We start from the raw sequence: 54,519 nt of genomic DNA, 5'->3' as shown, positions 1-54,519 counted from the left end.
TCCTGTTCTGAGCAGCAGGTGCCAGGCTCAGAGTCAGAGACCTGGTGCAGTGGCAGCAGTCAGTGCTGCCCGTGGTGACTCTGCTTTGCAGGGACAGAAGGGGACACTCACTGCACAGACCCTCAGCCTTCCAGAAACCTGAGTAGTCTGTGTCCACTTTTCTATTTGGTGGAATTGCCTAGAATAAAGTTTACTTAGAGAAGTCTAATAAAAATGACTGAAAAGTAAAACACATAAAAACTTTATTGTAAGTATCACACACCTAAATTTGTATCAATTTGACACATTGCTGCTCATTTTGCAGAACATACCCACAGAACACACCCAGTGCAGTTTGCTTTAGGACAGTCATCAACTTCTAGAACGGTTTGTGCTCACAGTGGGCTGCCTCCTGCCTACACGTCCCTGACTGTGCCCCACAGTGGGTATTGCCTCACCCACTACAAGGGGGCAAGGATAGGACCAGGAGAATCTGTTGCCAGAAGAGCTGGTGGTGTGTGCAAAGGGCCAGCAGGTTAGCCCAAGTGGGGCTGAGCCACGCCGACCAGCTCTGTGCTCTCTGCACAGGCTCCACAAGTTTCTAGAAAGCAACTTTTCTCTGCTCACATCACCTCTTACTCTGTTTCACCCCTTAGCCTGAGTGGCTCCCGTAGGGCATTCTGGGCAAAATAAACCCCAGTTAGGTATTATGGAGTATCCCAGAACCTGAAGTTGGCACTGGATTGTTATTTTTACTGAAAGCAGGGAGGAGTTGGGACAGATTCCCTAGGCTGGAGGGGACTCATCTCCTGCTTCCTCCCTCATGGAGGCCTGGAGGACACTGTCCAGTGTCTGGGCAGTGTGGGCAGGACAGCCACTGGGATGTGAACACAAAGTCCATAAAGAGTAGTGTGGCACATGCTTTCTGGTGTCACATGACCTGCCCCCTCCGCTGAGGTGAGGACAAGCAGACTGCTCCACGTGAGCATCATGACAGTTGTCCCCATCTGTGTGCTGTAAAACTGCCACAGAAACCTGCAACTGTCATGCATTTGAACGTATTTATAATGACGATTCTCCAAACTGAGAAAGGCCCAGTAAAAAAATAAAGATAGAAAATACATGCTAATTTAATGGCAAACTTATCTGATACTACAATGGTAACCATCTTGGAGTTAAGGACAGTGTATGGTGGGGATCACCCTCTCCTCTTGAGGACATCTGTGCTGGAGTCTGCTGGGTCTTCAGGCTGATGTGGTGGCAGGGACATGCCACTGTCACTCAGCAGTGGGCTGAATGTCAGTGCTGCAGCAGGAAGTTGGTGGCCACATTGAGGTCATTGTTTGAGGCCCTCAGGGCCTCCAAGGCATCCCCTCTGGAAAATCCCATCTCCATGAGCCGGGCAACCTGCAAAGAGAGCAGAAAACTGAGGGCCAACAACACTAAGTTCTTCCTTAGCCCACATGATTTTCACATGACTTTGTGGGAAGCTCAAAGCTTCTAAAATAACCAGAGTCAGTTCATGTCTATTCCCAGGTCGACTCTGACAATAAAAGATTATTAAGTCTAGACCTATAATCCCAGCAGCTGGAAGGTGGAAGCAAGAGCGCCAGGAGTTCAAAGTTATCCTGGGCTACAGAGTGAGTTTGAGTCTGGCCTGGGCTACATGAGACCCTGTCTCAAAAAACAAAATAAAACAAAACGAAGAAGCTGAGAGGAGGGTTCATCTGATAAATTATTTGCCTTGCAAGCACAAGGATACTCTAGTACCCATGTAAAAATTCCAGGTATAGTGGACTGTATGCCAAGGATGACACCCAAGGTTGTCCTCTGGTGCATGTGCTCTCTCTCCTTCCTTCCCTCCCTCTTTAAGAAAAAAAAAAGTCAACAAAAATGACTAAAGGTAATTCAAGTGCTCACTGTATCACAGGAAAATCTCAGTGTATTCGCTACTCTTCTTGACGCCATGACTAAACACCTGACAGAAAGTGACTTGTGGGAGAGAGGGTACAGTCCGCCATGGTGAGGAGGGCATGGTGCAGCCTTGGAGCTCAGGGGCATCTTCCTGTTTCCCGCCTTGTTCAGACTGGGAACCCAACCACAGGAGGGTGCTGTTCACAACAGATACGCCCAGAGGGGCACCCCATTAATGCCCTAAGTGTCTCCTAATCCAATCATGCTAATAATCCAAAGTAGCCATCACACAAAATAGACAAGGAAACAGAGCTTCTGAGGCTCTGATGCACTGGGGTGCACTGGGGCCAGGCTGTGAGAAGGCCAATGTAAACAACCTGAGATCATTGGCCACACTCTGTGTCAAGTGTGATCCTGGAGGGAGGATTTGAAACAGGCACGTGTGCACACACAGGCCAACAAGTCTACCACTGGAGTTGCACTCCTGACACCACAGCTCTGACGGTCACAGTGTACTTGGCTGCTGGCATGGCCAGTTTCTTGCCTGTAGGCACTCTGGTCTCTTCTGCAGAGGCAGCATGTGCTGCCTGGGGCTTCTGTGGGCAGCAGTAGCCATATGCAAGGAGAGCTGAGGCATGGGCAGCCACTGAGAAATGGAGGTAACCTAAAGCCACTGGGGGCAGGAAGCACCAGGCTTTCACAGACCACAAGTCTTGGCTATGTGAGTACGGAGGCTTCCTGTACTGTGTTCATAGTAGTCTTCAACGCAGACAGGTGGAGCCCCCAAACTTATCTATAACCTGCTTTCTCAAGTAGGCAAAGAGTTCAGGCTGGGTGTAATTACAGGACTTGTGAGCCAGAGGTGGGAGGTCAGATCTAGACCTATCACAGTGAATACAAGGCCAGCCTAGGCTATGTAAGATTCCATCCCTGTCTCAAAAAAAGTCAGAAAAAAACTCAATGACAACAACAACAACAACAACAACCACACAAGTATGTAATGCCTGGTCTACCTGCAGAACCAAACACATGACGCCTGCAATAACGAGCACCGAATCATGAGACATGTAATTGCCAAGCTTTTGGCTGCTATGCAGGGCAAATCTGAGGTCTTAGTCACTGCTTTAAATTCCTTTCTGGCTGGAGGCAAGTGCTGGGTACTATACATGGAAAGACCACGATTTCCCATTGGGCTCCAGCATGGGAGCGGCTAAGAAGGGGCTGATGTGGGCAATGTCTCTTTAATGGGAATTACTACCAAGAAGAATGTACAGGACAGGGGACCTCAAGTGACCCAGAACTACTCTCCTCTCCCAAGGAATTCTGGGGCAGGGAACAAGAGAAAACAGGCACACATGCATGCTGGTCTGACGCTGGAGTTTTAGCTTGTGTTTTTCAAACAGAAGGCATCATTTATCTCAATTATGGTCATGAGCACTTAGTGGGGATGAGTAGAATTACAGTAGGAGGTGTTTGCATCTTTCATTCCCAGGTCCCATGTCCAGGATGCATGCATAGGCTGCATTTCTCACTGTGGCTGTGGCCCGAATGATACTCAAATTGATTCTGTAAGGATCAGTCTGTGCTATGGTGGGCTGGCCCACACACACTGATGGAGTGACGGCATGGCTGGATACAGCTCAGCCCTGCCTGGTGTGAAGAGAACAAGGCCATTTCTTTAAAGCTTCCTTTCCCTTCCAGGTTCTCTCCTCATGTGAGCAGCAGAACAGGAGGTCTGCTCTAGAGGTCCCATGGGAAGTCCTTGCTCATGTGGACAGAGCCTGCTGTCATCTGTGGTGTTCCCTTTACTTCTCTCTGCCGGCTCGACAGCTTCTTCCCTTTGCTCTGTCATCTCTGCCGGGGGCTCTTCCCTTTGCTGCTGGCCTGATGACTCCTCCTCACCCATGTAAGTTTTAGGCACCTCCCCTTTCCTGCCTCTGGCTAGAAGGATCCCAGACTAGAAATCCCTGGGGTCCTGCAGACCCGTGCTGTGAGAGAACAACTTACAAAGAGTTAATTTCGCCCCTCATGGTAGAGACAGCCTGTGGAGCAGCTTTTATCATGGCAGAAAAGAAACAGAGAAAGAGACAGTTAGGTGCCAGGGACAAGGCATCCCAAGGACCTGCCCTAATGACCTGCTTCCTCCAGACAGGTCTTACTTCCCAAGATTTACAGAACTACCCCAATGTCACTAGCTACACTTTAACACAGGAACCTATGATGGACATTTGTATTCAAGCTAGAACCTTCCATTTCTAGGGCTAGGGATGTGGCTTAGGCAGTAAAATGTTTGCCTAGCAAACATGAAGCCCTTGGATTTAATTCTTAGCACTGCAGAAACTGGACATGAAGGTATACACCTATAATCCTAGTACTTAGGAGATGGAGGCAGGAGCATCAGGAATTCAAACCACCCTTGACTACATAATGAATTTGAGGCCAGCCTGGGATACATGAGACTCCATTTAAAAAAAAAAAAAATCCAACCCTGTCTTAGTCATTGTTCTATTGATGTGAGGAGACACCATATAAAAGAAAATATTTAATTGGGGCTGGCTTACAGTTTCAGAGGTTTGCTCCATTATCATCATGGTGAAACATGGTGGCATGCAGGCAGACATGGTGCTAGAGAAGTAGCTGAGGGTCCTACATCTTGACTTGCAGGCAACAGGAAGTGATCTGTCTCACTAGGTGTGAGCTGAGCATATCTAAGACCTCAAAGTCCGCCTCTACAGTGACACACTTCCTCTACCAAGACCACATCTACTCCAATAAGGCCACACCTCCTAATAGTGCCACTCATTTGGGGGGGCATTTTCTTTCAGACCACCACAGCCCCTAAACCACAAAGCGTATTGCCATCTCATATAGCATAATACATTTATTCTAGCTCTTGCATCCTTGGTCTTAGTTATTCCATCAATGTCCAAAAGTCTCTTTGCGACTTAATGCAAACTCTTAGCCGTGAATCATGTTAAAACAAAAAAGAATGATCTACCACCAACTCAATTCCAAAGGCAAGAACAGGAATGAAGAAAAAGAAAGAATAGATCACACCGCAGCAGAACAAACACTACCCCTGCACCCAACACTTGGTGTTTAGGGGACACATGGACTCACACTGACTTGACGTCTACTGGGCAGCCCTGGCTCCATCCACTGCTTTCCCTGGCTAAGTTCCCTGTTCCTGGCATTACCAGTATCACCACCTGCTCAGGGGTTGCCTCTGTAACTCAGCCTTGCCACACTGCCTGGCCTCCCAGACCTTCCTTTGAAATATGGGTAAAAACTTGCATGAGTCTGAAACTCCTGGATTCTGCCTGTCTGTAATGCACCATCACAGGGATAATGCCAAGCTCTCTTACCAACCTGAGCAGTAGCTGGTCCTCCATGAACCATGGCTTTGGGGGCTTAAGTGTCAAGTGGCTGGACCTGGGGAAATATCTTCCCAGGCATCTCTGTGTAAGCAGGGAGCCTTAAGGCTCTATTTTCAGGGGATCGTGTCTTAGTTAGGGTTCCCACTGCTGTGAAGAGATCATGACTAAGGCAACTCTACAAAGGAAAACATTTAATTGGGGCTGGTTTACAGTTCAGAGGTTCAGGCCATTATCCTCATGGCGGGAAGGATAGCAGCACACAGGTAGACATGGTGCTGGAGAAGCAGCTGAGAGTTCTACCTCAGGATCTGCAGGCAGCAGGGAGAGAGAGACACTGGGCCTGGCTTGAGCAACTGAAACTCAAAGCCCCCAGTGACACACTTCCTCCACCAAGGCCACACCTTTTAGTAGTGCCTCTTCCTATTGAGCCTGCAGGCCATTTTCATTCAAACCACCACAAAGTCTTCCAAAGGAGCTTACAATTTTACATCCTGGACAGCTGTAGGTTGCGTCGGGTCAGTTCCTACCACACTGTGACGGCTACTCTTCGTTGTCAACTTGACTCCATCTGGAATGAACTAAAACCCTAAAGACTGGGCACACATGTGAGGGATTTTTTTCTTAAATTAAATTATTCGAATCCAGAACTTCTGAGGTGGAAAAAGCACCTTTAATTTGGGTCACACTTTCTGTCAGAGGCCTATGTAGAAAATATGGAAGGAGGAGGCTTGCTCTCTCTCTGCCTGCTTGCTCTCAATCTAGCTAGCAAGTCTATTCCTTCACTGGCATTAGGGCCTACTTCTTTGGGATTCCTGAATATACTGAAGACTAGCTGAGACATCCAGCCTTAATGGACTAAAAATTACTAGATCCTTGAGCTTTCTGTTGCTAGACAGTCATTGTTGGGTTAGCTGTACCGAAGGCTCTAAGTCATTCTAATAAACCCCCCATATATATAAACACATCTATGTGTGTGTGTGTGTGTGTGTGTGTGTGTGTGTGTGTGTGTGTGTGTGTAGATACAGAGTCTATCAGTTCTGTTCTTCTAGAGAACCCTGACTAATACACATGCTCTTTGCTTTTTGTTAGTGTCTCGTGTCTGCCCTTCCCCCCTGCCACCCCAAGACAGGGTTTCTCTGTGTAGCTTTGGCTGTCCTGGATCTCACTCTGTAGACCAGGCTGGCCTTGAACACACAGAGATCTACCTGCCTCTACCTCCCGAGTGCTGGGATTACAGGTGTGCGCTACCCCCCCACCCCAATAATACACATGCTCTTAAGGCTTGCTTCCTCCTGTCCTAGTAAAAAGTGGTTGGCTTCTTTGAAAATGCCACTCATTTCTTTTACAACCATACCACTTATGTCTACAACTTTCTACACTACTTTCTAGGCCAGACTGCACCGTTTCAAATCCTTCTGCTCAGCTTTTTGCTTCCAATTTTCACTATAAATGTGGTTAAAAGCAGGCAGAAAAAGCCAGGTTTCAGCCAGAGTGCATGCTATATTGAAATTTCCTCCACCAAATTAATTAGTTACTTTAAAACTTAGCTTCAAAGTGTTAGGACCTGGAAAAAGAATTCAGATAAATTATTTGCCAAAATGTAACGTAAATTCCCTCCAGCCCAATTTCCAATAGTACCTCACAGCCTGGGCTTCACTGTATATTCCTATTGGTCCTCTGATCTTCTGAGCTTCCTCCAGAAGCACCCATTAAGCTCTACTTACAGAATTCCAGGCTTTATCCAGCCCACATCTCCAAACTTCTAAATTCTTCCCATAACCAGCTCCATACATTTAGAATTTAGTTACAACAATGACACTATTTTTAGTACTAAATTAGCTCGGTTTTTTTTTGTAATTGTGGCCAGAATACCTGACAGAAACAGCTTAGAGAAGGACAGGGTTACTGTGGCTCATAGCTTTAAAGGACTAGCCCATGGTAACTTTGCCCCCATGTGCCTGGACAGAATATCACGGTTGTGCTATGTGGCAGTCAGGAGGCAGAGGATGAGACCAGGAGGGGGCAGAGACAAGACACCCAAGGACCTGCTCTCCCAGTGTCCTGCTCCATCCAGTTAAAATCCCACTCACTAAAATTTCTAGAACCTACAGAAACAGTGCTATCAATTAGTACTAAAGTTTTAACACATGAGCTTGTTATTAAACCTGAGACACTTTGTCTCAGGATCCAGTGCTTTGGACCCCAGTCCTCATTTTCTCATTTTGTGACATCTGAAAACATGATACCCAGAGTAGTATGGAACTCCATGGGTGTGGACTGACCAGTGCTTGTGCACACATGTTGTATGTTTGTGTATATGGGCATGTATGTATACATACTTATGTAGAGAGTTACATCATGTGAACTGGTTGGCTAGTTTAGCAGAAGCCTGCTAAAAACTTGAGAATTTTCACCTGGCACACTCAGGCTGGGTTTCTTAAACCCTACAGTGACCTTCTAGGTAAGATGCCTATGTGCATCTCTGCCTGCTTTCCAGCCAACCCAAAGGAAGCATTAATTCTAATGCTGTCGTCAATCCCTTCTCAACTTGTATCTCCCAAGTATGCTTAGCAAACCTACAAACTTCATTTGAATCATTACTGATGATAATGTTTAAGCAGGTCAGATCAAAGATAGAGCCCTGAGCCCATGAGAAACTTTTCTCTGTGTTGAGTGGTTTATCAGCATGCTTAACCAGTTTCAAATCCGTCATTTTATTCTGTTATCCATTCCACAGGTTGATGCCCTATCTCCATAGTGATGAGATGTTGTGACATTTTGTGTCAATAGGGTTATTTTGGTATCCTCAGACCACAGAGATTTTTCTGACATTTACACGTCACCTAGTGCTAATCTGGTTCATGCTGTCAGATACCAAATTTGTCATTCAGTTTTCTGAACTCCTTCCCTCCTTCCCTTGGGGCCCTTTACAGTGAGCATTACTACCCACCTTCTCCAGCTCCCATCAGCTTGAGTAGCAAAGGGGTGGAAGGACACAAGTCATAGGAAAGAAAACCTCCTGATGTAAACACTCCGATCAGTTATTCTCAGCCTTGGTTTCCCATCTTAAGGTGGTTCTTTGCAATATTTCTGGCTGAGGAACACCGTCTCTGAGTCAGTCAGTAGTGGTGGGGTAACATTTTCCTTTTGTGTTGTTTTTTCCCCTTCCTTCCTTCCTTCCTTCCTTCCTTCCTTCCTTCCTTCCTTCCTTCCTTCCTTCCTTCCTTCTTTCTTTCTTTCTTGAGCTGAGGATCGAACCTGGAGCCTTGCACTTGCCAGGCAAGTGCTTTACCACTGAGCTAAGTCCCCAACCCCTCCTTTTGTGTTGTTGTCTATGAACATGTTCCCAATGACCGAGTCCCCTGGGAAAGGTTCCTTCTCTTATGCTTGTCACCCTAAGTTCTTCAGGCACAGCTGTAGGTCACTTGTGTTTTTGTACCTGACCAGAAACAGGTCTATATGCTGCCGATAGGCAGCAGTCTCAGGGGCTGGTAAGTCATGACCGATTGCTGACAGAGGCGAGCAGCGATGTCTGGCCACAGCTTCCTACCTGGTACTTGAGTTTTCCCTGCAGTGATGATGCATGTGGGCATTCAGAAGATGCAGGTGCAGGTGTGACATGCACAATGGCAGGCGTCACAGCCTGCATGGGAGCCCTTGGACCTGGCATGCCCAGCTGCCCTGTAAGCACTGTCTGTCATGAGAATGAAAGCTTTCTTTGTGTGCAGTCTCTCACCACCAAGCCTTCTCAGACGTTAACAACCACATGTCCACCAGCGCTGGTTTGACAACCTAGCCAGGTTTTTCACAGGTCTCCACTGAAGAGTCTTCTACTAAAAGGGAGCAGCAAGCTTGGTGCTTCAGACTCTGTGGTCAGCCACCAAGTGCCTTGACCAGAGCTGGCTTCCATATTTATGTATTTTTCAGGGCTAAGAAGACACGTGTGTCTAGTGTTTCCACTGCTGGCAGCCTGGTATAGGCTTATCAGAGAGACCTTTAAGGACCTGCGCCACGGAGCTACAGTAAAGACGGCAACCCACTTGTTATCTTGTTCCACGGATAGATGATGACCTCACTAATGTCTGGGGCAGGTCAATCTCTCCCCACCAAGAAGAAAGCTCGACATACACTGTAGCCCAGCATGGGTTAGATAAGGGCTGATGTGGTCAGGCTCAGTGATGTGAGCTCCTTAAGGAACTGATGGACAAAACTAAGAAGGCATAAAGACACCCAGAACTCTTTAAGGACTTCCTGTGATGGATAAGTTTTACAGCTGAGGCAGAGCCACCAGCAGTCCACACACACTGCATCCCAGTCACTAACAGACCCCAGGTTGATAATAATCTGTATGGGAAACTTATAAAATGCCCCATGGGAGTTTTCTGAAAAGCCTTTCCTTCAACCTTTGCTGTCTCTCACAGCCCACTGGGTACCTTCCTCCTGCTCTGGCACTGTAGAAGGCACTGTCTAAAACTACTGTGAAGTACCAGCTTAGCGTGCAGTGAGGGTTCTAGTCTAAATTCTAACATACCACTTTGCTCAGCTTTGTTTAGAATGCAACCACAGGTGCATTCTCTTCTGCTGTCTCTACCCGTGTGTGTGTATGTGTGTGTGTGTGTGTGTGTGTGTGTGTGTGTGTGTGTGTGTGTATCTATCTATATCTACCTACCTACCTACCTACCTACCTACCTACCTACCTATATAATTATCTATTTTTGAAACATGGTTTTGATACATAGCTTTGGCTGGTCTTAAACTCTGTAGTCTAAGGTGGCCTCAAACTTGCAGCAATCCTGTGCCTCAGCCTCCCAAGTGCAGGGGTTACAGGTACAAGGGACCACACCTTTTCAGTCTTTCACAACTGACATTAAAGTTCCCCAAGTGGAATATCCAATGCTGATTTTCTGTGACGGAGGTGAAAGCCTGAGACAACAGAATCTACAGGACACCCAGGGGAGCCGACTTTTTCTTCCTCTTGGGTTGAGCATGCATTGGGCTAGTGTCCCTCCCACTGAAAGCAGACTGTGACTCTGGTCAGCTGCCTTTCATCACTGCCCACCACAGGCGTCAGTGGCCTACACAGCCTCCTGTGACATGAGGAAGCCTTGTGGCTGGCTGACCCAGGGAAGGGAACACAGATAGGAACTACAGCCACCAAAGGGTACTGTCACTGTCAGCTGACAACAGGTAGACTATACTTTTCCCTCCCACATATTCTTTAGAAACACAGACTGCATCGTGAGAGAGGAAAATACACGCAGAGACAGTTCTTTCCTAGTTTTTCCTTTTTTTTTTTTTTTCAAATAACTTTGATGACTTGTTCATATCTCCCTATCTCAGGATGATTTTCACACCAGATAGCAAAATGGTATCTCAGTTCTCCACTCCCAACTCACCTCCTCTGTGATACAAGTCAAATGGGACAGGCACTCATTCCAGTGATCACAGCAACACCTTCAATGAGAGCTGTTTGGTTTGCTCAACAAAGACTGCGGTTTTCGCTAACTTCCCTTTAGCTAAGAGTGTCAAAAACAAATGGTGTTTTGGGTTTTTAACTTCCCAAATTCTGATGCTTATAGATCAAGATGCCCACCGGATAGTGGCCCCACCCGGTCCACAGCTGGGTGCCCCTCTGTGCTAGCTCACATGAACACTGATGTGATAAGCAGGGCCAGAGCTGCCCTGCCTGTCCATTATAAGCAGCATTTGTTACCTGTTAGTGCCAGCTGCCCTCCCCCAGTGCTGCTGCTGGGAGGTCCCTTGTGGGGATGCAGCTCTTTTTCTCCCTACTCTCGGTTATTTACATCCCTACCAGGGCCCCGTCTTTGGCTTAGCACGTGGCAGGTCCTCAGGAAAGGGCAAGCGCCATGCCAACGTCTTTCCAGCATCATTAGGGTTGGGCAGTGTAGCCAGGTGGTAATTTCAGGCTGACTAAAATGACGTCAGACATGACCAGGAAAGGAAGTAGATACAACTTCTGTCAGCTCCTGCTTTCAGCTCGTTTAACTCATGTGTTACCTGAGAGGTCATCTTCTCAATGTAGGAAAGGTTTGAGTCTAATTTGGTATTTTCTTCCCTCCTTTGTTTTACAAACAGGCAAACAAAAAAGTAAATTTGACAAAATTTCATTATTTGTCAATTAAAATCTTATTTAGGGTCCAAGATTACTGCATTTATTTATTTGTGTGCATGTGCCATGGTGTATGTGTGGGGGTTAGAGGGGCAATTTGAGGGAGTGAGTTTTTGCCTCCACCATGAGAGTCTCAGAGAACAAACTGAGGTCATCAGGAATGGTGACAGGCTCCTTTACCATACACTGACTTGCTAACTTTCAGGATGAGTGTGATTATCAGAATACCTGGTCAAGCAGGGAGGATGGGCACACACTCATGAGTTCACAGCAGCAATGGCCACTTGTACGCAGTTCCAGGGCAGTGGGGGCCCAGTGAGGAGGTGTTGGCAGTAATGGCTGCCAGGGAAGGAAGTCATTTTTCTCCAGTGGGGCAGCCGTCAGTCCAGTGCCCATGCTTCAGAAAACAACTCCACCCCATCTTATGCCAGTACCTTCATCCGACCCAGTGGGCCATTAAAAAGGACAAAATGGGAGAGGGACTTGTCCAGAGGGAGTGGGAGGGGACAAGAGAAGGAAGATGGGTGGGGTATGATCCAAGCACATTATATACATGTGTAAAACTTTCAAGGAATAAAAAACGATTAAAAAGAAAGTATGTGGGAGGGAGAGGGAAGAGAAAGAAATCCCGAAGATAGACATTTTAGCACATTTGGTGCACAGCAGATTATTTGACAAACTCTGTGCTTTGGTATATTCTCATCTAGGTATGAAAAGACCATTCTTTCCTTACCTCAGCCTCGTCTTTCACCCCTCTCCAGGCAACTCTGCTGAGCCTCTCTTTGCAGCTGATGTCACTGCCCTCCCTCAGCAGCTGTCTAGCTACAGCAGGGCTGCTTCCCAGTCTCACCACCCACAGCCTGCCTGCAATAGGCATGCCAGTCTCTGTGGGACTTGACTTGGGATGCAGTTCACATCAGGCAGAAAGCACCCTCGTCTCCTCCCTGGGCTGCTGCTGTCCTTCAGTTCCTTGTCACCGTCTACGCCATCTTTGCTACTTTGACACACTGAGGCTTCTCTACCCTGTGCACTGTACTGACAACTCAGAGAACTTCTTAGACTGTTCTGGGAACAGACCAGGACTTGAGTTTTCCTGTGTTCCTCACTGCATGTCTGCCTAAAGAAGGCAGGTGTGACATCCTGCCCCTTGGTTCTTGGGGTCACCTTTAGATGATACCCAGTGATGTATGGCTCTACCTTCACCCTAGCTTTCTCCATGAATGCCTCTTTTGGATATAGAAAAAGGAGCTGGGATACCATCCTCTTAATGGGTGATGAACTGGCAGAGGGGCTATGGTTCTAATCACTGAAAACAGGTTGATTCTGAAAAACTTGGGACTCTCAAAAATCAGCAAAAGTAACAGAAGCAGCAGAGATGGCCTGCAGCTGTGACTATAGGCTAACTTGTGATAGGCTGCCTTAATATATGTACATTTTCTTTGAATATTTGGCTTACCAAGCCCATGGGATGCAGTTACCATTGACTAAGTTTTCTTACAGAACTCTTACTAAAATTCCTGAACTCTATGTGTATAATAGAAAACCATAATTTTTACACTTTTTTTGTGTTTAGAAAGTTACTGTTTTTTTGTTTTTGTTTTTGTTTTTGTTTTTGAGACAGGGCTTCTTTGTGTATTACTGTTTCTTTGATGTATTAAAGTTACATGAGTCAAGGGTTAGAAAAATGGCTCAGTGGGTAAGACTGTACACCGCTCTTAGAGAGGACTGGAGTTTGATTCCCAGCACACTGTGTAGCTCACAACCACCTCTGGCCTCTGCAGACCCAATGCTCATGAGCACACACCCACACAAACAAAATAAGTCACATGCTCAGGTGAGGATGTAGTTCAGTGGTAGACTGCTTATTTAACAGGGTCTGGGTTTCATCCTCAGTACTGCAAAAGCAAACACCATAACACTTAAAAAATAAAAATGTATTTAATTGAAAAATTAAGGATAAAAAGTTTAATCATGCCGGGTGGTGGTGGTGCACGTCTTTAATCCCAGTACTTGGGAGGCAGAGCCAGGTGGATCTCTGTGAGTTCAAGGCCAGCCTGGTCTACAGAGTGAGATATCCAGGACAGCCACCAAAACTACATGGAGAAACCCTATCTCAAAAAAAAAAAAAAATTATTCATATTTAAATACGCTAATAACATTTCTGATAGTGGCCAGTATTAACAAGCTAATTGAGGTCATACATCAATTACAACTTTCTGAACTTAACTGTGAGCCTCTAGAAGTCAAGTATTTTTTTTTCTAAGACAGGGTCTCACTGGACAGCCCTGGCTAGCTTGGAACCTGCTGTGTAGATCCAGCTGGATTCAAACTCATGGGAATCTACCGGCTCTGGGATTAAAGGTGTACACCACCACGCCCACAGAGAACACCTTTCAATTCTTCTCTGACAGCATGCCAAGAGTGTACATTACAGTAATGGGCTGTGAGAACCCTGACGGTCTGCACCTCATCAGGACCATCAGAACACAAGATTCAGGAAGCAAGTGAGAAAGAGAGGGGTGGACAGGAGGGAACAGAGTGAGAGGTGGATGGAGAGAGGAAGGCAGGCCCTCGTGAGTGTGTATTACACACGACGACGAGGAGGAGAGTTAACAGCTCCTTACAGTGATATCGACAACATGTTATCCTCAGCACTGTCATTCTGGGAGGATCAAGGAAAAATGACTCACGAGGGGGAAACCCTGTAGACTAATGACACATTTTCACATTCTCCTCCTTCTCCTTTTGACATCTTTTTTCTTCTTCTTCTCCCCAAACTGCCAAAACCAAGAAAGAGCTCACCTGTCAATACTTCAGATGGCCAGAGTCTGTCTGTGAAGAGTGTGACTCACAGCTGTATCAGTCACAAAACAGAATCCTGTGTTTCTTTTCATCAGATGCATAGAAATTATCTTACTTTCTAAGCTGTCGTTTAAAGGGTCTGACAAATGCCAAATTATTGAGACTTCTTCCTCATCTCTGGGATGATATTAGCCTAGGGAATTCTTTTCTTTTCTTTGAGACAGGGTTTCTCTATGTAGCTCTAGCTGTCCTGGAACTCGCTCTGTAGACCAGGCTGGCCTTGAACTCAGTGATCTGCCTGCCTCTGCCTCAGAGTGCTGGGATTAAAGGCGTGCTCCACCACCACCTGAAGAGAATTTTTAAAGAAGGTAGGGCAGATGAACTCTAATGGCCAGATGCACTGCATGCCTCTAATCTTGGTGCTGGAAGGCAGAGGCAGCAGGATCATGAATCAGACCAGCCTGGGCTTTCAAAGTGAGGCCTTGTCTCTAAAAATAAAATAAGCAAATCAAGAAGAACTCTGGCTGCACATCTGGTCTTCTGCTGCCAAAACCTAAAGAGTTAATAAAATACGAGCATGAGACACGAAGCTGCCAGGCGAAGGGCCACTGGCCACTGGCCACTGGCAGCAGCTATAGTTGTCAGGGCACTAACAGGTCCCCGGCAAAAGCACTGACCCAGGCAGGGGTGCGGGAGAGCCTACTCATGGCTCTTCTGAGTAAGAGTATGGATGGGCCACTCTGTAGCAGAAGCTGAGGACAAATGGCCTTGCTGGTGTAGCCAGCTGTGGAAACCTGCCTTTCCCAGGCAGATGGAAATCAAGTGTTATCACTGCAATGTTTTGAACTTTAACAAAATTTGAAACATTTTTCTCATTTGAAACAATTTCAGTCGTGAAGCTTCGGAAGATCCCGAGGAACCAGAGTTCCTTAGGCAGCTCTTGTTTTATCAAATGCTTCATTACCCCGGGCCAGAGCGTGTTCCCAGCACTGTCCCGTGGCTTCATTGATGTTCTCATGCAGCCTGGAGTCCAGTTCATCCACTGATGAACAGAAACAGCCTTTCCCTGCTGGGTCTCTTCCACAATGCCAGCCCAGGCCACAGACTTCACTGAGGCGGAGCGACTTCCTCGTCTCCTCTAACCCTGCAGTATTGGCAGTGTTCTTGTTTTGGAAGAGTACAGGGTAGGTACTTTACAGAGGTCTCTCAGGTTGCACAAAATTCTGTATTTTGAGTCCCTTTTGGAATATAAATACACCTCTTAGTTCCATTATTGATAATGTTAATTTTGATAACTGGGTGGTGTCCAATTTCTTTACTGTATAGTTATTTTCCTCATGTAATTAATAAGTATCTTATCGATGGGAAAGAACCTAATTCTTTATATAGTGATGCCTTTTCCTTGAATTGATGTTAACTGTGGTGGTTACAAAATTGTGTTGTTGATTTTTTTTTTTTTTTTTTGGTTTTTTTTAAGACAGGGTTTCCCTGTGTAGCTTTGTGCCTTTCCTGGAACTCACTTGGTAGCCCAGGCTGGCCTCAAACTCAGAGATCCACCTGCCTCTGCATCCCAAGTGCTGGGATTACAGGCCTGGCCGCTTGTTGTTAATTTTTTAAGAATCATGAAAGTCAAAACCACACAAAGGTGCTTTTCTCTCCAAGCAACCTTCTACTCCTCTCCCACCCCGCAAGGAGCCAACTTCACCCGTTTCTTTTTTATTCTGTCTTGGTGATGAGGTCTTGTTATTTGACCCAAGCTGTTCTGGAACTCAAGATCCTTTTGCCTTAGCCTCCTATATACCAGGATTACAGGTATGTACTACCACACCCAGCTAAGGATGTGGGGTGTGTGTGTGTGTGTGTGTGTGTGTGTGTTTGAGCACGCCTATATGCCCATGCAGAGGTCAACCTTGAGTGTCCTTCCTCAGCTGCTATCCACCTTGTTTTTTGAGACAAGAGCTCCTTCTTCTGAGACCTGAGTCTTGCCAATTAGGCTAGTCTGGATTGTCTAAGCAAGCCCTTGGTCTTCCTATCTTGGCTGCCAGGACTGAGATTGCCAGTGCTGGCATTTTTATACTCTGGGCCTCATGCTTCCACGACATGCACTTGACCAACTTTCTCTACAGCCCCAAACCAAGCTTTGATTTCTTGTTGGTCCAAACTGCTTCAAGCCTGCAATGTGAATTAGACTGAATACAGGTATCATTGGTTACCTGCTCCTCAGAAACTTCCAGGGGAGGAGATGCTTGCTGTTCAGACCGAGGACCATCTTGATAGTTGGTATTTCGTCGCTGACGTAAAGGGGGGAAAAGCCGATTCCAATTAATCATTCCTCCCTAAAAAGAGAGCAACAAAGAGTTATCAGAAAGGAACAGAATGCTCCACACCTCACGGTACCTCCTCACAGGGAGTCACAGCTCCAGCTGGGAATGTTGCAGTGCTCTGCAGTCCTGTGATGCAAACCCAAATTTCCAACCCCTCAACCAAGAGGATACACCAGCCCCTGCTCTAGGCTCAGAAGAGAAGAGTGTCCCATGCAACTGGGCAAACTACATCTAACCTCAGCCTCACTGACCCTGTCCCAACAGTGGCTATGGCCACATTTTTAGGAGCTAAAGGCTTTGAAGGATATAATGGAGACACAGACATGGAGAAGGACGCAAGAAGAAAACCAAGGTTCCTCCCACAGCCAATTCAGATGCCACTTCTCCCTATCTTCTACGTCTTGACTCCTGAGCATCTCTAGAGGAGAGAGACCAAAGGTTGTAATAAAGCTACATCCAACAACAAGCTAGAGCAAGCCAAGGGTGAAAGATTCACAAGTTAGGATGAATAACTTACTGAGTGTAAGCTCTGTAGATACCAAAGACAGATGACAAATCCACATCTGGCTTCAAATCTGAAGAAAAATACATGGCACAGTGCTTTCTAAAAATGCCCATTTTTGCTGTGTGCAGATTTTGAATTTACTAATTTAAAAATGTCTATTTCTAGACATCTTAGAGTTCTTGAAAATGTACATACTGTGAAAGTCTGAAAATCTTCCTCCTTATGGAGACCTACAATACCTAAGGAAAATACTTAAGGAAGAAATGGAAATCCTAAGGTACCAGAAACAAGTAGACACAGAGAACCAGAGCAGAATCAAGCTGGGATGTAGCTAGCCCGTGAGCCAGTCAACCAAACAAAAGGTCAAGAAATCAGAGGCAAACCTAGGCACAGAAGAAGCTAGGCTGTTTAATAAACAGGTCTTGGATGATGGCCAAAGACATGAAAAGTTAAAGCTAGACATCTGTCTCAGACAATATGTGAAATATATTTCCCAGATTAGTGACTGAAACATGGGAACTAGAGACTGTTAAGAGCTTTTAGAAGGCTACGTTCATGTCACTGTGACAGGGTAAAGATTTCTCAAACAAATATATGAGAAAGATGACTAAAAAAATCATTACATTACCAGTAAGAACTTACATTATAAGTTCAGTTGTCGTTGACTAAAATGAAACAAAGTTGAAAGACAAACTACATATTAAAAGAAAATGTTCACAACATGTAACAGATAAGAACATTCACATATATTAAAAAAACACTAATGAGAAAAACCCAAATGACAAGGGACAAGTAGTGTATATAAACAGACATTCACAGTGGAGGAAGCCTCGAGTCAACAAACCTGCTATTGGGGAAATGCAAATGAAAACAATCAGGTACCTTATACCAGCAATGCCATTCGTGGGGATGCCTAAAGCCATGTGAACTCCACAGGCTGCTGTGACAGTATTTACTAGGGATCTGGAAAGCCTTTTCCATGCTAGTCCCAGCACCCCGCTCTCCGGGTGGTAGGGAGTGCTGAAAAGGCCCTTTAGGAGAATGTTCTGTGATGCAATGATAAAGACAGTAACCCAACTCCACCTTGCCCCTCTGCCCGTAATACAGAAAAGTACTGAAAAAGAAGGCCCAGAGCTCTCAGCTGTCAGGCGTTTTTCACACAGGGTTTTATATAAGCCTCTATAAACAGGAAGCACTTCCCTTACATTGTCCTTTTCAAAGGCAACAGCCACACACGAAGGTGGAAGGAGAGAGCTTGCATTTTGAAAAGACATTTTATAAAACACTAGTTACTAATTGGCAAGGTGATTTTTACAGGAAGTTTCTTGTGCAAATGAACAACTGTTTTGTTTGTTTGTTTGTTTGTTTGTATGTTTGTTTGTTTCCTGCGCTGAGCAACAATGGCTGTCCTAGCATCTTTTTTTAAAAAAAATATTTATTTATTTATTATGTACACAGATCTCATTACAGATAGTTGTGAGTCACCATGTGGGTGCGGGGAATTGAACTCAGGACCTCTGGAAGGGCAGTTGGTGCTCTTAACCTCTGAGCCATTTCTCCAGCCCCTGTTTCTAGCATCTTAAGCAGAAGCTGTGTGAACAGGCTCTCCAGACCACAGCACGTTCTGGATGAGGTGGCCAGACCAGAGGAGCACACTGGCCAGGGCACATGGGGCTCCATGGGCTGGGCACATGGTCTTATTCTGGTATTCATGGAGTTGATCATCTTTTGCAGGAAGACAAGACACTCAGAAATAGAAAAACCAAAACAATGACTTCTGGCATTTACGAGGGAAGCTATGAGGCATACTCAAAGGGCTAGAAAAGCACTGAGTGGCCCTCCACCAAATGTGGCCAGAGCATGAATGAAGCTCAAAGCCATGGTGCTGGGGCTGAATCAAGAGATAGTTTAACAATGGGGAAGAGCATAGGCACTTCATCAGTGTGTCAAGGACAGAGCAGGAACAAAGTCATATCAAGAGCAGTCTCTAGAGCTAGATGCCTGTGTTCAGACCCTAGCTCTGCCTCTGCCTGTGGGACTCTGATCATCAGTTTCCTCAAATGTACAATGGGAACAATGCCTCAGGTTCACAGGAGTTATGAAGGTGTGGTGAGAATGCTCTACACGTAAGCATTTAAGACAGAGCCTGAAGACAGCACAGAGCTACTCCTTCTTAATACAGGGATCTATGACACAGCATCTCTGCAGCTTGCTATGGACCCTGGAGGGCCTTGATGGATGGAGGGACTGCACCCCATCTTCCCTGCTGTTCTGCCAATCCAATGTTACCCAGTACAGCTGGAACTACTTCCTTAGCCAAGTGGGTGCTCAGAACTGGGGAGTTGTTGCTGGATCCTAATGGCTCCACTCCAGGTTGGCTCATAAGGAAGTACATATGTACATGCCTGAGCAACTGGTTTGAGCCAATTTCCTCGACCCTATGGGCCTGTCCTACTACAAGGAATAATAACAGGATGTTGTGAATGTGATGTCTCAGAAAACGTACATGCTTCCAAAGCACCCACATTTTAAAATGGTGGCCTCTAGGGAAAGCTACACCTGTCATTCTCAGTGTTTGCTGTTTAGAACATCCATTATCAATCTGCCAGGAAAGAAATACAGTGCTCACACATTGGGCTACCTGTACTGTGCTGGAAGACTCCTGGAAAGGTCAAGAGGTTAGCACCAAAGTGTAACATGAAGGGCTAGAGACGCTCGGAGGCTGAGAGCTCACGCCGGTCATTCTTTCAGGGTCTGCAATCTGGTCCTTGGGCAGCTCACTAATACCCGTACCTCAGGGGATCAGTATGCCAGGCTATTTCTGACCATGACACAGCACGGAAAAGCTCTACTCCAGACCAGAGAAGGCCAGACCTAGTGGGAGAATCTACAGTGGGTACTACGGCCATGGTGTTCAACGACATAGTACACAGAATGACCAAGTGCTTGTCAAGGCAGCTGCTAAGACCTTATGCAGTGAAGCTACAAGAGACTTAAGATGATGGTCATGCCTTGTAAAAGCTCAAAATCTGGTATGCAGATCAGGAAGTGTACTTCCTCTGGTCAGTGGGAGCTGCTCAGTTGTGTCCCATTTGACCTCCAGCAGTGCCGGACCTGGTGGCCACTCCTCACACAGCCTTTTCTCTGGGCTCTGGTGACATCATACGTCTGTCTTTCCAGCCCTGTGGCCATGTCTGAGTGTCCTCCAGAATCTCCTTCTATTGTCCTCCAAACAGTATCCCCTAAGGTTTTGTTTCAGGAGTTTCTTTTTTGTGTTCCGTTGGCAAGCTCTTACCTATGTTCAGAGCTTTGGGCGCCATGTTTGTGGTGAGGATTCTGGTCTAGGTGCTGTGCCTCATAGCTGTAGAACCAGATGTCCTGAAAATACCTCCACCCGAATGTTCTAAAGGTACCTCATATGGAGCACACCCCAAACCTACCTTCAATCCTATTTTTATCCCATGTCCCAACCTGAGAGTGACGTCCACATCTGCTCACAGCATAAGCAGGTCTCCAGGCTTTGTCTCCTTCTGGTACCATACTGCTCTGTGTCAAACCACTTTCCAAGGCAGGGAAGAGATACAAGTTCTACTGTGTCCTTCCTCTATTAAAAAACCCTTTGATCCCCCCATTTAAAAACACTAATGAATAACACCCACTAATTCCTAATGTTTTAAAGGTTTTTGTTTTTTTTTTCCATTTTATTTGTGTGTACATGTCTTCCACCATGTGGGTTGTGGAGAACTGAATTCAGGTCACCAGGCTCAGTGGCAAGGGCCCATACCTACTGAGCCATCTCACAGGTCCCAATTGCTAACATTAAAAAAAGAGAATAACTATATTTTCCAAGTTAGAAAAAGAATTAATGAGAACAGTGGTACTATTTTCTATGTTGCAAACCTCTTTACTATCTGACTAACAGAAAGCTGCACACTTGTCTCTGCCTGTGCATCAATTCTACTCTACACAGTTTTGAAGCACTGGAGAGGATAGAAACTACAGGGCAGCACAGACAAAGCCTTCCCACACTGACACACCAGCACTCGCAGGCAATCAAATGTCTCCCAATGGCAGACCAGGCTGCTGCGTCTAGTGATCTTTCTTACCACCCCGCCCTCACCTTCTCTGCTCCCACTGGGGAGCCTATGATCACCCCTCACGAGCGAGCGGGGTTAGAGATCTCACTGTGCTGTCAGCTCCCTACACGTTTCTATTGCACACTGACTGGCCTGACTCTCACACAGGCTGTACACTCCACCAGGGCTGAGACTCCATTCTGTTCTGTGTAGAGCCGGCACAGTGAAATACTTGGGAAATACCCACTGCATGGATGAATAAATGGACAAATACACAGGAAAGCACGCTGCTGAGCTATGTTATATAGGGCTTTCTTAGCAATGGTACAGAGTTAGTTATAACTAACCCGTAAAACTAGGTGGTGGGTTAGTAAAAGCAGGAGGGCGGAAGGGTGGGAGGGCTGGAGAAAGGAGGCTTCAAGGACAGAGGAACCTATCCTCTCACACAAGAACAGGTGGGGGTTGTGGAGGTGAAGCGCAGCCACGGGGCAGCTCCTCAGATCACAGGGTTAGCTATAATTCTCCATGCTGCTCTCACATCTCTGGAGGAACTGCAGCTTGAGGAGTCGGTATGCACATGCTTAGCTTCATTTATTAGGATGCATCATGCTGTCTGTCCTGGGAGAGGCAAGGTGAACAGGGCTGTGCTATGAGAGATCCAACTATTTCCTATGGCCCAAAAGAGCTCAGCTGAGTAACAAATACACATTACCAACTGAGCAGGGCACTGGGGGTGGTACAAGGTAGCCCAGCCAACTGTGAACTGATAGTAAGTTACTAGTTTAGAGGAGGGAAATACTGTCCAAGGCCACTGCTCAGCAAGAGCTTCTTGGCAAAAAATGGGGGAGAAAAGAAAAAGGAAGTCTACCTCCATCGCCACAATACAAACTAGCAATGCACTCTTTATTTGGATAAGAAATAGGAGGAGCCGGGCAGTGGTGGCACACGCCTTTAATCCCAGCACTCAGGAGGCAGAGCCAGGCAGATCTCTGTGAGTTCGAGGCCAGCCTGGTCTACCAAGTGAGTTCCAGGAAAGGCGCAAAGCTACACAGAAAAACCTTGTCTCAAAAAAAAGAAAAGAAAAAAGAAAAAGAAAGAAATAGACAGGAGGGCTAATACAAAGCACAGAATAAACCCCCTTCTGAAAAAAAAAAAAAACAAAACACACCAGTTCACTGGCAATATCTTGAGGACATGAAGCTTCAGAGAAAACCCTAGAAGGCTGTACCTTGTGCTGTAGAGGGCCATCCCTCTCTTCCTGTGTACTCAGCACAGAGCTTTCTGTCTGCTCCTCAGGTTTGGCAGGTGTTAGAACAGTGGCCCAGGAGGAACTGGATAGCCACTGACCCAGAACCCCACACTGCTGTGATGGTTCTCAGTTTCAGTTTTTGTGTGGTTCATCCTGCTGACCTGTTTTGGGCTGAGAGCCTTCAAGCTGCCCTCCCTGGTCTTTCTAGCAAGTCCCATGGTGGTTGGACAGGAACTCCACATCCTGCTGTTCAGTCTTGGAGTCTCTGGCTCAGGTGACAGCAGTTCGGGCCACACTGCTATCCTTAGCCACATCTCTCTTTCCTCTCTTGCTGTCATGAGCCTTGCCCATTTCCGTGGGTTGGGGCCACAGCAATGTTTCTGGAGACTGAACTGGGGGACAAGAGGACATCAATGGGGGGGTACAGTGGTATGGGAAAGCTATGTTACAGACCAGAATAGGGCTCAGCAGTCCTTGCAAAGAACCCTTTAACTAGAGTTGAGCCTATAGACAGATGCTCCAGGTCTGTTTATTTTCACTGATGACATTTCTCCTGAGAGAATGGAGACACCCACTGTGGCTCTCTCTCCTGAGATATGGAACCACTTTCACATTGGGTTAACAATGGGTTACATCAGCTTCAACATCAGCTACATACTCAGTCGTAAATATTTTCTCTTTGATTCAGCAAGCAGGTAAATCCCACATGGGGAGCCACAGGGGTAACAGGGGCACCCTGGAAGAAGAGTGGTCGGATTCAATTCCAGCTTCCCTGGTTACCTTAGCCACAGGCTTTGGACACTTGTCTGTGGACTCCTGTGGATACAGGGCAAGCCTCTCTTTTAGGAGGCTGTGATAACTGAGGATGCTAATGGATATCTGTAGATCATGTCACACAGCAATGTGCTTTCTGATTTCATTTTGGCCACCAAGGAGGTGGTGCAGTGCCGCCATGTATGGTGTGTGTGTGTGTGTGTGTGTGTGTGTGTGTGTGTGTGCGCGCGCGTGCGCGCGCGCGCTTCACAGCTCCAGCATTGACTGGAGAACCTCTTGCACAGGAAGACCATACTGCTTCCTAGAGTGAAGACGTCTTTCCCCTCCTGATTTGACTTCAGCATTCATGAACACCAGCATAGGGTGTACGAGGCAAGGTCTCACACACACTTTCCCAAAAAAAACCTAGGAATGAAAGCATGTTGTTCAGCATGGGCAAGTCCACTCCTGCCCAGTATCTCATTCTCCTTCTTTTGTTCCTTTCTCTGCCAAGTTTTTGATCATTTTTTTTTTCCTGCCTAACTTTAGTTATTGAACGTTAAGTCAAAACTAGAATTACTTCTGGTACTTGTAACTGATACATGTTTTGACACTTCGACAAAAATAAGAGAGAATGACTCAGATTTCCCTTTTCTTTTTACATTTCCTCCCCGAGATGCTGTCCATTTTTGTGTCTTCAGCAGTCAGCTCTCACTCCTGACCATGGTGAGAACTTTGCCAGGGCAAACCTCAGCTTTCCAATCTAACAGCCAAGCTCTCCTGCAGCCCTGGGGGTTCTTCTAGACTCAGCTCTCGGCTTTGCACCTCAGAACTCTAACTCTCAAGGATGATCTACTCTTCCTTTGTGGGGGTCTGCCACTACTGTGTCTTTGTTGTCCCATTTTGAAATTATAGTGTTGGCCTCTTGATGACACAGTTGCTATTCACACTTTCTCCAACTAATCTACACACCACTGTGGGCGACCCTGCACTCAAGCCTCTCACAGCAGCACCACCACAACGGAAAACCTCCATCATAATGTCTGAAACATCCGTCCTGTATTAATGGTCCAAACTAATCCTATCCTAAAGTATTTTTTACCCCTTTCCCAGCATTTTCCTCACTTAGTATGCCCCTCTTCATGCATACTGGTGTTTACTCAAATGGTCTGATCCCTTGGAATGTGCTCCCCCTTTTCTTTGGGGCTTCCCCCCTTTCTGTGCAGGCCCATGACCATGTCAGCTTCACTCACCAAAGTCCCACTTCCTCTCCCTCTCTGGCCAGGCTCTATGGGACACAGTCATTGTACCAATTCCATACAGGGTAAATCCTGGAGTTTGGGTTTCCACATGTGAACAATGGCAAGATGAACTAGATGGTTCTTAAGCTGACCGAGTGCCTCTTCTTCCCTGGACACTAATGAACATCTTGGAAGCTGAACAGTCTTCTTTCTGAAAGAGCCTTCACTGTTGGAGCAGAAGCCTCACATCCCTGCAGAGCAGCTGTGGACAGAGCTCCTAGGCACCCAATGGACATGTCCCCTGTCTCCCACTCTCTTCAGCTCCTTTGCTAGCAGTCCTGAACCCAAGAGGGATCTTCAGGGAGACACAGCTCCTTGGGTGATCACCATTCTAGAGTCAGAGCAGGGGGAAGTGTCCTCCCAAGGAAGGCAGATGGAGAAGTGAGTGGTATACATAGTGTCTCTCTCATTTAGGAGATGTGCTGGACCACAGAGCATGGGTACATGATCTGGGAAAGTACAACATCATTTAGGTGATGTGCTGGACCACCGAGCATGGGCACATAATCTGGGAAGTGTGACATCATCATTTAGATGATGGGCTGGACCACACAGCATGGGCACACGATCTGGGAAGTGTGACATACACACGTACAGCTCCATCACTTCATCAGGAAGAGCTCAGCACACCTTGGTCGGCCAAACTGTGTCACAGTCTCTGGAATGAGGGCATGGCTCACAGCTCTGGATATCTGGGCTTCTCAAGAAGAAGGAATTAGAGCACATTCTGTCTTTGAAAGCAATGGAGATGGGCTCCTGGAGGAATAGATGGGGCGGACACTGTCTATCCACATTTAACATGACGCTTCATGTTTCATTGCTACACTCACTTATGGTTTGAAAGAGGAACACAGTGAGCCGAGGAAGACCATCCAACAGAGAATCAGAGCTGTTTATAACTTTTGTACCTTCAAGGAGAACTACAGTCAGTTACCTCCTCTTAAACACCATGAGACCGTACAGTGCTCTTCTTTCTCATGAAGACACCAAAGCAGAATGGAAAATAGATGATTTTCACGAATGTCACTCAATGAGTCAGGTTTGGAAAAGTGTTAGAGTTTTGACTGATCCTATCTTTCTGGCTAAATTTCATGAGAAAGGTCAGCAAGAGCAGTGACAAAGCAGAGGACACAGGAGCATCGCTGCAGGGGGCACAGACTGCGATCAGCAGCTTTCAGCTTCACTGAGCACAGAGTACCTGCATCTTGTTTTCACTTCATTGCAGATTTTTATCAACTAAGCTCTAGTGACTTATCCCACATCTGACACTACACACTCACACACTCATGGGAGCAGAGTCATAAAGGAACCAGCTCTGGCTGGTTAGACTTTGTTGACAAAGAAGCACAGTAGTTTGATGACAGTTGTTCTCAAATCAAATCCTATCAAAAGTGAAAGAGCATAGTCAAGTACAGAGATGCACATGTGCCAGCCCGTGTGGCACTGGCTGAACTCAGGCCCGTGTGGCCTGCTCCCTTTGGGTCCCAGGGGTACCTTGAGATGTCCACACAGGTAGAGGCACCACTGCCACCTCTGCCTGATGACTGCATTTTTCCTAGGAGAGCTATGATGACACTTCATTATGACTGTCTCTTTTTTCTGTCACATCAAGGTCAGGACACAGTGCCTGGCTCAAAGCTCCCCAGAACCTGGCTCTGCATGTTTTGTGGAAAAGATGCTAATGAACATAGCTGGGTTGGTGAGGTCAAGCGGTACAGAAGCCTCTTCTAAATCAAGCCAGCCAAGTGACAGGAACAACAGAGGGGTGGGTGGTACCTGTCAGCATAAAGCTGTACTTCATGGCCTTGCTCTCTAAAACATGGGAAAAATCATGCATGTGCTGCAATACATGGGAACCTTGGAAATTTGATGCCAAGTCAAGGAAGGCAGTCAGACACCAGCTAGTGTAAACTCCACTCACAGAGACATCCCCAAGAGGCAAATTTACAGATAGAAAGTGGGCTTGGGAGACAAGAAAATTTGGGGAGTGGTTGCCAACAGAAAAAAAATTTAAATTAACTTTTAAAGTTAGCATACAAAGTAATGTGTTTCTGTACACACACACACACACACACACACACACACTCACACACCCTCTCTTTCTGGCTTCCTTCCCCCCCATAACTACTATGCTTTTCTGCTTTCATGTCACACACGTCCATGGCTCTGGACACACAATTCCTATTTGGATGCTAACAATATTCTATAACTGATTGTAGTGATATTACATAATTCTGTGAACAAAAATTAATGACTTGCACACTTAAGTGGGTGAATTACTCAAAAGAATGCTTTCCAAATACCAGAAATATTTACTAAATAACAAATACTTGATTAATGGAAAGAACTTTCACACTGTGCAAGGCAGGTATGAGTCATGATGCAGGTCGGGTAGTGCCTGACAGCGCTTGCTGAGGGTGGATGAGAAGAGAAACCATTTTCACACTCAGGGTGGGTGAGAGAATGTAGCTAATGCACTTCAAGCCAGTGCTGAGGAACTCACTGTACTGCGCGTGTGAACAGTGGTTAGATGCTTGAGGTGGGCATTAACACCTGTCCTTGCATGAATAAAGACTACTTATTACCAAAAAGGCGGAGGGAGGGCAATCAGGAAGTGGGGGCAGCCCAGGCATGCAGCGGGGAAACACTGACACCAGCAACTCCACCGTTTGCTGGCCAGTTTCCCAGCACGCTTACACCAAGCACAGTGCATTTAGGGCAGGCTTCCCTCTAACCCTGCTCCCAGAGAACACCTTAGCGTAAGGTCATCCTCAAGTGTGTGTCGTGCTATGTGGTATCAGCAGTGAACAGAAAGTGGTTCACACAAGGGAGTGCACAGAGTGCAAAGAACTTAGGTGCCCATGTGAGGCAGAGCTGAAAGGTGCCGGCTACACGCCTCCAGGGCGGGTGCCGCACACTTAAGGTTCTGTAAAGGCCACACCCTGAGCATTTAAGGCTCTGGGAAGCAAGAGGCAAAGCTGAGGCTATTATGTAGGGACATAAAGATTGTTCGGCTTGAACTGTACAAACACCAGTAGCCTGCCCCACAGGTGATGTCGTGTTCAGCTCTGTTCTGGAAGTTGAAGCTTTGAGGAGTAACAGGCTAGCTCCCATGTCTAGAGCATGTCCCAGACTTCCTGGGAGGCATGTGTGCCCACGCCATGACCGTGACTAAAGCTCCAGAGATCTTCTGATACATCGAAGACTCTTAGGCCATCCTTTATCACCATGACAACCATTAGAGTGTGTGCAGCTCACTCTGTCTACCCAGAGCTGTCTCCCTAAATGCCAATTTCTTTTTCTTTTCATTTTATGATTATGCTTCATACTGTGAACATATGGGTTCACACACCAGTCAACACAACACTTGTAATAGCAGATGCACTCGGGTGGGGAAGGGGCTTTCTCTCCAGGAGACATCACTTGCAGTCTCCAAACCTATCTAGCATTATTCACAGAACTGAAAGCAACAACAAATTCAGCCACACCACATTGCTCCAACCTAAAACCCTGAATCGTACCTGTAACTTCTGACTGGCTGCTGAGCAATCAACCCCACAACTCCCTCCTCAGGTTGATGTACTTGCTGAGCTGGCTCCAGGGACTCAGAGAAACATTTATATTTACCTGTGGTGGTATTGTGTTCCCCGAAATATTGTGCATGCTAATAAACTTATCTGGGGTCAGAGAACAGAAAAATCACAGTATTAAACATAGAGGATAGGCAGTGGTAGCACACGCCTTTAATCCTAGCATTCCAGAGGCAGAAATCCTTCTGGATCTCTTTGAGTTCAAGGCCACATAGGAAACAACCAGGCATGGGGACACATGCCTTTAATCCCAAGAAGTGAGTCTTTAATCCCAGGGAGTGATGTCAGAAAGTAGAAAGGTATATAAGGCGTGAAGACCAGAAACTAGAAGCATTTGGCTGGTTAAGCTTTTAGGCTTTTGAGCAGCACAGTTCAGCTGAGATTCATTTGGATAAGGACTCTGAGGAAACAGGATCAGCTGAGGAACTGGTGAGGTGAAGAAGCTGTGGCTTGTTCTGCTTCTCTGATCTTCTAGCATTCACCCCAATAACTGGCCTCAGGTTTGATTTTATTAATAAGACCATTTAAGATTCATGCTACATTTACCCATTTATTATGAAGGATACAGATGAACAGCCAGATGTAAGAGATGTGTGGAGCACAGCAGATGGGAGGGTGTAGGCCCTCTCCAGGTGCTATCCATCAGGAACCTCCATGTGTTCAGTTATGTGTCAGCTGTTTAAACTTTGCCCTATGAGTTTTTTTTACTGAGGATCCATTATGAAGGCATGGCTGATTAAATCAGCAACCACTGGTGATCAGCTCAGCCTTCAGCCTTTCTTCCCTTGGAAAAGTTAGGGCTTGTCTAAAAGTTCTAGCCCTCTCATCACAAAGCCAGTTGCTCGGGCAGGGACTCTGAGGAGAGAAGCATCATGATGCTGTGCAGGAGCTAGCTACCTCACTAACACACAATGGACACTGATCTCAAGGCAGGCTGTTTGGTTGCGTTCTTTTTTGTGTTAGTTCAAACAGGTTCTCACTTCACAGCCCAGGGTAGCCTCTAACTGTGACTGTCTTATGTCTACCTGGCTGGTCACACTATCTGCCACTGTCACCTCCTTACAGAACTCTCAGTTCTTAGTGCAATCCCCTGCTGTTCCCACAGCTGTTTGGGGACCCTAGTCTTTTTCTCCTAGGCTCTTGTAACCCAGCTGATGGCTTCTTCAAGATTCCTTAAGCACACTAGGCTGTGCAGGGCTGCTGAGCCTCAGGGCTACACATGGTCTAGCAGGAGCCTCACCCCTACCACGGCTTCATTGTCAGCAGCTGCTAAACCCCGGAGAAAGGTCAGGCAGCTTCTTGCACACTCACAGGCCAGTGCATGGCACTAGAGTCCAAAAAGGCACAAATGAGTAGATCTCATGTCCTAGTGGGGACCAAGAGCCTGTGGCTGGCATGGTGTTGCAAGGCTTTAATCTAAGCAATGGTGAGGCAGAGAGAGCCAGATTTCTATGAGTCTGTGGCCAGTCTGGTCTACATAGTGAGTTCCAGGATAGCCAGAAGAACATAGGGAGACGCTTCCCTTCCTCAAAAAAAAAAAAAAAAAAAATCCGAAAGTAAAACCAAAAATAAACACACCCCCACCCATTAAAAACAAAACATGAGCCTATAAAAAGTTGAACACTGGCCCTGGCAGCAACAATCAGACACTACAGTAAAGTGACTGTGACCTTCTGGAGCCAGCAACTGTGTCAGCAGAGAGAACAGTTATTGTGTCTGAACTGCTGCCCTCAATGCTGCCCTGATGAGTTTATAGGTGATGGACACACATCATACACATCTGATACATTAAGTAGTAAGGCCAGTTTTCAACTCAACTGCCATGAGACAAGCATTGTAATTACTTGAAGAAGTGTCCAGAAAGACCTGTGAGGGGTCAAAGCGCACAGGGAACATTATCACATGTCTGTGCATCATGCATATAAGGTTCCCCGTATACTGACTCTGTCCACACACAATGGTCCCCAACTCCAGATGAGGAAAGTCCTACTGAGACATCACATGGGTCACTGTTCTCCAGATGCAAAATCTCCAAGAGCTGCACAGCTGATGAGCAATCTTGCAGGAACACGAGGTCACCATCATATTGCTATGGCAGATGTGAGCACAGGCTGTATCGCACCAAGCATCCTGCCAGAGGCCTCCTGTCTCAGGGTGAACACCTGCTTTTCCTGCAACAGCTCCTCTCCTGGCTACCCTGTTCCTGAACTTCCTGCTTTCTTCCTGGCTGCTCCAGTTTTTTATTCTCTGTCAGCCTAAACATGGGCTTAGTCTGTCTGTCATGACTTGGTTTTAGCTTGTCCTTGCAGGACATCTACGTGTCTTTCCAACCCTGACTGCTCAGCTATATCCAGCTGGCATCAGAATTTGAAGTAACCCTGTCCATATTTACAATACACACATTGACTCCCTAGTTCCCCAAATATTTGCTAAGTTCCTATTAGTGCCAGTATTATCCATGTACTGGAAAGGCAGATAGCCTCCTCTCTGCACCCTATCACATTGGCAAGGATAGGTAAGCCAGTCCCAGTGAGAGCTGGGCTAAGTTTTAGGCAAAGAAACCCAGGGCCCTGGTGGGAGACTGAGAAGGCTTCCCAGAGACATGTTATTTGCCAGGAAAACTGCAAAGTGAATGGGAACCAGGCAGGCAAAAAAAACCGACAACAAACACCATTTTCTCTGTGTGGTAGAGCTGGGTGGCTGTGGGAGGCAATGTGTAGCTCTGATGAGCTGGCTTGTAGGAAGGAGGTGTGGTTAAAAGGAGGCGGGCCCTGAATAACTGCCTTCACAGCCAAGGAGAACAGCTGAGATTACAGGGGAGAGAAAGCAGCAGGCTTAGGTTTCAGAGACCACTGAAGGAGCAACCAACGACGGGGCAGAGGCTGCTGTAGGAGGAGGCAAATGAGGCCATGGGCATGAACTCAGGTGGTGGAGATGCTGGGGGCAGGAACAACCAACTTACATAAAAGAGGCATTGGCACTTCACTAGAGCAGGGGAAGGTGTAGATGGGTGGGAAGGATGAAGTACTGGACCACTAGAAAGACAGGAGGCTGGGAAGAAGGGAGAGGTGTCTGCTGAAGCTTCAGGGCAGCCTTTGGGTTGACCATGGTGGGAGGGAGGAGGAGAAGCAAGGGTAGCAGAAATGTGTCTTGAGGGAGACACAGGACACGAAAGCATGCACAAAACAGGAATACATCTGGAGGAGATCCCCAGGGCACAATAGCAGGAATACATCTGGAGGAGAGGGAAGGTCATCCTGTAACAGAAACCATCCAGGAACTTCAACAGCATAGCCTTGGGCTTTAGCTCAGTGGCCACCTGCTGAGTGGCCCTGAAAACAGCTGAGTGAGTGGAGAACTCCAAACAGGCTGGCATGTTTCTGAGAGCAGGACTGAATTGGTGCCAGGGCAAATGGTTGGCATTACACATGGTGTTCTTGCTAGTAATGTATGAAGCATGCAATTCTGTAAGTGAGGCAGGCCCCAAGCTCTGCAGTGAGGTCTGTAGGCTGGTTGTTTTGCATCTCCACAATCAATGGCATCCCTCGGCCTAGCTTATGATAAGCATTAAGAACAAATGTGTTGGAAATTCAATAAAAACAAACCATTCCCCCAGATCAATCTAACTGCCATACAAAGTTCTTGTGCATGCACACAAACATGGGAATCTCTTCCATGGTGGTTTAACAGGCAGAAGATTATTCTGTGTACTGATCTGCCATGCATAAAGACAAAGGGTCCAACAGCCCCATGAGGAAGTTCAGCAGGCTATGGTAATGAAGTTTAGGAAAATAAACCTAGAAAGCTTGAGGACAGATGTTCTTTGCTGTCTAGAAAAGTGCCATCAAGACTTCAGGGCTGCTTTGCTGCTCTGAACTTCCGGCCCTTGGAAGGCAGACCAATGTTTGAAAGTAGAGGGTTTGGAGACATTGGACAGAACCACGCAGAGACAGTGCCTTACCAGTGACAGTGGGAATGGAGTCCCAGGGAGGACAAGAGGTTTGGTGTTTTACTCACTGGAGAAGATTGTGTGCTCGTCAAAGTGTCCAGGGTGGACAAAGACATTTGAAGCCAGTCCTAAGAGAAAATGTTGGCTCCTAGGGTCCCAGGCAGTGAATATATGAACTGCAGAGAACTACATTCCCACAAAATGCTATGCTACACCAGAAAGTGCCTAAGAGCCAAAGTGATTTCAGCAGAAACCCGCTGCCAGATGGAAATGGTACACATGGGGTCAGCAAGGGCAGAGCCAGAGGGCACAAGGAAGCTGCAAAGGCAGATATCCGGACACAATGCTTAACCACCTCTGTTGCACCAAAACCTCTCCCTGGCTCACACCTGCCACAACTTGTGAGTCTATGACAACCAGTAAGAGAGGAGACAATGGCCCAATATGGTCCATGGATAGGCTCTTGAAAAGGTTCAGTTCTTCTCTGGCATTGTGCAGGGAGGGTCCCTGAGAGACAGGAGGAACTCCTCCTGTGGCAGGAGCTGGTTAAGGCCCTCAGTCATCCACTTAGCATAAAGAGAAATGGCTTGTGGGTAATAAAATGCAGCCTGTGGATTTACTGGGATAGCAAAAGACTTGGTCAGCCAGGAGACTGGAAGGTAGGAGCCGGGGAAACCTGAGGGAAGGCAAGCGAACACACCTAAAGGAACACCAACACTCAGGAAGTATGTTGGCTCTGTGTGTGTGTGTGTGTGTGTGTGTGTGTGTGTGTGTGTGTGTGTGTGTTTTCCTCCAGATTAATTCCTACCATCACAAAAAAGGCACTAAGCATGAGGCAGACAAAATGACAGCAACCTTATATTGCCCATCTTGGTACTGGCACAGGAAGAGTAGCTATGGTGACAGGGATGGAGGTTACACTGGGCTCCATGTACCCAGGATGAGCTAGCTACTGCCATCATGGAATATCTAATCTGCCATCAGCAGATGGCAATGAGCTTGCTATACCACCCTCAAGAAAGAATGACCGACCACTTAGTGCCAACACGGGGCACGGACTATCTGGAATCATAACTGTATGTTGAAGACCTACTGCCTCAGCATGACTATATTTAAACACAGGGTCTGTAATGGTTAATTACAGTCAAGTGAGGTCATTAGGTGGGCCCTAATCCAAAGGGAATGGTTTCCTTATGAAAGGAGTATCAGGGCTCAAAACAGGATATGCCAAAGTCTGGCACCTTGAGGTGCTGGGTTCTTGGAACTGAAGGCCTCTGGAAGCCTCCAAAGCAAGGGCTCTCTAACCTTCTCCTATCATCCCACTCAGGAGTAAGTCACAGACACTGGAATTTCTTTTCCCCAAGGTAGGTCACAGACACTAGAAACCCATTCCCCCAAAGTACACCATAGAACCTACAACTTTTCTCCCTTTCCTCATAAAGACTCTTATCTCAGAGGGCTATCCTGTACCCAGGAGGGAGGAAGCTACAGACAGGCCCTGCTGGGCTCTCTGTTGCCATCCCACCACACCCCATCCTCTCATTCTTCTCCAAGGGTCTTGCAGATCTACTGCCTCCTGTCAATCAGCTGCCACCTGTCACTCACAAGGCTTCACTTGAGCCTGTGTTGACTGAGGATGGAATCCTTCTCATGTAGCTCTTGCGCTTTGTTCTCTGGTATACAGAATTAAGTTCATCTGTAGTTTCCACCTCCATCTGTGAACTCTCTATGAGAGCATGTGCCAGCCATCTTCCAACATGTCATATATCTATCTGTATTGTATGCACCCATACTCCTATCCAAAATATAAACTCTGGAACCCACATTCCCAATGGGAGTGCAAAGACGTCAGACTTAAATTCCCTAGGCCATCAAGACCTGAAGCCCTACCTCCAAACACCTGGGGAAGAGGGCAGGCAACAGAGAGAGGGCCAGTGAGAATTCTGCCTCTCTCTCCATCCCAGAAGACAGAGGAGGAGGCAGGAAGTGAAGAGGCCAATGTGTTGGTCATAGAAGTGTCCAAGGAAGGTCATGCCCGAAGTTTTAGCTGGGTATAGAGCAACCTCCCCTTTCCTTGTTCCCCTTAAAAGACAAGTGTTGTGTCAGAGTTTTGGCTAATGTGGTATTTGTAGGTAACTGTTATGGCTCCTGATTACGAATGGCACATCTATGAAAGCACAGCGTTTATATGATGTAATCATTGCTTGTTCCCTTAAAGTTTTCTTATTTTTGTATTCACTTTAACCAAGGAAAATCATGAAGCTCTTCATTTGTTCCTCATCCATGGCACATGACTAGCACTTTAAACAGGAAGACGCTGTGGCTTTGACAAGATTACAAACAATGATAAGTATCCTATCTTGCTAACTAGGTTGATGCTTCTCTCAGAAATAATGCTAAGAACAAGAATGTCCATTCTGGCCAACTATTCAGCTCTAATTTGTTTTGTTTCCTTAAAAACAAAACAACACAAACCCCTGACACTGACAAAGGCCTCTCACCCTGAGAGACCTAAATTCAGTTTCCTGAAAACACATCAAAAGCCATACAAAGCAGAGGCTGCCTGCCACACGCGCAGTCACACCTCCGGCCAGTCACGGAGGTCCTACCTGCTGCTGCCTCTGTCGTCTCACGTGTGCAAACTGAGAGAGCATCAGCTGCCGGTCAAGCTGCTCCATCCTCTGCTGCCTCTGGATGTCCACTGTGGCTCCCATCCCAACTCTGGCCTCGCTGGTGGGCTCTGAGGATGAGAAGACAGGCTCAAGGGCCCAGGAGAAGAACTGGGCCATCCTGCCAGGGATGCGGAGCGCCTGGTGAACCTGGAACACTTGGCAGTCATAGCACATGCCGGCAATCTACAAGAAAACATCCAACTGACTGTTCAAATGTAACCAAGATTGAAATGGTATGTTTGACAGGGAATCAACAGTGACAAATGTCCCCGATGGTACTGTCTAGTTTTAGCAGTGTTAACAAGTCCTGCCCAGCAGCAGAGTGCCAAGCACCATTCCTGTGCACTAAGTTCGGCAGCAAGAGTGCAACTTTGCAAGCAAACAACACAGACTTAACTTTACTCAGTAGAACAAATTTGCTGTATTAATTAGGAGTTAGCAAAAGCCTGACCATTCCACACACCACATACAGATACAGTATTTAAGGAGCAATGTCTCAATTAAAAAAAAAAAAATCCAGGAGCTGGGAGATGGCTGCTTGGTCAGTCAGATGCTTCCTGAGCAGGCATAGGGACCTGAATTCAGTCCCTGGCACCCCAGGCCTGGCTGCATGTGCTTGTAACCCCAGTGCTTGGGAGGCCAAACATGCAGATCCCTGGGGCTCACTGGCCAACTAGCCTGCAAGCCCCAGGTCCAAGGGAAAGATACCAAGGTTGACTTCTGGCTTACATACACACAGTCCTAAAATTAAAAAACGAAATCCACAAAAGGTTTGATTATCTGAAAAATCCCACATTGGAGCAACTCTATAGAACCCTCACTGGCAGACGGACACCTGACCTAGTCCCTGAAGTTACCAGAAAAGAGGGACAATCTTAACCCTGAATTACTCATCTAGTGTTCAAGTACGGATTTTTTTTTCCTAGATGTTTAGTTACTTGTTAATATTAGTTAGCAATTAATACTTCTGGAAAAATATTTCTTTTTACAAACAGATTTATTTTTTGTAAGGTTATTTACAAAGCCATTTATACAGAAGGAGAAACCTCAGGACTTTTCTCTGTATGGCTTTTTAGGTAAAAATCACCATGCATATTTTTTTAAAATACACTAAAAAAATTTGACTAATTAGGATGAAATTATCCATACCAGACAAAAAGAATTTAACAACTTTTTTGCTGATACCAAAAAAGAATACTTTCACATGTATTTGTTGTTGTTGTCTTATTGAGGCAGGATCTTATTATATGTAGCCCTGGCTGGCCTGGAACTTGCGATCTTCCTGCCTTAGTCTCCTGAGTGCTGGGATTACCTATACATTACCATTCAGCTCATGTTTTAGAAATGCAGCTTTGGGATGGCTACTCTTGGTTGTCATCTGGACTATACCTGTAATGAACTATAATCCAGAAATGGAGGGCACACTTGGGATCCAGATCTTGAGGCAAGAAGACCACATGCCTTTGATCTGAATCTTGAAGCAGAAAGACATATGCCTTTGATCCAGATCTTTAGGGGGTAAAATATACCTTTAATCTGGGCCACACCTTCTGCTGGGAGCCTACATAAGGACAATGGAAGAAGGAATGGCTGGATTGTTCTTCACCAGCTTGCCTACATATCCATTCCTTCATGGACACTGGAGCCTGCTTCTTCAGTATTCCAGAATATACAGAAGACCAGCTGAGACATCCAGCCTCATGGGAATGAGCAACTCCTAGATTCTTGGACCTCCCATTCACAGCTAGTCATTGTTGGACTGCAGCCTGTAAGTCAGTCCAATAAATTCCCGTGTGTGTGTGTGTGTGTGTGTGTGTGTGTGTGTGTGTGTGTGTGTGTGTGTGTGTAGAGAGAGAGAGAGACAGAGAGAGAGACAGAGAGAGAGAGAGAGAGAATTGAGATTGATTCATTCCATAAGTTCTGTGACTCCAGAGAACCCTGACCAATGCAGACTTGGTACCAGAGTGGTTCTAGAGAAACAGAAGTGTAAGGATGACTATTTTAAGTACCTGGAGTAGGCTTCTGAATTTACCAGCACCTTCAAATGCACCAGCACCTTATGCTACTGAAGCCTCTCTCCAGTCACTCTCTTCTAGGAGCTCAGAGAGTACTGAAAGCCCGTGGTGTAAACTATATGTTAAACTTAAAGAGATAAATGCCTTTGGTTATCTTGATTCATCAACAGTGAGTAGCCATGGATTTAGTGAAACTTTCGACAGTTTGGGGAAGGAGGAAAACGACGAGGCTGCAGTTTGGTTGCTTTAGCATCTCAGGATAAAGTGATAAAGGATAGGAATGTGCTCCATGATAAAGTTAACAAACTTCAGAATACGGTGAAGGACACAATGAACTCAGTGATAAAGCTGACTGGCTCCGGGTGCGAATAAACAGTCTAAGGTTTTCTAAGTGTGCCCTGGAAGAGAGTCTTCTCTCCAGCAGCCACAGAGCGTGAGCTGAAGAAAATCAAACTGAAGAGCCCTCATGATAAGGTTGGCTGAATGACAGGGAAAATCCAAGTCTCATCCTCAGTGGTGTCAGGGGTTAAAGTAAGGGCATTAATTGGTAAAGAATGGGATCCTGTAACTTGGGATGGGGATGTGTGGGAGGACCCTGTTGAAGCTGAGGACTCTGACCTCAGATTCTCAAGGGTTTATCTCATCTGAGGAAGTAATACCTTTAGCCCCACCCCTTAAATATTGCCCTTGTCACCTTCTACTGAATAAATTAATCCTCCAGTGTCTGATAAACCAACAGCGACTTTCTCTGAAGGAAATGCCAGGAAGAACAAACTGATGTCCCTCAGGGCTCACCAACAGCTGCCTCTACAACCAGACTCAAGGCAAAGCAGGTCCCTAGAGGCAAGGTAGAAAGTGTAGTCCATGAGGAGGACCATTACACTACTAAGGAGCTGAATGAGTCTGCTAGGTCATTCAAGCAGAAGTCTGGGGAATATGTGTGGGAATGGATTTTAAGGGTATGGGATAATGATGGAAGGAACATAAACTACATCAGGCTGAGTTTATTGATATGGGCCCCTGGGTGAAGAGACTAGGTTTAAAATGGAAGGTCACACAGTTAAAAAGAGGTGTCGAAAGTTTATCTGAATGACTGTCTGAAGCGTTTATCAAAAGATGGCCAACTAAAATGAGTTGGAGATGCCTGATATCCCTTAGCTTAATGTTGATGAGAAGATTTTAAGGCTCAGGGAAATTGCAATGCTAGAGTGGGAACACTGTAAAACCTGACCCTCCACAATGGGAAGGCCAGAAGACATGCCCTTCATGAATCCTGTGAGATGCAAAACAGTGAGAGGGCAGCAGCACATGGGAGGAGTTTCGGTGTGTTGTCGTTGTCATCCTTTTTCTTGTGTTAGACTGTAGGGTTGGAGATGCTGCTGCTGCTGCTGCTGCTGCTGCTGCTGCTGCTCAATTGGAAAAATTAAATGCAATGAGTTGGGCCCTGAGGTAGCAGCACTGAATCTCCAGAGGCAAGGTGACTGTCGTTATCATAATGGGCAGTGTAGACAAAACAGTGTTCATAATGGCCTAACCTGGAATGGTCAGCACGTGTAAGGTGAATTTTATAGTGATAAGACTGGTACAGAACTTCGGTACTGGCTAATCAATCATGGTGTTTCCAGGAATGAAATAGATACGAAGCCTACTTCATTTCTGTTTGATCTGTATAAGCAGAAAAAAATTTCCAACAAACGAAAGAGACTGCACTGGACTGTGGCAGGCAAAAGAAATCTTGGGCAGTGAATCAATTTCCAGACTTGTACCAGTTTGCAGACCTGGAACCCCTTGAATGAAGGGGTGGCCAGGTTCCCCTGAAGAAGAACCCTTATAAGACACCTAAAGGTTTTACCTTTAGCCTTTCTCCAGTTCTTCCCCAGAGGGACCTGAGGCCTGTGACAAGGGTAACTGTACATTGGGGGAGAAGAAACAACCAGACTTTCCAGGGTCTGTTGGATGCTGGTTCTGAATTCATGCTGATTCCAGAAGATCCCAAGAAACATTGTAGCCCTCCAGATAAAGTTGGGGCTTATGGAGGCCAGGTGATCAATGGAATTTTAGCTGATGTTCGACATACAGCAGGTCCAGCAGGTTCCCACACACATCCTGTGGTTATTTCCCCAGTTTCAGAATGTATAACTGGGATACTCAGAAGTTGGCAGAATTCGCACATTGGTTCCCTGACCTGTGGGAGGGCTATTATGACTGGAAAGGCTAAACGGAAGCCTCTAGAGTTGTCTCTGTTAGGGACAGCAGTGAATCAAAAGCAGTACCACATCCCTGGAGGAACTGCAGAAATTAGTGCCACCATCAAGGACTTGAAAGATGCAGGGGTGGTGGTTCCCACCACATCTCCCTTTAACTCTCTTATCTGGCCAGTGCGGGAGACGGATGGTGGAGAATGACAGTTGACTATCAAGAACTCAATCAGATAGTGACCCCAGTTGCAGCTGCTGTACCAGCTATGGTGTCCTTACTTGAGTAAATTAACACATCTCCTGATGCATGGTATGCAGCTATTGATCTAGCAAATGCCTTTTCTTGGTCCCTGTCCATAAGGACCAGCAGAGTTGGCAAGGCCAGCAGCATATCTTCACAGTTTTGTCTTAGGTTTACTCTCCTGCCCTGTGTTAAAACTTAGAAGGGATCCTCACTTTCTGTCTCTTCCATAAAAATATCATATTGTGCACTATATTGACAACATTATGCTTACTGGACCAAGTGAGCAGGAGGTAGCAATCATTTTGAACTCACTGGTAACGCATATGCATGTCAGAGGACAGGAAATAAATCCACCAAAATTCAAGGATTCTCTAACTCAGTGAAATTCTTAGGAGTCTAGTGGTGTGGGGCATGCAGAGATACTCTTTCTAAGATGAAGGAAGTTATTTCACTTGGCCCCTCTCACCACCAAGAAAGAAGCACAATGTTTATTGGGCCTATTTGGATTCTGGAGGCAGCATGTCCCCCATTTGGGTTTGTTATTCCTGCCCATATACCAAGTGACTTGGAAAGCTGCTAGTTTCATATGCAGACTGGAACAGGGGAAGTCTCAACAGGTCCAGGCTGCTGTGTAGGCTGCTCTACCACTTGAACCATGTGATACTACAGACCCACTTGAGATGCCAGTGGCATATGTGATGCTGTTTGTTTGGAGCCTTTGGCAGCCCTATAGGTGAATCACAGAAGAGACACTGGGATTTGGAGCGAGGCTCTGCCACCATCTGCAACAATTATTCTCCCCTTGAGAAGCAGCTCTTGGCCTGCTACTGGGTCTTAATGGAAACTGAACGTTTGACAATGGACCAGTAAGTTACCATGAGACCTAAAGTGCCCAGCATGAGCTGAGTGTTACTGGACCCATCAGGTCATAAAGTAGGACATACACAGCAACAATCTATTATCAAATGTTAGAGGTATATATGAGAGCGGGCCCAAGCAGGTCCTGAAGGTCCTGGCAAGCTACCAGAAGTTGCCCAATGTCTATTGTTTCTACTCCTGTTACAATGCCATCTTCTGCCAAGCATACACCTATAGCCTCATGGGGCATTCCCTATGCTCAGTTGAATGAGGAAGAGAAGAGTTGGGTCTGGTTTACTGAGGGTTCTGCACATAATGTGGCAGCACCAGAAGTGGACAGCTCCTTTCTGGGACAACCCTGAAAGATACTGGTGAAGGGAAATCTTCACAGTGGGCAGAGCTTTGGGCAGTACACATGGTCATACAGCTTGTTTGGAAGGAGAAGTGGCCAGATGTGTGACTATTCCCTGATCATGGGCTGTAGCCAATGGACTGGCTGGATGGACAGGGACTTGGAAAGAGCAGGATTGGAAAATTGGTGAGAAAGACATCTGGATCAATCTCTCTAAATGGGTAAAGGATGTGAAGATACTTGTGTCCCATGTAAATGCCCACCAAAAGTTGACTTCGGCTGAGGAGGAGTTCAGTAATCAAGTAGACAGGAAGTCCTATTCTGTGGGCAGTCAGCCTCTTTCCTCAGCCATTCCTCTCGTTGCCCAATGGGCCCATGAACAAAGTGGCCATGGTGGCAGAGATAGGGGTTATGCATGGGCTCAGACAACATGGACTTCCAGTTACCAAGGTTGACCTGGCTACAGCTACTACTGAGTGCCAGATCTGCCAATAGCAGAGACCAACACTGAGCCCCAGATGTGGCACCATTCCCCAGGGTGAACAGTCAGCAACCTGGTGGCAAGCTTACACTTGACCATTTCCTCCATGAAAAGGACAATTCTGTCCTTACTGGAGTAGATACTTATTCTGGTTATGGATTTGCTACATGTAATGCTTCTGCCAAAACCATTACCCATGGACTCACAGAATGCCTTATCCACTGATGTGGTATTCCACACAGTATTGCTTCTGACCAGGGAACTCACTTCACAGCCGGAGAAGTGCAACAGTGAGCCCACAATCATGGAATCCACTGGTCTTACCATGTTCCCCACCATTGAAGACACAGTTGCAGCACCAATTAGATGGCAGCAGCCTGGAGGGCTGCGGCAGGGTTCTCCAGAAGTCTTTGACTCAGCATCCAATATATGGTTCTCCCATAGTGCTGTGGATATCACTCTGTATAAATAAAATGCTGATTGGCCAGTAGCCAGGCAGGAAGTACAGGTGGGACAAGCAGAGAAGGGAATTGTGGGAAGCAGAAGGCTGGAGTGAGACGCTGCCAGCTGCTGCCATGAGAAGCAACATGTAAAGACACAGGTAAGCCACAAGCCACGTGGCAAAGTAAAGACTAACAGAAATGGGTTAATTTAAGATAAAAGAAGTAGATAACAAGAAGCCTGCCATGGCCATACAGTTTGTAAGCAATATAAGTTTCTGTGTGTTTACTTGGTTGAGTCTGAGTGTCTATGGGCCTGGCGGGTAAGAGAGATTTGTACTGACTGTGGGCCAGGCAGGAAAACTCTAGCTAAACCATAGCCAGGATCCAAGGGTCCAGGACTCAAGGGGTGGAAAAGGGAATATTTGCACTCACTATCACCCCTACTGACTCACTAGGAAAATTTTTCCTTCCTGTTCCCATGACCCTAATTTCTGCTGGCCTAGAAGTTTTGGTTCCAGAGAGGGGAGTGCTCCTGCCAGGGGCCACAACAAACATTCCATTGAACTGGAAGGTCAGACTTCTCCCTGGTCACTTCGGGCTTCTGATGCCCTTAAACCAACAGGCTAAGAAAAGAGTAACAGTGTTGCCAGGGTGATAGAGCCAGGTTACCATGGGGAGAGTGGACTGCCTCTCCACAATGACAGTAGGAAGGATCATATCTGGAGTGCCGGAGATCCTTTTGTGCGTCTCTTGGTGCTACCGTGCCCTGTGATTAAAGTCAGTGGGAAACTAAGTGCTTGCTGAGAGTTCAGGAGATACAGAATTGGTAGTAGGGAAGGTAGTTCTAAACACCCATCTAAGGCCGCCAGACCAGTTGCAGAAACAAGGGTTCTAACCGATGAGAGTGCTTCTGCTGTGCTTGTTAATGTATTAGTACAGGTATTTGTGTTTTCTTTCCATTTCCTTATCATACGTTGTAACACCAATTAAAGAAATACCAGTGGTTATCACATGTAAGTTTGAGATACCAGAAAGATGCCCCCAAGAGACATCGTCACTCTTCTAAATATATAATGCACTTGCGTTTGCAGCTGTATGAGGGGTCATTATGTCATGTTAGGCATAATTATGACATGGCTAAATATATAATACATTTGCGAATATATAATACCTGGGATAATTATATTATGTTTAGGTGCTATTATGACCCGGTCATTGTTTTCATCTGGAAATTAATCACGACATAAAGATTGTGAATTTGTGTTAAGTTGACAGGGGGTGTATTGTGACAGCTATTCTTGTTGTCAACTTGATTATATCTGGAATGAATTATAATCCAGATATGGAGGGCACACTTGGCATCTGGATCTTGAGGCAAGAAGACAACAAGCTTTTGATCTGGACTCTGAGGTGGGATGGCACATACCTTTAATCTGGGCCACACCTTCTGCTGGAAGCCTATGTAAGGACAATGGAAGAGGGAAGAGTTCCTTCTTCCCCTGCTTGCCCTTGCCTCATTAGCACATCCATTCTGTCTCTGGCATTGGAACCTACTTCTTCGGGATTCCAGCATATACAGAAGACCAGCTGAGATATCCAGCCTCATGCGACTGAGCAATTAGGAGATTCTTGGACTTCCCATTCCACAGCCAGCCACTGTTGGATTAGCTGGACTGCAGCTTGTAAGTCATTTCAATAATTTCATATATATATATATGCATACACACTTAAGAAGAGAGAGGGGAGTTGATTCTGTAAGTTCTGTGACTCTAGAGGACCCTGACTAATCCAAGCTTCCATGAATTCAGCAAGGGTGTCTCAAGCCCTTGTATTGAGAACACCATAGAGGACAAAATAAAGAAACTGTACTCTCACAGAAGTATTAGTCCTTAATACACAGGAAAGGCAACAAATACATGAGGACATGCCACCATCGGCCATGCTCTAGGAAGGGAATCAGAGTACCTGGACCAAGGACCCACTTTAGGTTAGAAGGGACACATAAGCCAAAGTCTTTGGGATGATAGGGTGCCCCTGAAGACAAAATGAAAAAACTGAAGATGCTATGTAGGAATGGGTGCCCAGTGAGTGGTTGGAATACCAGTTTGGGACCCAAGGGAACAGGGAAGCCGAGAAGTGTGTAGGAGTCACTGAATATTGCACAGAACGTAAGCAGAGAGAACAGGTAGCATGGGTGGGGGGTGTAGCAGAGAGACTAGGGCTAAGTGACAGAGCCAGCGGTACACTAAAGTCTGCAGACGGATGGATAGGAAGTGTGTGAGGGAATTCAGGAAGGGGCTTCTGGGTGAGGAAATGGAGCCAGGGAACTGTGGTGACAGTGGAGCCACACAGCGCATGAGGGGAGCAGTCACCAATGGCGAACACTGCTGCGGATGAGCAGCGGGAGAGGTCCCCTGGATGTGGCCCATGGAGGCCTCTGAAGTCGGGACAATTTGGAGCAGAAGCAGGAGCAAAGGGCCGAATGGAGCAGGAGGGCACAGAGCAACTTGCAGTTTCAAGCCACTCCTGTGGCCCTATTATCAAAACAGTATACAACACAACAAAGAAAATGAAAACAGAGACAGCTCTACGTGGACTGAAACTAGAAAGCACCTGTAAACCTGAACCTCACGAGCACTCGGAAAGTGATGGACGGCAGGGCATGCAAATCCCTGCAGAAGCTCTCTCGAGACTCAGGGGCTGTGGGAGGCAGCAGTGAGCTGGGTGATGGTGGAGGCCTGCGAAGGAAGACTCTGAGGTGGAAGGAACACACAAGGAGCCTGCACACATCACAGAGCCAGAGGAGGAGAGGGTATGTGGGGACAGTGGGATTTCACAAGTGACAGCAGCTCAGTTTTTCAGAGTGATCAAACATATAAATAATATGAACCTAAAATACAATGTAAGCCAGGCCGGTAGTGCAGCAGGCGAAGGTGCTTGTCTCCAAGACAGACAACCCGAGCAGGAGCCTGCGAACCTGCTCAGTGCAAGGAGGGAACCGATTCCTCGGACCCCCTGTGAGCACTAACCCACACCCCACCCCACCACACACAATAAAGCATAAACTGGAAAATGCAAACATTCCCAAGGGGTAAGAAAATGAAATGTACTTCGAGATGCGCTAGAGTGGACAAAATAAATTCTTAAAAGCAACCCAAGATGAGACACAGACCACCTGAAGTAGAAGCACATGCTAGTAACAAGCCATTAGAAATAAGCCCAGTTAAATATGAGCCCTTAATAGGGAAAACACAAAACAGTATAAGGAACACATATGCTCGTGTGTGTGTGTGTGTGTGTGTGTGTGTGTGTGTGTGTGTGTGTATCCTTATGTATGTTCATGTACATACACACACACACACACACACACACACACACACACACCCCAGTAATAGAGGTACTACAATCCACAAATTGGAAGATCAAAATGGTTAAGATACCAATTTTCACCAAATAATATATAAATTCAGTGCTCCAAAATAAAATCTTATTTATTTATTAAGATTTATTTATTTATTTACATGTATGAGTATTTTATCTTCATGTATGTATGTGCACCATGTGTGTAACTGGTACCTGCAGAGGTCAAAAGAGGGAAACAGAGTCCCTGGGACTGGAGTTATGGATAGTTGTGAACCACCCCACGTGGGTGCTAGGAATGAAAGGCTCGAACCCAGGGCCTCTGCAAGGCCAACAAGCACTCTTAACCACTGACCCAGTCTCCAGCCCCTCAAAAATTTTTTACATTTCTTAAAGCATCATGGTGGGAAACTGAAGCTGGGCAAAAATGATTACATACTTCATGACTTCATCCCTGTCTGATCTACCCCGTGGTGGATGGTGAAGCCTAGAGGATGAGCATGTGTGCCAGCAGCACTCATGGGAAGGAAGAGTTCACATGTCTAGCACTTCAGTACGACCCTGGGCTGTCAAACACACAAAACAGTACTGTAAAATGTTTCAGATATTTACAAAGGATTAGAGTATATAAAGCTTAGCATTCAGTTTCCTATAAATATCTGATAATCACATCATCCCATTCTATGAAAAGATATAAGAATAATTACGTTAAAGTTTTACCTAATTACTGCCAAAATCTCCACAGTATTAATTATGTTATATTAAGACTCCTTTTAGTGTTTTTTGAGTTGGGGTCTTATTAGGTCGAGCTGGCTTTGAACTCACTGTAGAATAACCCTGAGGTTCGGAGCCTCCTGCCTCCATCTCCTGAGAGCTAACAGCACAAATGTGTGCTGACATTCCCAGTTTTTATGTGGTCTGAAGAGCTCACCAGGGCATCATGTGCTAGGAAAGCACTCTTGTCAACTGAGTTACACCCTCAGTCTGAGACAGTTTTTTCTTGAAAGTCATGCTTTGCTGAGAAAAAAAAAAAAAGCTTTAAAATCAGAGTATGAGTGGGGAAACGAGCTAAGCTGCAGAATGCTTACTTAGCATGCATCAAGCCCTGGATGCGGTCTCCAACAAAGAAAGGAAGATGGAAGGGAGAGAGGGAGGGGAGGAAGGAGGGAGGGCAGAATGAAGGTGGCTCAGGGTAACAGTGCTGTTCTTCTAGAGGATCTGAGTTCAGTTCTTAGGACTCACACCAGGCTGCACGAAGCTGCCTCTAACCCCCACTCTCTGGCCTCTGTGGGCAATTGTACTCACATGTGTGCAAACCCATACACGCACACACACACTAAATCTTAGAAGTAAGGCCAGATGCTAGTGTCTGCATTGCAACCAGCCAGGAGGAACTAACCCAGGATCAGTGAGGTCCTTCTGAAGCAGGATGTCCAAAGACCAAAGTGAGGGCCAGCAACAAAGATAGCCACCCAGACAGAAGATGACCAGATAAAGCAAAAGGGAACAGGCACATGCTAGCTACACGTCAGGAGGTCCAGCTAGGCGTAGAATGAAGCGTTCAGTCATGAGGTCAGGAACCCTGTTTAGGGAGCGGGACCCTGGGACCAAACAACAGAGACTGTGCGGCCCACCTCTGTGGACTGTCTAAGCCAAGGTCCCAGCGTGTAGTGCGGGATTATAGGCAGGAGCCCTCACATGGCAACAATGGCACCTATTTCCTCATTAGTCTGACAATGTATAACAGGAAACTGCTAAAAATATGAACATCAACTGCATATTTACCTGGATTTTTCATACCATTAACCCTTGAGGAAGGAAGCCACAGAGTAAGGCTCAAGGGCAAAGACTTGACTTTGCTGGCTGAGAAACAGGTGGGCACTCTACGTTAGTTAGCCTCACCTATCCTCTGGTCCTGGCTACCTGAAACCACAACAAGAAGAGACAAGCAATGATGCCCAGCAGGGAAGGGCACTGCCATGGTCCCTGTGGACCACAGTCTCTACGTTCAAGAGCCCTACTTTCCAACAAGGATAAGAGACAAACACAAGGCTGCTTTTCCAGGAGAAGGGCAGTGCATCTACACAATACAAACAAGCCTGGGAACAAACACATTCCTGCCTCTGGACTGCAGCACACAAGCTCCCTGGAGAGCAGACCCCCTGAGGACTCATTCCTTCACCCAAAATACACACTGATTACTATTATGGACCAGGTGTGTTCTAGACTTGAGCAGAGTGGAGAGGAAGATAGAAAGCTTCTGCCCCTGGGGAGCTTTCTAGTCCCTCCATGCTGAAAATGTTAATGGAACAAAAAGTCAATGAGAAGGCCTTCGTTAATCACCCCAAGAATGTGTCTGCAGATTAGGGGTCCTCCAAGTTATCTGTTCCTTGTGATTGCATTAGAAAAGATCATCATTTTCATGACACACAGAGCCTTGTGGCTGCCTGGCAGTGCAGAAGTGTTGGAGGCTGGCCTCTCCTCACCTCTTTTGTGTGAGGGAAGAGCAATGCCATTAGCATGGGAGTAGCCAACAAAAACAGTGTGCTGTCTGGACTGCTGAAAACAAAATCATGCAGATCTCATATTACTGATTTCTAGTAGAGTGTCTTAGAGAGGTGCTGGAAATTTCCTTGTCTGGAAAACCATGTATCAGGAGAATTAGGTAAATTATACAATGTAGACAACTTCAAATAAGACTGTCTTGTGGTGGGGGCCTGACTTCGGGTCCTCACGCTGTGCAGCAAACAGACAACCCCTCCTCTGCCCTGCCGTTTGTGCTTCTACTGAACACTGGAGTGAGGACTTAGTAATGAAGGGATGATGAAGGGATGATTAATGTAGAGAACTCTAAGGAGTTCACAGAAGAAACAAAAACAAGGAACAACAGGAGCAAACCCATAGACTATAAACACTGTAACAAAACTAACCTGCTTCCCATACAGTAGCAATAAGCAATAAGCAACCGGAGAAAACCATAAAAACAAGTCTCAATGAAAGATGTGCAGCGGGTGGTGGTGGCGCACGCCTGTAATCCCAGCACTCGGGAGGCAGAGGCAGGCGGATCTCTGTGAGTTCGAGGCCAGCCTGGGCTACAGAGCTAGTCCAGGACAGGCTCCAAAGATACAGCGAAACCCTTTCTCGAAAACCCCAAAAAAAAAAAAAAAAAAAAAAAAAAAAAAAAAAAAAAAAAAAAGAAAGAAAGATGTGCAAGGGTTACATACGGAAAACTAAAAATTTCCAGAATAAAGTAAAAAGCTAAATAAATATGGACACATGCCATGTTCTGGATTGGAAAACATCATCCTGTTTATGCAGTGGTGTGAGATACGGGCTACTAAGAAACACTACGTAAAACTGAGTGGCTAAAAACAGTATTTATCAGCAACACAGGCTTTTCTTTGTGTGTGGGAGGTAGGAATCTGGAAGCAGCTTAGCTGGGTGGTTTTGACTCAGTCTCTCAAGAGGTTGCATTCAGTTGAGATGTTAATCATGCTGTACTCATCTGAAGACCTGACAGGGCCCAAGATGAACTTCCAAGACGGGTCAAGAGCACACCTGGCAAATTAGTGTCAAATGCTGAGAGATGGGCGTGTTCCTAAGGGAGTTTCTGTGTCTCCAGGTCACAGCAGCTGGCTTCTCCAAGGGAAAGTGGTCCAAGAGAAAGCAGAGCAGAGCTGCTGTGTTCTGACCCACTCTTAGAAGTCACAGCATCCTTCTGCCACATCTGTTCATTGTAAGTCAGTCACTACGTACAGCTACCCAAGGAGCCCAGGAATCAGAGGCCAATCATCACAGTCAATAAAACATAGTCATAGTCAGACACACCCACACAAAGGCAAAACCCTCTAACAAATAGATACACAACAGACACACCAGCAAAACACAACATAAAACCCCTCAATACAAAAACGTCATATTGGGTTGGCAAGATGGCTGAAGGGTAAAGGTACTTGTCACTAGACAAGACAACATGGATTCAATCCATGGCACCCACATGACAGTTCACACCTGTCTGTAACTCTAGGTCCAGGGCTTCTGACACCCTCACACAGACACACATGCAGGCAAAACACCAATGAACAAAAAATAAAAATACAAAAGACTTCTGTCTTAGTCACTGTTCTATGCTGTGAAGAGACCATGACAGAGAGAAATATCAACACAGCCAGCTCCAAAGAAGAATAAACGTTGTATTCTTCTGTTTACACACACACACACACACACACACACACACACACACACACACACACCTAACAGTTCTAAGATAATCAAAATTGATTTAATACTGCTCAGTCTCTTGCTAGAAAGACAGTGTGAAGTCATTATGGAAAAAAGCTCTGCCATGCAACTGACATGCTAATCAATCACTGGGATCTCCACAGCACACACATTGCCTGCCTGCTAACTTTCCTTTAGTTCCTTTTTTTTTTTTTTTTTTAATGTAACTAGCACCTTGCAACAAGTTGATGGTAATTTACATGATCTTCTGTCTCTAGGCCACTTTGTACTGCAGATTCTCAGCTGTAAGAGTGTGTGAAATACATAACAATGCATTTTTTAAAGATGAACCCTGAGCTGCAGATGGAGAAGGCTGTGGAAGGCTGTTCCTAGCTACGTCTTTCAGTGTCTCAGTGCGGAGCTGGAGAGACAGCTCATCTTACAGAGGACCTGGGCCCAAATACTGTCAGGTGGTTCATAACCGGCTGTGACTGCAGTTCCTGGGGATCCAACACTCTTTTCTGGCCTCTACAGGGACTGCACGCACATGGCACACAGACTCATTCACATACAATTAAAATAAATAAAAAAAAAGAACTACTATTTAATAAGACAATCCCATTTCTCAGTATGTAATGAAAAAAATTAAAATCAGGAGGTTGATAAGGTGGCTTAGCAGGTAAAGAAAGGTACTTGCCACTAAACCTGACAACCTGAGTTTGCTACCCAGGACCTACATGGAAAGAACCAGCTCCAGCAAGTTGTCCTCTGACCTTTACAAATGAGCCATGTGTCACCCACACTCATGTGCACACATCAGACATTTGTACACACACACACACACACACACACACACACACACACACACAAATAAAAAAACTTAAAAATAATTGCAATTGGTGCCTTGAAGCGATGTTAGCACTCTCATTTCACTGGGGTTCTATCCACAATAACCAATAATCAATGTCCATTGAGGCATGAATGGACAAACCATTCAGCTGAAAATGGGAATTGAAATTCCTCACTATGCAACAATAGGAATGAACCAGAAAGCTCTCATCCTAACTGAAACAAGTGAGGAACAGAGAGACAGTGCGTGACGTATATACAGTATCTAAGACAAGTCCAGAGGAGCAGAGAGGAATGGTGGTTGCTAGGGATCTTAGGCAGGGAAAAGAGTAAATTTTTAATCAACAAAGCTTTAGTAAAGCAAGATGAATAAGCTTGAGAACTAACACACAACACTGTATTGCATCAACAACACATCTGAAACTTAAAAAGCAGTGAGGCCAGATCTCATTGAATACTCACATTGCAGCAATATGGAGATATGTGTATACACGTGTATGTGCACACGTACGCACACTCACAAAGGAGGGATAAGGAAAGGTTTGGGTCGGGACTTGAGCAAAACGCTGGCAGAAGGGTGACATATGGGCTGTATGAGGAGGCTGGGCTCGGGTCTGGGGAAGGGGAGTCTATGGAGAGGAACTGAAGGGCTGCACTGTGCAAGGCACTGCCAGCTAAAGACATGAGCCTGGCCACTTGCAGCAGAGGCATGGCGAAGAGTAAGTCTGAAGGTAGCCTGGATGCCATCATGTGTTTCAGGCTACTCTGAATAACACAGTGAGAGCCTGTCTCAAAAACAAACAAAACTCCCTAAGACAATGTCAGAACAGCAGCATCACCACCACCACCACCACGTGTCAACTAGTCCCTGCCCACCTATATGACCCCTGCCTGGCATATTATCAATCATTAGCCATGGACTAAGCTGCAACGTCCAAACAGATTGTCTTTGTTAGAGTTTTTATTGCTATGAAGAGACACCATGACCACTGCAACACTTATAAAGAAAACATTTAATTGAGGGGGCTTGCTTACAGTTTCAGAGGTTCAGGCCATTATCATCATGGTGGGAAGCATGATGGCATGCAGGCAGACATGGTGCTATAGCTGTAGCTATGAGTCCTACATCTTACAGGAAACAGGAAGTTGCCTGAGACACTGGGTGGTATCCTGAGCACAGGAAACCTCAAAGCCCACCTTCCTCCAACAAGGCCATACCCACTCCAACAAAGCCATACCTCCTAATATTCCACTCCTTATGAGATTATGGGGGACAATTACATTCAACATCCAAACAGATCAACCACCAAAAGGATCAGATGGTTTCTTTTGGTGGGTCTAAGTGCCTGGGGTCAGGATAGAGCAGGGTGGGAGTAGTGGGGGGCCAGGAAGGACATTCCGCATAAACGTGGGTGTGACTCTATGTGTCATCACTCAATGGGGCACTGGCATCATAAATGCTCTTTTAATTCCCAAAGGGTGAAGGTTCCCTCTAAACGTGGTGTCATCACTCAATGGGGCACTGGCATCATAAATGCTCTTTTAATTCCCAAAGGGTGAAGGTTCCCTCTAAACGTGGTGTTTCCTCAGAGCCTCTGGTGGTCCGGCTTCTCGATGTGGGCCTTCAAAGGCCAAGCAACATCACAGCTTTAGCCAGCCTTGATTTCTCTTGTAGCCTCTGACTTTGTTTTCAATGAACTGCTAAATTTGGGACTCTAGCTTCTAAATTCCCAAAGTTTAACAGAAGGCCTTGAGCAACACGAGTTATGTTTGGTCGGTCTGTGTAAGAAATCTGGGGAGAAAAGTATAAGCAAAAAAAAGGAAGCACAAAGAGAAGGAAAAGACACACTCAAGCAGAAGACCCACATATTAGTTCTCACCACCCGGAAGTGGGTCAGAGCCCCTAAACTTACTCTCATTTCCACCAGACAGTCTTAAGACAATGTTTTATTTACTTACTTTCTTGTCATTAAAAGTAAGCCATGTGAAGAAGAGACGGGCAATGAGAGCCCACAAAGGAGACACCTGACTGACTCCTTTAAGGTAACCCACCTTACTTCCCTTCCCTTTCATGTATACCCAGTAAGAGCTACAATTTTGTACCATCTGAGTGTTTGTTTGAAAAGCTTTGAAGATCCTGACTGTCCACAGAAAACAACCCCATCTCAAACCACATTCAATGTTAGATATAATCTTCCATGTGCATTTCTACCCTACAGTGGGTAAGACAGATTCTTTTTCACATTAAGATTGTTCGATCGCAAGATAACCAAAGTGTGATTGATGTGTTGTACAGAGCAAGTAACAAAAGTCAGAGAACAGGCCCAGTGAGGGTTTCAACAGCACACACCTGTGGAGACTGAGAGAGAGAGAGGGACCAGTTAATTTGCTCTTAAATAGCTTGAAAAAAGAGCAAATGATAAACATGTGAAGTGTGAAAAAATACAACTGGCAGAAGCAGGCTCTTTCTATTTTAATCATGGCTGAGTCGGACCATGCTTTTGAGAATCAAGGTACATCCTAGTGGTTATGACTCATTACTATGATTCATGAAACTGCAGGAAATGGAGAAGTACTGGAACAGAGATGGCTGTAAAGCTCTCAGCAGAACTACAAGAAGAACTTAAATAATGTCCAATATGTAAGCAACATTTGCTTTAGGGGAAATAAAGTATTAATGTGTAATGAAACTGGTCAAATTAAGACTATACACAGTGGCCTTAATCTTTCAGTCTTGCACTAAAGTAGTTCAGGAGATCATGGCAGCACTTCACTAAAAATGTGCAAGCACTGGGAGCTGGAGAGATGGCTCAGCAGGTAAAGTTTTTGCTGTGCAAGTGTGAGGGCTGCCATGTGGGTCCCCAGCACCCCCACATTAACACCTGGAGGCTGCCTATAACACCAGTACACAGAGACAGAGACCAGATCCTCTGAGTAAGCCAGCTGGCTAGAGTAGGCAAATTGGCAAGATCAATGTTCTAACTGAGAGACCCTGCCTCGATACATGATGATGGTTCTCCTCAAGAATCTAGAAAGGCATCAGTGTTAGCCTGGGCCTCAACACACATGTGCATCCCCCACAAGTATGCTCAAACACATTAAAAAATACACAAATGTGCACACACATTTAACAATTTTTATGCACTAAAACAAATTAAATACCCCTTCTATACCAAGCCAAACTTCCTAATTCCACTCTTGCAGTCTTTCATAACATCTCATATTTAAATAGAACTATGACAGGAGGAAAAGGTCAACACAAAAGAGCAAGGAAACAAGAGTAATCTCAAAGCATACCCTGAGGCCCAGCTGAACCCCTCATCCTTCTAGGCAGCAGGTGAGCCCTCCTCATGGGCCACCAAATGGAATCAAAGGAATGCTGTTCTCAGCTTCCTGTGGCTCCTGGTAAGCTGGCGATGCCTTTCCCTGCACCTAGGAAAAGGATTTAGTTCACACGCATCTACGTGAGCAGTTGAAGACACAAACTGATCTCAGGTGGTGAAACGGCGTCCTGAGTCACTCATCAACCTCTCCTATAACCACGGAATAGTTTAGAATTATATATGCAGAAGCATGGACAATCATGGAAGAATAAACAACACAAGAAGAGATAAAAACTGTTCCAACTAATAGAAATCTACTTATAATAAACTAAACTCAAGCCAAAGTCAGCTTTCCAGGAAAGCATGAATAGCTTTTAGTTTCTAAGACAGCAAATAAAAAATAACGTATGTTTTACACCAGTGGTTCCTAACCTTCTTCATGCTACAACCCTTTAATACAGTTCCTCATGTTGTGGTGACCCCAATCATAAAATCAGTTTGTCAATACTTCCTAACAGTGATTTTGCTACTGTTACGAATTGTAATGTAAATATTTGATATGCAGGACATCTGACATGCAGCCCCTCTTGGGGTCATGACCCACAGGTCGAGAACCCCTGTTTTACACACTCTTCCTCCCCACCCTTGGTACTAGGGATTAAACCCAGGATATTATGCATGTTAGGTAAACACTCTATTACTAAGCACATCCCCAGCACTGCCCACTTGACCCCAAAATAAAAGAAACCACATATTAATTGCCAGAGTTAAGTAAAATTATTTCCTAAACACAGTATTTTTGATACATGATGCCTTCCAATGGTGAAAGTTTAAATACACACACACACACACACACACAGAGCTAATTAATTTTTATTACATTTATTTATTTGTGTGTGTGTGTATATGCATGTGTGCACATGCATATGCCTGTATGGAGCATGTTGTTCACTGAGCAACTTGTAAGAGTCTGCTCTCCCTTTCCACAATGGTCCCCGGACCGTTCGGCTTGGCAGCAAGTACCCACCAAGCCATTGGGTGAGCCCACCAATAGGTTTTGTAACATCACTTCACAATAATGAATGCCATCTGCACATTTCCTTCTGGAAGCATGAATTTTAACGTTTAAGTATTTTAGTTAGTATTAAAACCAAAAGGAAAAAAGAAAAAGGAAGTTGGCTCATCTATAGAGAAAAGGGGAGTCACATTGAGCATGAGGCATCTGGACAGACTGTGGGTTTGTGACCCTCAGACATGGACCCTGTGGTCAGTTCAGTGGTCAATGAGCACGGCGTTCACAGAGAAGGCCGTCGTTTCGTTTTTCCTTGTTGGAGACAGGATCTCATTCTGTAGCCTAAGCTGGCTTTGAACTCACAATCTTCCTGCCTCTACCTCTTGAGGGCTGAAAGAATATAGGAGTGCATCACCATGCTGTTTATAAATTAAGACCCCCTTTATAATCATCCTTATCTTTATACCATATTATATATGACAAATATATAGAAATGTCAAAATAAGAATGTGGGCTTTCTTAACAAAGCCAGAAAGAAACAG

At 45.9% G+C, this 54,519-nt stretch overlaps 1 protein-coding gene across 1 annotated transcript; it reads right to left on the bottom strand.

The window, feature by feature from the left end:
• Positions 1 to 225: 225 nt before the first annotated feature.
• On the bottom strand, positions 226 to 34,804 carry Ubac2 (UBA domain containing 2). Its single transcript, XM_036199806.1, has 3 exons — positions 34,559 to 34,804; positions 16,416 to 16,538; positions 226 to 1,386 (listed from the first exon to the last, which is right to left on the bottom strand). The coding sequence occupies exons 1-3, from the start codon at positions 34,793 to 34,795 to the stop codon at positions 1,279 to 1,281; spliced, it is 468 nt and encodes a 155-aa protein (XP_036055699.1). The 5' UTR covers positions 34,796 to 34,804; the 3' UTR covers positions 226 to 1,278.
• Between the last annotated feature and the right edge of the window lie 19,715 nt (positions 34,805 to 54,519).

The sequence above is a fragment of the Onychomys torridus genome, chromosome 9 (assembly GCF_903995425.1).
Source record: "Onychomys torridus chromosome 9, mOncTor1.1, whole genome shotgun sequence".
NCBI classification, from domain to species: domain Eukaryota; kingdom Metazoa; phylum Chordata; class Mammalia; order Rodentia; family Cricetidae; genus Onychomys; species Onychomys torridus.
The sequence above is the reverse complement of the archived record's forward strand: the minus strand, read 5'-3'. Positions and strand labels throughout refer to the sequence as shown.

Bases quoted from the DNA above. Each gene is read 5' to 3' on its own strand.
- Ubac2 (XM_036199806.1), bottom strand. From the start codon at position 34,795: ATGTGCTATGACTGCCAAGTGTTCCAGGTTCACCAGGCGCTCCGCATC. The intron at 16,539-34,558 runs GTAGGACCTCCG...CTCTCTTTTTAG, and splicing joins GACGACAGAGGCAGCAGCAG to GGAGGAATGATTAATTGGAA. The intron at 1,387-16,415 runs GTAACCAATGAT...CTCTCTTTGCAG, and splicing joins TGGAAGTTTCTGAGGAGCAG to GTTGCCCGGCTCATGGAGAT.